Here is a 72,089-nt window from a genome sequence, read left to right on the forward strand (position 1 = left end):
ACCCTGTTTGTTATGATGTTGGGGCTGGGGAAATGGCTTGCTAAGAATGCTCTGTTAATTGTCCCAGTTGAGGCAGTAAATCTGAGCCCAGGAGGAATTTGTAAGGTGGTGGGGTTACGGTGGTGGGGGTTGGGGGTGCAAGCCTCATGTAGCTGGGGGGTGGGGGGGTGGTACACGGGAGGACCGAAGAACTAAGGGGCTAAGTTCTTGGTTTGAGCTTACTCTCGCTGGTCTGAGGCGGAGTAGGAGGTGTATGGGGTGGTTTTTTTTTCTGTTCCTTCACCACTGGGGGCAAGGTGGTAGAGAAAAGGGGGAGGAAAGGGTGGAGGGGTAAGTTGCCTAATTCGTCATGGGTTGGGGGCCCCGAACCCCAAAACTGATTTTCCCCAAACTACGAGGAAAATTAGTTTTTGGGGTTTGTATGGGGGGAGGGGCACATTTTACTTTTTAAAATAAAAAACCACCCCAAGCATTAAAATATACTGTAATACAACCCCCACCATCCCGATCCCTCCCCAAGACTTACTAACATCCCTGGTGGTCCAGCGGGGTCCCGCGAGGGATTTCTCTCTCCGTGCCGTTGAGCTTTCGGGCCTGCCTCGCATCAAAATGGCACCGATAGCCTTTGACCTACATGGCACCGATAGCAAAGGCTATCGGCGCCAATTTTGATTACTGGCAGCCGACGGCCTGAGTGCAGGATATCACTCCCGGACCCCCGCTGGACACCAGGGACTTTTGGCAAGTCTTGTGGGGGACAGGATGAGCCAGCGGGGGTCCGGGAGCGATCTCGCCGTTGGCTGCCAGTATTCAAAATGGTGCCGATAGCCTTTGCCCTTACTATGTCACAGGAGCTACCGGTGCCATTGGTCAGCTCATGTCACATGATAGGAGCACAAGATGGCACCGGCCATCCATTGCTTCTTCCATGTGACAGGGGCTGACCAATGGCACTGGTAGCCCCTGTGACATAGTGAAGGCAAAGGCTATCGGCGCCATTTTGATGCGAGGCAGGCCAGACAGCCCAACAGCACGGCGGGAGAAATCACTCGCGGGACAGTGCTGGACCACCAGGGATGTTAGTAAGTTTTGGGGAGGGATCGGGATGGTGGGGGCGGGGGTTGTATTTAATGTATTACAGTAAATTTTAATGCTTGGGGTGTGTTTTTTTGAGCTTCGTTTTCCCGCATCGTGTTTTGGGCCTGTTTAGTTTTTCCAAAAAAACGAACTTTACCCTGAAGCGTCCGACTCAAAAAACGACCCGGTAGAAAAAAACAAAGCTCATCTCCATTGTTTGATAAGTTCAATTTATAAGGGCTTGGGTTAGTTTATATGTTAATAAACTGCGGCCTATTCAAATCCCAGTTAATGTGTTGTTTATTCTTTGAGGCGGGAAGGATTGCAAGTCGAACGAGTATTCTATCCCTATGTTATATAATATTGCTAATATAATTGCTGTTTTAACACGTGGTGCAGCAACAACATTTATGAATTAACTTTGCTGCTTCTCTTCTTATCTTGTCAGGAACCTTATAATCATTCACTCTCTCATACACTCATACTTATATACTATTGTGAATGTTCTTTCATTTACTTTTTAATGTTTATAATTTTTTATAGGCCTCAAAGTCAGAGTGCATTGACTGCACTTCTGATACTTTTGACTTCAGGCTCTAAACTGAACTGTTTCTCTAACTGCTTTTCCCTTTTTCTGATCTCATTAAATCACTGCTTTCACTGACGTCATTAGCTTAAATAGTGCTTAATACTGTCTATTATATAAGCTCTATTTTCCTTTTTGTATAGATTTATATCTGTGTTTATTATTTTTAATTCAAGAACATTTTTAATACTTTTTTTTATTATCCAAACTTCCTTTTATCCTTTACTTTTATACTGCGCTGAGTCTCAAGATTGTACCCCTGCACTTACCTCTTCACTGGTAACCAAGTAACCTATTGACCTCACTACACGGTTACCACCTTATTTTTCAAAGCTGTTGCGGTTCATACTACTCCTAATAGGGGTGCTCAGATCATACCAATTGTCTTATTATTTTATTTCTTAAACTTTCTCAGACTTCTACTTTTTCCCTAAATACAATCAAAATATTCTACATATTTTCCCCCCACTTTTGTAGTAATTTTCTTCCTGCTAAGACCTTTAACATTCATACAATTATAATCTAAACTATCACTCCATTAAGATCCCTATTCAATCCCACCAGCCAGAATTTTCATCCAACTGCTTTCTTCCTCTCAAAAAATCACCCATCAGTTCTCTGCTTCACTTGACTCAGGTGTTCCTTTCTGCCTGATGCTCTCCTGTACCATTCACACAATTTCTCTCTCTCATCTTGATCGCAGCTCCTCCCCCCCCCCCCCACACCCACACACACACTTGCTGTCCTGCCTACTTCCTGATTTCATCCTGCTCTGTGCTCAACTCTGTTCCTTGCTCCCCATCTCATCAGGCCTGACTCAGCGCTGCCCATCTTGTCCTGAGGCAGTGACAAGCAACAAAAACAAACTTTTCTCTTTCCCCCTCATTTCTCTCTTGGTGACACCAGCTCTGAATCGGCACTGCCCACAACACCCTTGGACACTGTGGCTACTGACTATGCCCATGGGGGGAAGTCCCCTGAGGGGCCACAGGTCAGGCTCAGCTTAGGACACATAACACAGATAGATCTTTTATTAACAGTATTGAGGAGCCACCAGAGGTGGCAGTAGTGAGCAGAGATGAAGCCCGGCTGGGCTTGTAGTCCCTCAGGGCTCTGGAACAGTGATCCCTCATAGCTGTGCTGTAGTGAAGAGAAACTGAGATAGTGAGTACAATGAAGAATGCAGGGTTCTGGAATAGAGCCTCGTTGGTTGAGTACTCACACAGCGGTTTCTCTCGGTAGGAAACACAGAAGCTGGAATAGAGGTAGGCCCTCGAGGAGCGAGTACCTGGTTCCAGGGAATAGCTCTGAGAGAAGTAGATGGTAACTCACTGATGGTGTAGGCAGCGGTATCTTCCAGGCAGAAGTAGTGTTCAGGCAGCAAGTACGGGAACATGGGCCCTCAAGGAGTGAGTACCGGTTCCAGACAGTGACCTGAAAGAGAAGAGAGAGGCCCCCGAGGAGCGGGTACCCCAAATAGAGTAAGTCCAATAATGGAGAGGCAGAGTAGCTAGGTATGGAGAGCAAATCCCATCCGTAATGAGCTCCTGAACGAATACCTTTGCTAACTCAATTAGCTAGCAGTAGTATAGGCTTTTTGTATCCGGGATGCGTGACGTCATCACAGGAGGACGCCCCTGAGGTTCGCAACAAAGAAAGTATTTGAAGCAGGGCCGTGTGGCACGCGCACCCTAAGGCAGCTGGATAGCATGGCGGGAGGCAGCGCCGAAGCCGGACCGGGGACGCCGGAGAGGATGGCAGGCAGACGCCAAACATCTGTCAACCGTGGGAGAAGTCACCAGCTAGGTAAGGATAGAGGAGTGGAGTCTTGAAGTAGCAACAGTCGTAACACTGAAATCCTAAATTTGGCTTCCAGAATCTTCCTATCACATGTTCCTACGTCGTTGGTGCCCATATGTACCATGATAGCCAGTTCCTCCCCAGAACTGTCTATAATCCTAGCTAAGTGATGCATGAGGTACACCACCTTTGTATCAGGCAGCCCTCATGTCCATCAGCCACCCAGCTATATAACATTTTAAATTATTTTATTCTTTGTGGGGATTTTAGAGTAGAGGAAAAGTGATCTTAGGAATTAGTTCAAGGAAGGGAAAGAAGGGATCAGAATAATAAGGAAATCTAGGAAATGGGAAGAACAGTCAAAGAAGGTTTCTCAGGGATGGGGGAAAGAGAAGGAGAAAGGACTGGGGATGGGAAGAGGTGATCTGAAAATGGAGAACAGGAGGGAAAGGGTGAGAGGTTTTGGGATTTAGGGGATGTACAAGGAGAGGGTGGTTGATTCCATTGTCTCAGGAGAGGAGGCAGGAGGACAGAGGTTTTGGTGCTTGTATGGAGGGATGGTGGCAGAGGAAACAAGAATATAAAGGGACTTTCCAGGATTGGAGTAGGGTGGGGCAATGAGAGAGAAACTCCAGGAAAAGGATCAGCAGTATCCAGATTTTGCAGGAAGGAGGTGTCACTCCCCTGGCTCAAGTCTTGCTTCTCTTCGCATTCTCACCCTTTTTCTCTCCTTTCCTTCCAGTCCTCTTTTTCTCATTTCTTCTTCCATTCCTTGGTCTATTCACATACATGTAGACCTCTAGTACCAATCACCGCTCTCTCACACACACACAAACACACACACATACACCCCCACACACACATCCTCATTAGATCCTCTCTCTCCCCTTCCCACTAGCTATACCCTCTTTCATACTCCACTAACCATTTCTCTCTCACATTCACCCAACTGCTATCCTCTTTCTCACTATTCCACACCTTTCTCATGCCCACATCCTCATCTTCTTTCCTCACACCATCCAAAACGTCTCTCTCCCATTAACCGCTCAATCCATCATTTCCTTAGCTGAGTTTTTCCCTCCTTACTCTGCCCCAACCAATCTTTCTCCTTAACCCATTAATCCCCCCATCTGCTGAACTGATCAACAGTAGAAGGAAGAGAACAGTGGCCACATCACCCTCCTTTCTTGCTGGGAGCAAGTGCAGTGGTTTGAACCATTAAGGACAATGTAGAAAAATCTCTGCTATCTTACATGGTTAAAACCATGAGTCTGGTTCCCAGACAGAGAGGAGGACAAGATTATGACCTGATGTACTGACAGTCACTTTCTTCCTTTTATCTGCCTGCTGTGTGGAGGTAACAGGAAAGGGATGATATAGAGAGGAGAGTTACAGAGTAAGTCAGCCAAGAGGAAAGGGGGATCTGGGTTAAAGGGGAAACATGAACTCACTTTCTTGCCAAGCTGGTCACCTGCCTCTTTTCCCCCAACCACTGGTTTCTCAGGATTCCATAGATGCCATGCAATTCTAAGGCAAGAGATAGATTTTGTGTTCCATGCCATGGCCACAGAACTGTAGGAAATCATTGGTCCTGCATATATTTGGATCAGATGGCTGCTAAATTTATATAAAAAGCATATTTGTGTTTGAATGATTATGTTATCTGGCATACCTTTGGATGGAATGGAGGGCATTAATGGAACATCTACTGTATGGTGGCTTCTCCTCCTGCACATTCTGAATATCATTTTCAAGCCATAATAAATATTTTCCAGTTTTCTAAATTTATCTCAGATATTTGTTTTTAATGACAGTTGTTACGTAGGTTTTTTAACTATTTATCACTCAGAGGCCAAAATAAATTTGGGCAAATAAATCCTTAAATCTTTTGAGGGTAACTTTCAGTCAACTCCATGTGGTCACATATATGTGTGTATATGACTGCATGGAGATCTAAGATAGTATTTTATAACCCACACATATCAGATATACGTGTATTATAAAATATGTGTTATGTATTTCCCCCAACATATGCATGTACTGTATATATGCTTACAATTGAGTATTCCAGTACATTAAATGCACATACTTTTCCAACCAATTTAAAAAATATACATGATTATATTTTACATGCGAAAAAAAAGTAGGACTTGCTCATATAAAAGCTGATTTATTTGTGGAAGTTGGTATATTTTAAAACATGCTCATGCAATAGAAATTACCAGTTTTCTGATTCCTCTTATCATTTGATTCAGTCCTTCTCCAGTTTATCAAGTCCCTCCTGTTGCGCTGGAGGTGGACCCTTGGCCTGGTGCAGGATTGGTACGGCCCTCTGGATGGAACCAGAGAGCGCCTGCCACCAGGAGGTGGAGCACAAGAGGAGAAAGAGGCTAGCTGGAGCTTCGCCAATAGCAACCCTGGGATCCCTCAGGTTGAGCCCTTGGTTACCCGGGCCACCTGGTCTTAGGTGGGCCTCACAGGGTCTCTTGGAGAGGAAGCATAGAGGAGTGCCCACCACAGCAAGGGTGCATGGTTAAAGTCCAGACAGGAAGGTCCTGAGGTCACCAAAAGTCAGAATAGAGAATCCAAGTGAATAGCGAGGGTCGAGGCCAGAGTATCAGTCCAGAGTAGTTGGCAAAAGCAGGGGTCAGTACCTGTAGTCAGTACGGAGCGAAGTCAGGTCAGGCAAAGGGCAAGTTCCAGGCAGAGGTCAGACATGGTCAATGGACAGGCAGTGGTCAGTACCGTGAGATCAGTCTGGGGGGTAATACCAGGGAATGGAAAGACAGTGGGACACTGGAACAGGAGACAACACCGAGGTGTTGAGCCGAGTTGTGCTCGATGAAGTTCCCACTGGACCGGTGCCCCTACCACCTGGGAAACAGAGACTGGACGGAACATAATTCTCCTGGGACGGTGAGCCAAGGAGACGATCTGGGGCAAGAAGCTATCAGGCAGGAATGACCCAATTCCAAGGCAAAGGCTGAATGAGCCCAAAGCCTGTAAGCTCCTCCCAGGCAACTACCTGGGAGGAGCTTACAGGAGGAGTCCAAGGGACTGTACCTTCACTGTCCCTTTAAGAAGGGGAGAGAGGTACGGCCTCGCCCCTTAGGAGGGGCTGGAGCAGGAAGCCGGACCCTGGACAGCAGCGTCCCTGCCGTTGCTGTGCAGGAGGAGGAGAATGGGCCGCAAGCAGGCCCCAAGGCTGAAGTGGCGGCATGCAGCCGCAGAAGCAGAAGCTGGGGGTGGCTCCAGCCACAGTAGAGGTCAGGGACGAGGCCCTCCCAGGCCGTGGAGCCTGACTCCACGGCCCCAGACCCTGCCATGAGGAAGAGGAGTCTGGTAGACGGTCTCCAGGCCATGAAGAGGTGAACAGGGGCCGCGGCTCCTGCTGCGATGAAGGCCCGCTGTCAGTGGTGACCGGCTGCAGAAGGTAAGAGGTGGCTCGTGGCTCCAGCCACAGGCCGCATGGCAACACCTCCTAGTTCTTCAGCCTGAACTCCCCACCCCCCCCCAGTTCACCCAGACCTTCCACTCAGTCAATAGTACACAATAAACAATTACGCAAAATAATTAACCAGTGTAAAATTATATGTGTAAGTTGCCAAATATATGCAGTAAGTCTCTTATAAAATAGCAACTTACACAAGTAACCATTGGCCTAGCCCTGGGATGCCCCAGATTGGCCCTTTTTTTTTTTGTTTGTTTCTATATGTGTGTGTGAAACCTAAAGTATGCACCTACTTTTGATGTTTATGTAATCTCCTGTCGATCAGGAGTCACCTTCTCAGCTTTGGGGAATCTGGAGTCATTCACCCAAAGTGAGGAAATCAGTCTCAGTTGTGTTGTGGGCTGGGGGCAGGTAAGCTGCAAGGCCAGACTGGGCACAGGACACACACACTTGCATTTCCAAAAAGCCACTGTCCGCATCAATGATGTGTGTTCCAAATGAAAAGATATTTTATAGAGATGTGCATCAGGTGCCCAATCGTTTTCGCTTTCGGGTTCGTTTTTTGGCTTAGTGCGCACTAACAAAAACCCGTTATTTTTGTTACTTTTTGTTATTTTTTGTTATTTTTGTTATTTTTGTTAGCACGCGCTAACGGAAGTTAACGCGCACTAAGCCAAAAAATGATTTTTGAACGAAAATTCGGGGGAAATGCGATCATTTATCGATTTTACCGATATATGACGAAATAAGAAATATCATACGGTATTTTAATTCGTCATAAAAACGATTCACATTCCTAATATTGTATTAGAAGTATCTTCAATTATTGTAGGAAAATATAAAATGCATCCTCACAGCAGATCCAGTAAGACTTCACTCACCAGTCTTCAACCTGTACTAGGCCACACTGTTCCAATCTCTTCTCAGACCCAATAAATCTCAGTGTAGTCACTGATGGCTTCAAGCTACTCACTTCCTCTTGTTGCAGGAGGAAACGGGAGACTTTCAATCCTGTTTCCAGGATCCAACTGGGCACAGTTTTTTTTTTCCTTTTCTGGTCCTTTTGAGTATTGTTAACTCTTAAATCCAATTTCCAGTTGCTTTGCTCAGGCTCCCTGAGACACTATTGGAGTATCTCTGCCAACTCTCACATCTCTTCCCTGCTACCCCTGGAGAGGGACCCAACTGCTGCCTTTTCTTGGCTTGGTGACTCTGGGGTAGTCCCCGCCCTTGCTCTAAAAAGGGTAATATACCCTTTCAAAACCCAGCCCCTAGGGGCTGAACCAGTCTGTCAAGAAATTCAGGACCACCCATTCATCAACAGATAACATTTTGTTAGCTGGAAACTTCCCTGTTCTTTTCTCCTCTCTAGTACTTTCCATAGGAGGAAATCACATTAAGCACAATACACTCTCTTTACTCTGCAATCCTTTCTGGGGCGCACTAGGGCCACATTTATAAAATATATATAAAATTATGCAAGCACAGGTTACTTGTGTACTTATATACTAATGTTTTCTGTGCATATCTCTTTGAAAATTCACCTCCTGCGATGCTAGGTTTTATAGGTGATGGATAAGGGAAATGGAAGGGTTCTGTAACCATGAAGAAAAGCTCATGAAAAGTCAGTCAAAACAATACAGAAATTATGGTTTCAGTTTTGCAGGAGGCAAGTATCTGATTCTCTTATAACTGCAGTCAGATGATGTATTGCAGCCAGTCTGAAAAGTTTTGCTAAGCAATAATTGGAAAAGGATAACTGAAAGTAGATATAGGAGAACTAAAGCATTTTTTTTTTGTGAGTGCTTTCCTTTTTGTGTCTCTTGTCTTGAATTTGCCAGTTTATGGTGGGTTCTTTTCCTCAGCTGCAGGAGTAGTACCCTGTATATGAGGTAAAGGAGTGCTATGAGCCATAAAAAAAAATGGTATAAACTTACTGATACAGGTTAAAAAATATATCCCTGGTTGCCTCTCTTCATAAATTCTGTTTTGAGAGTTATTTTACTTTTTATGGACACTAGTCCAGTAAGCCCCTTCTACTTCTTGAACCAGAAATATACTTTCTGAAATGAGTTGTGTCATTATATATATTAACTTGAAATAAGATTGTATAATGGTAGAACAGTACACCGTGCAACTGAAGAATTCTATTTGGAGTTTTATTTCATACAAATACATGATTGCTTCTATCTTCAGTGCTTGTCTTCTGGGAATGCGTCGCAACCCAGTATGATTTTTGTCATTAAAGTCAATGGTGCATTTTGTGTATATTTATGACTTGCCATGAATATTTACAGCATGAGCCTGTCTTGCCAGCAATTTTAAGGAGCTGGCATTGTATCTAGTATTTACTGAAAATTGCCTGAAACACATACAAGGTAGTTTGCTTAATATTAGTTGAATTCTCAACATAGTTTAGAACTAATTGCAACTGGGCAAGGTTTCATGATGAGGACACTCATCAAAGTGACCTAGCTGGGTAACTGAGTGAAACTGCCCCTGTGCAGTAAGTGAAAGTATGCCTGGGCACTCACAATGCTCACACTTTTAGCCGTATTAAATAAAGAGAGGCATTCCTGGGGATATGGTTATGTTGGGGGAGGAAATAACATATGTAGATTTCAAATTAAGAATATAGGGGCACTGCTTTGATCCCTTCCACTGTCTATAAAAATAGCATGTGCAAAGCAGACAGGTACTTTGTCCTTTCATAACTTGTATGCAGTTTGCAAAGGGAAATTATGCAGGTAGATTACCTTTAAAAATTAGCTACAAGATCCATAGATACTAAAGCACTTTGCAGCAATAAAGTCTACTGAAAAATTGAAAAAAACTGAAAGGAGCAGCTACAAAAGTAAAAAGTGTGCAAGAGGCATGGTCATTGTTAAAAAATACCATCCTAGAAGCACAATCCAGATGTATTCCACACATTAAGAAAGGTGGAAAGAAGGCAAAACGATTACTGGCATGGTTAAAAGGGGAGGTAAAAGAAGCTATTTTAGCCAAAAGATCTTCACTCAAAAATTGGAAGAAGGATCCGACAGAAGAAAATAGGATAATGCATAATGTTGGCAAGATAAATGTAAGACATTGATAAGCCAGGCTAAGAGAGAATTTGAAAAGAAGTTGGCCGTAGAGGCAAAAACTCACGGTAAAAACTTTTAAAAATATATCCGAAGCAGAAAGCCTGTGAGGGAGTCAGTTGGACCGTTAGATGATCAAGGGATTAAAGGGGCACTTGAAGATAAGGCCATCGTGGAAAGATTAAATGATTTACTGAAGAGGATGTTGGGAAGGTACCCGTACTGGGGAAGGTTTTCATAGGTAATGATTCAGATGGACTGAACCAAATCATGGTGAACCTAGAAGATGCGGTAGACCTGATTGACAAACTTAAGAGTAGTAAATCACCTGGACTGGATGATATACACCCCAGAGTTCTGAAGGAACTAAAAAATGAAATTTCCGACCTATTAGTAAACATTTGTAACCTATCATTAAAATCATCCATTGTACCTGAAGACTGGAGGATAGCTAATGTAACCCCCATATATAAAAAGGGCTCCAGGGGCGATCCAGGAAACTACAGACTGGTTAGCCTGACTTCAGTGCCAGGAAAAATAGTGGAAAGTGTTCTAAACATCAAAATCACAGAAGATATAGAAAGACATGGTTTAATGGAACAAAGTCAGCATGGCTTTACCCAAGGCAAGTCTTGCCTCACAAATCTGCTTCACTTTTTTGAAGGAGATAATAAACATGTGGCTAAAGGTGAACTGGTAGATGTAGTGTACTTGGATTTTCAGAAGGCATTTGACAAAGTTCCTCATGAGAGGCTTCTAGGAAAAATAAAAAGTCATAGGATAGGTGGTGATGTCCTTTCGTGGATTACAAACTGGCTAAAAGACAGGAAACAGAGAGTAGGATTAAACGGACAATGTTCTCAGTGGAAGGGAGTGGGTAGTGGAGTGCCTTGGGGATCTGTAATGGGACCTTTACTTTTCAATATATTTATAAATGATCTCGAAAGAAATACGACAAGTGAGGTAATAAAATTTGCAGATGATACAAAATTGTTCAGAGTAGTTAAATCACAAGCAGATTGTGATAAATTGCAGGAAGACCTTGTGAGGCTGGAAAATTGGGCATCAAAATGGCAGATGAAATTTAATGTGGACAAGTGCAAAGTGATGCATATAGGGAAAAATAACCCATGCTATAGTTACACAATGTTAGGTTCCATATTAGGTGCTACTACCCAAGAAAGAGATCTAGGCGTCATAGTGGATAACACATTGAAATCGTCGGTTCATGTGCTGCAGCAGTCAAAAAAGCAAACAGAATGTTGGGAATTATTAGAAAGGGAATGGTGAATAAAACGGAAAATGTCATAATGCTTCTGTATCGCTCCATGGTGAGACTGCACCTTGAATACTGTGTACAATTCTGTTCGCCGCATCTCAAAAAAGATATAATTGTGATGGAGAAGGTACAGAGAAGGGCAACCAAAATGATAAGGGGAATGGAACAGCTCCCCTATGAGGAAAGACTAAAGAGGTTAGGACTTTTCAGCTTGGAGAAGAGACGGCTGAGGGGGGATACGATAGAGATGTTTAAAATCATGAGAGGTCTAGAACGGGTAGATGTGAATAGGTTATTTACTCTTCGGGATAATAGAAAGACTAGGGGGCACTCCATGAAGTTAGCGTGTGGCACATTTAAAACTAATCGGAGAAAGTTCTTTTTCACTCAACACACAATTGAACTCTGGAATTTGTTGCCAGAGGATGTGGTTAGTGCAGTTAGTGTAGCTGTGTTTAAAAAAGGATTGGATAAGTTCTTTGAGTAGAAGTCCATTACCTGCTATTAAGTTGACTTAGATAATAACCACATCTATTACTAGCAACGGTAACATGGAATAGACTTAGTTTTGGGGTACTTGCCAGGTTCTTATGGCCTGGATTGGCCACTGTTGGAAACAGGATGCTGGGCTTGATGGACCCTTGGTCTGACCCAGTATGGTATTCTTATGTATTCACTTTTACCCAGATTTACTCTTGAGCAAAAGGAACATACTGTATCTATTTATTTATTTATGTATTTATTTATTTATAAACATTTTTTATTCTGCCTTTTAAAACTAGTCTCAAGGCAGATTTCAATGTATAATACATTTTTGTTATATTCATTGCATTTTTACAGTAACATAGGGGCACAGAAGCAGAAGGCATGGAAGCAATCCTGTGTCTGCTAGTTAGATTGGGAAGCCAGGACAGCAAAACGGGCATTGAATTAAGGCAAACATCTAGTGTGAAGGAAGTAGTCATTAGGGATGTGCAGACAAAAAGTTTATGTTTATAAGTCCATAAGTCGAAAGGGGGGGGTGGGGGGTCAATTTTGGTCAATATGGACATATGTAGAATTCTATAAGTTGACTCTATGTCCATACGTGCACCGATTCCCTAAATAAAAATTTAAACCCCTCACCATCCTTAATCCCCCCCCCAAGACTTATCAAAACTCCCTGGTGGTCGAGCGGGGAGTCAGGACGCCATTTCTGTATTCCTTTGCGAGGAGCACGTGACGTCGGCGTCACGTCGGAGTGACGCGGACGTCACGTGATTCCCCGCGCGTTCGCTCCGGGACCCTATTTGGACACAACCGGAACTTTTGGCCAGCTTGGGGGGGCCTCCTGACCCCCCCAAGCTGGCCAAAAGTCTGGGGGGGGGATTAAGGAGGGTGAGGGGTTTAAATTTTTATTTAGGATCAACAATCGCGATTTCCAACGTATTCAACATAGCTATGTTGAATACGTTGGAAATCCGATCGTTTTCGCCTCATCACTTTTTTAAGTTAAAAAAAAAATTACGTTGCGTTTTACATATGCGTTCAAACGAATGCACACCCCTAGTAGTCATGAAGTGTGGAAGCTAGATGGTGGGTGATTAAGTAGCCTAATTGTCAAGACCAGATAGCTAGTGAAGAAGGGAGATGCGGTCATTGTCTTATTCTAGTTAGAGCTGAGGAAAGCCAGGCCGAGTAGCCAGGTTACTAAATGGAAGGTAGGATGTCTGAAGACATAGGAGTATGTATGTGACATGAGGAGTAGTCTCAGAGTGTCTGTGGGTCTGATTTCCACAATTAGAGTGAGCAATTTCAAATTAAGGGCCTGAGAATTTTAAGGAGGTGGAATGCCCTCTATCACTGTAGGTTTTCTATTGCCAGAATCTCCCCTGCACATAAATCTTAAACCTCTCTCAATAAGGCAAAGGGGGTTCTTATCCCTACCGTTTGACTAATCCTTGGTGTCATGAATTTAATACCAGTCTCAATCACTATGCCAGGCTCTATGCAGAAGACTGAATTCTAATATTTTCAGCTTTACTTGTGTCTTTGACAACTGAAAACAAAATCTGGAACTAAATTTTCATCTCTTTGTGGCAAGTCTTGTAATCTACATCTGTTTCCCCAAACCCTTGCACCATTCCAGTCCTTGGTAATAACTCTAAACCAAGCCACAGTTCAGTTCCCTAAATTCTGTTTATTCAGTAACTGCTAACACTCCAGTATAGCAGTAATAGTTTGAAATTGGTATGTAGTAAGGCTTAAGACAGCTCAATCTTTAAGTCTCCAAACAGATTCAAGCATAAGGAGAAAAGAACTGCTCATAATCCTACTACTCTGGGCTAGTTGACGCACACTAAAAGGATTCCATGCCAGAGTTTGACTGACTAGAGAAACCCATACAACCTGCAGTTCCAATATATACAGCTTGTAGTGCAAGATACAGACAATTAATGACAGGGTATATTTTACATTTAAAAGTTCAGGGTTTTCTAAACACCATGGATTCCCCAAAAGCTTACAGGAATGGTGCTGATCCAGCATGGGCTCCAAAGTACTAAACATTAGGGTTTCAAAGCTCAAATTAACCAATTAATAAACATGCAAGCTGCTCTAGCACTGGTTAAGGTAACTTTAGCCTAATATGTTGGGTGTATACAGCTCAGCCTTTCTGCTACCTCCAATATTGAACTTGTCTCCCTCTCAAACTAAGTTTTAGCCAATAACTTGAAACTTAAAGTTGAGTAAAAGCTCCTCTCCTGGAAGCCGGCTACTGGCGTGATTAAAGTTCCCTGCTGTTTTGAATAAGCCCTTTTCCTCTCCCTGTTTTTGTCCTTTTATTTTTTCCTCTTTTTTTTTTCGGCTGTCCCTCTCTGGGTTTCTCAAGGGTTGTGCTCTATCAGGGCTAGCCTTATCTAGTAGTTTTAGTTGTGCTTATAAGTTTACATACCCCTGGCAGAATTTGTCAGATGTGTAGCATTTTAAGAAAGCATGAGTGATCAGACAAAACACATCTGTTATTTTTAAATGTATTTCAAATTAAACTATTATGCATCACAGAATAGCACAATCATTAAACAACCCATAGCAATAAAGGGAATAAGAAAATGGTCCTATTCAAAAGCTTACATATCCTTAGTTTCCCCCTATTGCATCAATGTTGATGTGCAGTCTTTTGTGATAGGTGTAATGAAGCCCTTTATTTTCTCATGTGGTAAAGCTGCCCATTCCTCTTGGCAAAAAGCCTCTAGATCCTGTAAATTATTTGGTTGTCTAGCAGGAACTGCATGTTTGAGTTCTGTCCAAGGTGGCTCAATGATGTTGAGGTCAGGAGACTGTGATGGCCACTCCAGAAGCTTCACTTTCTTCTGCTGCAGCCACTGAAGAGTCAACTTGGCTTTATGTTTCAAATCATTGTCTTGTTGGAAAGTCCAAGTGCAGTCCATACACAACTGATGAATGTAAATTCTCCAATATTTTCTAAGATACTGCAGTCATCCTGCCATCTATTTTGACTAAATTTGCTGTGCTGTTATAGCTCACTCACCCTCAAAACGGCAGAGATTCCCCTCATCCTTCATGGTAGGGATGGTGTGCTTCTCTTCATAGGCCTTGTTGACTCCTCTCTCAACATAGTGTTTATGTCTGTGACCATACATTTCAAATTTACTCTCATCATTCCAAATTATTTAGTTCCAGATGTTTTGAGGCTTCTGTAGGTGCTGTTTGGTGTATTGTAAACATGATGTTTTATGGTGTTAGTGCAGCAATGGCTTTTTTCTGGCAACTCTACCATGCAGCCCATTTTTGTTCAAATATCTCCTTATTGTGCATGCTGAAACACTCACACCACTTTGTTTCAGGGAAGCCTGTATTTCAGTAGAAGTTGAGTGTGGGTTTTTCTTTGCATCCTGTCCAATCCTGACAAATTTCCCTGGCATCTATATATAAAATCTTTTCTGACCGTGGGAAGATTAACAGAGCCCATAATTTTCCACTTCTTGATCAGAGTTTGAACAATAATGATTGGCATTTTCAAATCTTTGGATATCTTTTTATATCCTTTTCATGATTTATAAAGTTGAACTACTTTTACTTACAGATCCTTTAACAGTTCTTTTGCTTTTCCCATGCTTCAATAATCACCAAAGTCAGTGAAGCCCTGGATGAAATGTACAAGGGGTTCTCAAGAGTCAAGAAATTATTTGACTATTTATGCACATACACTAATTATAAATAAACAAGGCACAGGAGGGCATAACCACCCTTCATTGCCATCTCAACCTGTGTGTCAACTTAGTGTATATTATCAGTCCAAACATTCAAGGGTATGGAAACTTTTGAACAGGACTATTTTATTATTAACATAACTGCTATGGTTTATTTAATGATTGTGCTATTCTGTGAAATTTGAAACACATTAAAAATAACAGACATGTTTTGTCTGATCACTCATGTTTTCTTAAAATGCTAAACATCTTACAAATTTTGCCAGGAGTATTTAAACTTATCTGCACAGCTATATTACTTTCATTCAAAGTGTAACCATCTGCTGCTTTCTAAACCAGTTCCCCAAATCACCAGAAGAAGCCACAGTTTCCCTGCTACGGCCTATGCTAGAGTGAAATGCCAATGCCTCAGCCTAGACCTGAAATGATGCCGGGACCTTGATCAAAACCAAAGCCGAAGACTAGGTCAAGACCCGAGCCCCCCCCCCCCCCCCAAACCAAAAAATTACTTACCTGCAGGTATCCACAGAAGCTGCAAGGCTATGTCCCAACACTAGGGCCTCAATGCAGATCCAGGCACGATGCCTGTGCCTCAGCCTAGGTCATAGCATAGGCCCTGTCCTGATGCTGTGGCCTGGCCTGGAGGCTGGGTCCAGTCAGGCTTTATACTGGGGCCCTGCCTGGAAGTCTGGTACTGATGCTTGGGCCTCAGCCTAGGGTCAGGGCCAGGCCCTGGGCTCCAGCCTAGGCTGTGGCCCAGAAATAAAGACTCAGCCTTTTGGCCAGGTCACAGTATCAGTCCTGGGCACAGCCTCTGGCCTAGACTGATGCCAGGCATTGGGACCTGACCTCCAGGCCAGGCCCTGGCATCATGCCTGGGTCTGGACCGAGCCCTACCATCGGGACCCAGCCTCCAGACTGGACTGCAATGTTGGGCCTGGGCCTGTGTTGTGTCCGTCGCTGTCCGATGTCTTTCCTCTGCCCACCTTACCTTGTTGGCGACTCCCTCCGGGGTTGATGGAAGGCTGGCTGCTGAGGCATCTCCTGGCCGTCTTCCTCCAGTGTCCCCGGACCGGCTCGATGCTGCAAGCCGCCATGTTGACCAGATGCCTAAGGGCGCGCGCGTGCGGCCCAACTGATGTACTGGCGTTGGCGTGAACCTCAGGGGCGTCCCCCTGAGATGACATCATCAGCTCCAGATATTTAAGGTCTCAGTTTTCGCTAACAAGATGAGTTAGCAAGGTATGGGATCAGTTACCTAGCTTCCTCCTGGTCGCTGCGGATGGGATTCGTCCTCTGCAAACCTTGCTACTCTGCCTCCTCGGACTTCACTAGAGGTACCCGCTCCTCGGGGGCCTCGCTCTCTCTTTTTCTTTTTAGATCACAGTCCAGAACCGGTACTCGCTCCTTGAGGGCCACGTCCCGGACCAGCTCCTGAATACCACTTCTGCTAAGAAGTCATCGCTGCTTACAACATTAGTGAATTTCCATCTATCTCTCAGAGCTTTCCCTGGGACCAGGTACTCGCTCCTCGAGGGCCTACTGCATTCCAACTCCTGGGCTGCCTCAAGAGACTATGATGTGAGTGTTATCATCAAGGACTTGTTCCAGAACTCTACATATCCTATCTACTCACTTTCTTAGTTTCTCTACAGCTCAGCCACCTTGGGATCGCTGTTCCAATACCTGAGGGACTACAGCCCAGCTGGGCGCTTCCAGCTCACTACTGCCACCTTTGGTGGTTTAATATACTGCTTACTAAGAAGTCTTTGTTGCTTATAACATCAATGAGTTTCTATCTATCTTATCTGGGTTGAATCAGGCTAGCTCTATACGTGCACCTCGAAAGGTTCCAGTAATTTCTGCTGCTGATAAAGATGAACCGATGCAACTTAGTTATGGACATTTGACTTCTAAAGAGATAAGATTTTGGAAGAAGCGCGGCCTTTGCATGTTCTGTGGTCAGCCTGGCCATGACTTCTCTACATGTTCTATTCGTACGGGAAATGGACGGGCCTGAGTCCTGCAGGAGGACTGTTCTTGGGCCGTGCCATACCTTCTCCTCCACATTCTCTCCCAGTCTCTTTGACCTATGGACCGGGTTCGGTTCAGACTCCTGCCCTAGTGGACTCAGGGGTAGGAGGCAACTTTCTTCTCAAAACTCTAGTGGAATATCTGAGGAGTCCTCTCGCCTATTCAGAAGATCCACTATTGCATTACAACTTGAAGTGGGTTTTGGACATTTCTCAACACAGCCACTTCTATTGAAGAATGCAATGATGTCCCCAGCAGCCCTACACATTGCTGCTGATATTCATACGCCTTCAACGTTCACCTTGGCTCGAAGGTGCTCAACATCAAATAACTGTATTCATTGATCATAATACCTTAGATTATCTCTGTCACAAACTTTCCTTTCGGAAGATGTGCCTGATGAGCCACAGCACATATTGACCCGAAGAAGATACTCTTGGTAACTACCCAGTCCATATCTGCTGGCAACGCCATCAATTCTCATCCAGCAATATGTACTGGACTGTCACCATTTGAAGTGGTTCTTGGACGTTCCCTAACACCACCACTTCCACTGAAGCTTCAGTGATGTCCTCAGCAGCACAAGCCACTGCTGATGATTTCCATAGACTATGGCTTCAGACCAAGGACATGCTAATAAGTGAGTGACCGTGCTAAGAATGCGCTCCTTGCGCAAGCTCCAGTCTTCAAGCCAGGAGACAAGGTCTGGTTGTTAACCCAGCACCTCAGACTCAAACTGCTCTCCTCTCTGTTTGCTCCTCACTACGTGGGTCCATACCCAGTTCTTCAACTTATTGGCGAAGTCATCTACCATCTGAAGCTACCACCTGGTCTTATTATCCATAATGCATTCCACATTTCATTTTTTAAAACCATCCATACTCATCAAATTGCCTTCCAAATCTCAAGATCCTCCTGTCATCTTGCAGAAGATGACTTCAGATCAAAATCAAAGAGATACTGGATGTTTGTAAAAGAGGAAAGATTTTTGAATACCTTCTGAGATGGCCCCGAAGTACACTCTTGGGAGCCTCAGACCAATATCTTGGATAATGAGATGCTTCATTGAGTCCATCTCGCGTATCCTTCAAAACCCAAACCTGGTACCCGAAGAGGAGATCGCCCTTTAAGGGGGGGTACTGTTGTGTCGTTCGCTGTCCGACGTCTCTGCTCCACCCACCTTACCTTGTTGGCGACTCCCTCCAGGGTTGATGGAAGGCTGGCTGCTGTGGCATCTCCTGGCCATCCTCCTCCAGCGTCCCCGGACCGGCTCGACGCTGCAAGCCGCCATATTGACCAGATGCCTAAGGGGGCGCGCGCACGGTCCGACTGATGTACCAGCGTTGGTGCAAACCTCAGGGGCGTCCCCCTGAGATGACATAATCAGCTCCAGATATTTAAGGTCTCAGTTTTCACTAACAAGACGAGTTAGCAAGGTATGGGATCAGTTATCTAGCTTCCTCCTGGTCGCTGCGGATGGGATTCTCTCTCTGCAAACCTTGCTACTCTACCTCCTCGGACTTCATGGAGGTACCCACTCCTCGGGGGCCTCGCTCTCTCTTTTTCTTTTCAGATCACAGTCCAGAACCGGTACTCGCTCCTTGAGGGCCACGTCCCGGACCAGCTCCTGAATACCACTTCTGCTAAGAAGTCATCGCTGCTTACAACATTAGTGAGTTTCCATCTATCTCTCAGAGCTTTCCCTGGGACTCGCTCCTCGAGGGCCTACTGCATTCCAACTCCTGGGCTGCCTCAAGAGACTATGGTGTGAGTGTTATCATCAAGGACTTGTTCCAGAACTCTGCATATCCTATCTACTCACTTTCTTAGTTTCTCTACAGCTCAGCCACCTTGGGATCGCTGATCTAATACCTGAGGGACTACAGCCCAGCCGGGTGCTTCCAGCTCACTACTGCCACCTTTGGTGGTTTAATATACTGCTTACTAAGAAGTCTTTGTTGCTTATAACAACAGTGAGTTTCTATCTATCTCTCAGAGCTTTCTCTGGGAGCAGGTACTCGCTCCTCAAGAGCCTATTGCATTCCAACTCCTGGGCTGCCTCAAGAGATTATGGCGTGAGTGTTATCATCAAGGACTTGTTCCAGAACTCTGCATATCCTATCTACTCACTTTCTTAGTTTCTCTACTGCTCAGCTACCTTGGGATCGCTGTTCCAATACCTAGATTACAAGCGAACAGCAAAGGATTAACCAGAGGATTGATCAGTTAAAATGGGGGGGGGGGGGGGGGGGGGGGGGGGGGTGGAACATTACAAACGAGGGATTACAGTGGTTATAACTAGGAATATACATTATAGTGCTGCCGAGTACATACATTATAGTGTCTGCCGAGTAACATAACATAGCAAGGTTGGGTAATCATAGACCTTTCTGAGGAGTCGAGTTGGATATGAGACGGTTGGGTCTCTACTAGTATGTGTCTGTCTCCTACACTAAGCCTGGCCAGTTGTCCCTCTCGGGACTTCCCCCGAGGGCGTGGTCACCTGCCACTGGTCCAAGGATCCCCCCACAACTATTCTAAATAATAACAGATTGCTATCTCCAGCAACTCCGTTAATAACAGATTGCTATCTCTCAGCTTTAACAACAGAGCTCTAATAACAGATTGCTAATTCCCAGCTTTAACAACAGAGCTTTAATAACAGCCTGGGCCCTGGCCTAGGCTGAGACCCAGGGATAAAGACCTAGCCTCCAGGCTGGGCCCCAGCATCGGGCCTAGTTCCAGGCTCTGATATTTGACAAGAACAAGGCATTGGGACCCAGCCTCCGGGGCGGTCCTGGCATTGGGCCTGGATCTGGAGCAATGCTCCAGTATCAGGACCTGGCCTACTGGTTGGTCTGTGTTGTTGTGACTGGTCCCAGACTCTGGCCTAGGCTGAGGCATTGGCCTTGAATAGGTTGATACCGAGGTCATGACAACCTACCATCTCCTCAGCCTATAAAATGCCATATGCTTCAGCCTAGGCCTAGGCCTTACCATGCTGATCCCCTCCGGACAAGGTAAATGGAGGCTGGGGGGGGTGGGGGCATTGGCCTTGAATAGGTTGATACTGAGGTCATGGCAACCTGCCATCTCCTCAGCCTATAAAATGCCGTATACTTCAGCCTAGGCCTAGGCCTTACCATGCTGATCTCCTCCAGACAGGGTAAATGGAGGCTTGGGGGGGGGGGGGGGGGGTGAGGGGAATCATGGCCCCAGTATTTCTCCGGTGGGTAGAAGGGAGGGATGGGAGGCCTTGGGAGGCTCTATTTTCATTTTTTGTTCATTTTCTTTTAGGAAGGGGGGGGGTTGTGTATTTTTTTTAATTTTATTTATTTATTTAGGGATTTTATATACCGATTTTCTTGATACAGATCAAATCAACTCGGTTTACATAGAACGATAGTACATTAACAATAACTAGTCAAACCTCAAAAGAGGAGACAGATTGGGAGCAGAAGGTAAAAGTTACATTATAACAAGGGTGAATAACTTGGAATTGGAAATGAAGAGACAGATAATCAAAGTAGAGATATATAAAAGAGAGAAGGGGCTTGAAGCCAACCTCAGGAGAATAACTCTAGCATTATAACATGATTATATGACATTCTGCTAGTTATTGAAGCACAGCTGATTGAATAATATCTTAGTAGAATATAGTCTAGGAGACAGGAAAGGCTCTACCGAAAAGCCAAGTCTTTCAGTTTCTTTTTAAAATTTATGAGGCAGGTTTCCTGTCGGAGGTCTGGAGGTAGTGTATTCCAAATGGTGGGGCCTGCTGTTGAAAAAGCCCGGTCCTGATTGTTAATCTTTGTACCATTTTGATTGAGGGGAACATGAAGGGATCCCTTATAGGCATCTCTCAAAGGTCTAGCTGAAGAGTGTAATTTGAGCGGGTGTAGTAGGTCTAGTGGAGTTGGTGGTGGATGTTTTTATGAATAATGGTGAGGGATTGTGAATAATTCTAAAATTAACTGGAAGCCAATGTAGGTCTTTTAGTATGGGCATGATGTGATCTCTGCGCTTAGTGTTGGTCAAAATCCTTGCAGCTGCGTTTTGGAGTAGTTGCAGAGGTTTTAATGTAACAGCTGGTAGACCTTGCAGGATCGAGTTACAATAATCGACCTTAGAGAACAGGATTGCTTGGAGTACAGTCCTGAAGTCATCGTGATATAGGAGAGGCTTGAGTCTTTTGAGCACCTGTAACTTGTAGAAGCATTCCTTTATAGTATAATTTATAAACTTCTTTAAGCTCAGATGATTGTCAATTATAACTCCAAGATCTCTAGCATGAGTGATGTGGGAGATAGTGTGCAATTGTTGTAAGTGTAGACTATTTTCAGGGGTGATAAGCAGGAGTTCAGTCTTATGAAAAAATAATTTTTCACAAAAATGAATGAATTAAACATTCTATAAACCAAAATTCATGGGACCAAACCTTCTGAAAACAAACCAAAAAATGAAAACAAATTTTTTTCCTCTGCACACCCCTTCAAACATCGGTTTTTGTTTTTGTTTTTTCCTTTTCTATAGTTATAGAACATTACCATTGGAGAGCACTGTACTACATTTTTTAAAATGCATTTTTTAAAATGCAATCTCTTTTCCACCTTTTTCTCTTTAATTCTGCACAAATCTTAATTCTGGCCCCAAGTTTCTCTTCCTTACTCCTATGAGATCAGAGGAAAAAATAAATAGATTGTCCTGTATGATTTGTGACACATAGCAGCTAGATTGAACAACTTACTTGATATATATGAGGGGGCAGGGATAATCTCTCTATATCTGTATCCCACTGTATTCATAACTGTCACAAAACATATAGGAGCATTTTCAGAAGGACAACTACAGTCAGTGAATTAACAGTGATATGTCTATATTATATCTATATCAACTTGTCACTGGTAATATAATATGATTGTCGCTGCCTTCTCTTGCTGCTATATTCCCAATTCAGCAGCCTCCTCCACCTCAACCCCTAATTAAATTAAATAATTCTCCAGGAAATACATGACATTCCTCTGGATAATTGTGGGCACATTGATATGGACTGTCTGGTGTATGAATACATGCATATAAATATACTTCTGCTTGTAGAATGAGTAATTGTAGCTATTTTTTGTTGCTAGCAGCAAAATATTACAATCGCCCCATCATATATGAAAGAATTCCTTACTAGCATTAAAACAAGTCTGGCTTGGTCAGTGACTAGCAGCCCTGGATTTGTGAATAGGCACCCATTATGCCGCTGCCCCTAAATATTTGCCTAGGGCGGCAAATATTTAGGGGCAGCAGGCTGGTTAAGATTTGCTGACTTCCATCTCTCTGAGCCTCATTCAGCAGAGAACAGTCTTCTGCTACCCAACAGACCCTTCCAGAAGATGTGTGTGTGTGTGTGTGTGTGTGTGGGGGGGGGGGGTTAAAACACCACATGGTCAATATTCAGAACCATTTAGTGGCCTTCCACGATCCAGGTCCATGGCTTCTGTTGTTGCCTATGGAGTACAGAGGTCATAACATGGACAAGAGATGAAGCCCAGTATGTCCCTGAGAGAGAGAAAGTGTGTGTGTGTAATGGGGGTGGGGTTAGGGCAGGGCTAGATTTAAAATTATGGTGTCCACAGGTAGATGACCAGGGGTATGATGTTATGCCACCAGAAATCAGGCAGTAGCAGGGAGAGCATCAATTTGTGGGTGGCTTCAAAATTTGGCACCCTAGGCACTTGTCTGTGTTGCCTATGCCTAAATAAAATTAAATTATTGTGGTATTTCAGCATAATCAGTCTGATATCTACTAATATCTCAAATCAGTTCTTAGCAGGGGATATCAGGATGTCATCTGCATATCCTTCCTCCTAGTCCCTTGTAAGGAGGTTGTGTAACTGCTAATGGGGTTAAGGCAGGTCCCAATTTGACATGACCTTTGGGCATGACCATGATGAAATTTACCATGGTATATAGCCCATTTCAGCTCAACTAGCGATGTCAAGTGTTTGGGTGAGAAAACTAGGTAATATGCAGTCCAGACGAAACACTGGAACTCATCTGGATCTGTATAGCAGGCTGCACTTCACCGTAATATGTAAGCAAGAATGCAGTTAGGTCAATCTGGCTGGTTCATTGAAAGTCCTAGAATCATCACAGACATTAGGTAGCTGCATCGGTCTGGAAGGCTGCACTTCCTTAATTGTTATCCATTGTCATATTAATTTAATAAAGTTGTGGTCATTTACATTCCACCATGCCTCCCTCACAACCCTTATGTTCAAGGAAGGGGGGAACCATGGAATAGGAAAGTCTGATGAAGGAAGGAGCCACTTATGGACCAAGCCAGTAGCATAAGTTTAAATTCCAGGCCCCCGAGCAAAATCTTCAGAGAGGATCTCTCTGAAGTATGGATGTGAACCCTGGGCCGAGGTGAGAGATGACTCCGCCTCACCGTCAGTAGGTGCGGTCTCAGAGGCTTTAGGACACAGCTGTAAGAGAGACTTTATTATAGAGGAGAAGGAGCAGAGACTGCAGTTGAAATACAGTTTTTTGAGCAAAGGGGTATGCCCAGGGTGGTACCTCAGATATGAATATCTGGTAGTGACCTGTGGAGCAGGGTTATGCAAGGCAGCCTTCTCAGTAGTGAAGCAATTACCTCAGGTGTGCAGATCTGGGAGTGGCCCACAGCGCGGGGTACGCCAGACAGCCCTCTCAGTGGTGAAGCAGTTACCTCAGATGTGCATTTCTGGTAGTGGCCCGCAGTACAGGGTATGCCGAGGATGACTGTACAATGATGGTGATACTGAGGTAGAGGTAAGGAAGCTCAGAGGGTTCCTGAAGAGGTTAAGGCAGCAATCTGCAGTTCAGGGTATGATGAATCGAATCCTTGCCTTGAGGAGGACGCGGTAGGGGTGGGGTAGTGGGCCCGAGGCACGGGGTACACTGCAGGGAATCCCAGCAAGGCTTGGTAGAGTTGAAGTACAAAGAAAGTACTCATGAGACGTGGTTCCAAGGGACATCCTGAGAAATAGAACAAACAGGAGTTCAAAGGCAGGAAAGCCCTCCGAGGAGCGGATAGCCTAGGAATGCGGAAGAGCCCCTGAGGAGCGGGTACTCAGAGCGTTCCCACAGCAAGCCAGGAACTGGAACCGGTAGTCCAAGAGAAGAGGGTTCAGCAACGAGGAAACTCCTTGCTAACTCGTCAGTGCATAGGGCCAGTCTGCTTAAGTACAGATAGCGAGATTATGTCATCCAGAGGAGACACCCTCGAGGTTCCCGCCATTATATGTACATAGCTGACCCATGCGCGCGTGCGTGCGCCTATGTGACTCCAGAAGCAAGATGGCGGTCAGCAGCGCCCCGCCATCACGGGAACACCAGGGAGGTCGGTGGTGACTGGCGGAGGCCGCCACTTGTCCTAGATTGATGGTGCAGCGAAAAAAAGAGGTGAGCATGAGAGGTCACAGCCATTTGCGACTGACGGGCGCAACAGGATTATCTAGGAACAGAGGGTTTGTACCATTCCTGGTCCCACCTCCCCTTCTAAGCCTACCAATGTCCCTTTCTGGGTCCTTCTCCCATTCTGAACTGCTGTTAGTCAAGTTGACTTGGGGAATAGCCACTGCTATTACTGGCATCAGTACCATGGGATCTACTTAATGTTTTGATACTTGCCAGGTACTTGTAACCTGGATTGACTACTGTTGGAAACAGGATGCTGGACTTAATGGACCCTCATTCTGACCCAGTATGGCAACTTCTTATATGTTCTACGTCCTTGCAATGCTCCTTCCCATGTACTTCTTCTCATCTTACCCCCTTCTTAAGGACCCCACTGAATTCTCATCCCACCCCACTCCATCCTTCTTTATCCCTCCTCTCACCTAGCTGTTCCCAGGCCAAACACAATGGGGGCCCAAAGATCCTCTGTGCCAGAGCTGAAAATTAAGGCTATCTTCCTTGCGATCCTTCAGCAGCAGTAACCTAGCACATAAACTCACAGGCCCAGCCTCAAACTGCCTCCTTTGTGGGTTTCCATGGTAACAGGAAACCTGTGCAGTAGGAAGAGGTGGGCTGCAGCCGGCCTGTGAGTGTATGCTAGCTCTTTTCTTTCCATTGCTGCTGAAGGATTATGCTCCCCCCCCCCCCCCCCCCCCCCCCCCCCCTGCATTTTGGGAAATAGGTGCGATTTTTGCCAGTGGTCTAGGCTGAATCTAGCTAATGATTCTAATGTTATGCTTTTCCAAATATCATTAAAAAATAGGCAATGGCAACCCTGTTGATAATAGCTCTCTGAACTCCCATGCTTATTTTAAAAAAAAATCTATTTGTAATTTTCTTTGCAATTCTGACTTCTCTATTTTGTAAGGTAGTTTTGTTTCTTTGTCATGTTCTTGTCCCAAATTGTACCCATATTTGTAGAAGTGTTCAACGTTTCCAAACAGGGATGGTAACTTTTAAAGGAGCATGCGGGAGCACATTGTCACGTGAGTCAGCGGGAACCCATTTTGTAGCATATGCACACATACACATGCATGTTAGAAAATAGCCTTGGAGTGTGTATGTGTGCACCTAATTTTGCAAGTAGGTGCAACCAACCACGCAAATTGGGTTTCGGCCACGTAGGTCAGGGAATTTTAGAACCAGCGGGCATCCACACTAAGACCAGTTTCACAAATTTGTCCACCAATTCACCCAGTGTAGATCTAGAACCTCCAAACCCCTCTGGTTTAATAGCCTGTACTCCTTCCCCAGTTACCCCAGACCCTTTAAATTCCTCAAGACTGGATTTTCTTTTGTTTTTTACACCTATACCTCCTCCATAGCAAAAGTAAAGTTATGTGGCACTAGACCTCGGCATAAGAATTTATGTACACATTTCTTGGTCCCAGCCTGGAATGTCCATTCCTTGCCCACACCATGCCCCTTTTTAATTCTGAGTGAGATGTGTGCACAGTGGGAGATACGTGCACTTGTAGACGGATTTTGAAAATACGGCAGGTGCATGAAAGCCCTACATGCAGGCGCATCTCCTGATTTTGGCACTGGCTAGGCTTTTAAAATTCACCTTTGATTGTAGCAGGCATTACTTTGAAATGTTTGCATCTCTATTGCAAATTGCCAATTTAATGTTCTTTAAAATAAACATACTTCTTAAGCAGCTGTTTCTTAGAGTAAAAATACAATCCTCTGCTTTGTTGCAATAAGTGATGCAGGTGCTATAACAGCTTTTTAAAGGTTAAGAGGGAACTTAGTCTTAATTTATGTATGAATGGTAATGTTCCTGATAGTATAATAACCATGGCAAGATCAATATTTCATAGAACTCTAATGTTCTGTTTGTAAAAACACATGCATGGTGTCAAATCCCGAGGGTAGAGATGACTAGTAATACATCTCTTCTATTGACTTCAGTTTTGCAGGTGCTGCCTTGCTAAATGTCATTTGCTTGAAAATATGCATTCTACTGGGTGAGAATTTCAATGCATTTGGAAATGTATGCAAAACTGTCTTCACAGTCAAGTCTTTCTAAGATGTCTTAACTAGCATTTTAAGGCACCATGGGACCTTAATCATATGCTTTATTTACTTCCCTGAAGGCCTAAGTAGCAAACTACCTCTCCTACACAGGACCTGTCATCACAAGTTATTTTGTTTTTCTGTGGGGATAATATTCATTCTCTTTTTATCGTCATTGGGAAATGAGAGGATGGCACAGTTGTGAACTTTATTCCTATTTGCTTAGAAATACATTTTGATTACCTTTCCATTTCTTTTGAAGTTTTTGTTCTTTCTACTTTCTACTGTCTGTTGTGATTTAGAGGAAGAAAGCCATTATACTAGTCTCATGTTTACTAAAATGCTTTCATACTGTTTAGAGATAAAAGTGAAAAACACCTTCTTAGAGACAGAATACTGACAATTTAATATTAATGCAGTAAAATGACAATGCACGTTAATTTGCATTAAAAGAGGTTCAATCCACGTTGACATCTGACCGGATTTATGCTGCAGAAATCTTCCTCCCCACTTACTGTAAGTGCATGCAAGATTCATGCAGGGATCCTGTCAGCACAGGGCAAGTGCACATGCACACTCTGCAGAATATCAGGAAGTGGGTTGTAACTTATTATTACACTACTATTATCAATATGAAATGAATTATATTTCCACATTCGTTATAAATAAATGAGAAATGAGCAGATAGGATTTACTCAGACTAGAAAAAAGTTATTTGTTATAAATAAAATATGATTGTGAGCATATGCTCATTTTTTAGATTACCCTGTTAAACACGGTCATCCAGGCCGGTCCTAAATGTGGCAGAATGCTGTCAGCATGCACGGCAGAATGCCGCCAGTGATTTCAGCCTGGGACAGCCCGACAAGGCGAGGAGCCATCAGCAATTCCAACAAGGCTGGATGCTGCTGCCAACCCTTTGTGGCAAATCCTCCTTATGCGTGCGTGTACATTTCTTCTCAGCATTTAAAGAGACCGCAGCGGGAAAACCCCGTGGCCACTGTTTATGACGTCAACACCAAGGCCCTATAAAAGGGAAACATTCCAGGCATAACACGCCTCAGCAACAGGCCACCTACACCTACAAGCACCCCCATTCCCCGATGATCCAACCAAATCCACCTAATCCTTTCATTGCTTGAAGGAATGGCTCTGGCCTGGGCATACACTCTGTGGGAAAGAGGTTGACTCTATCTTACTTAATCTCTGGCAATTTACAGAGACATTTGTTCCACATTTGAAGAACACAGGCCAGGCAGCGTTGATGCCGCGGACCTCCTCCAACTACACCAGGTCTCTTGAACCTTATCCGAGTATGCCATGGAATTTAGAATCCTGGTTTCCAAATTAAATTGGCAGGAAAACAGTTTGATTAACATTTTTTTTGGAAGGCTTTTCTCCTAAAATCAAATACGAACTGTTGTGTCAGAGGTGGAACCCTTGGGCTGAGGTGGGGTTGATGCAACCCATAGGTAAGGAGCTATGGGTCCCCACCAGCGGCAGGTGGAGTGGGCTGATAGGCAGAGGCCACTGGAGCTTCACCTATTCCAGCCCTCATTCCCCGTGGGTGCTGGGGCCGGCAGGACTTAGGTGGGCCTCGATATAGAATAGCATGAGGATTGTGGTAGTGCAGTAGTAGTGTAGCTGGGTTCAAAAAAGGTTTTGGATAAGTTCTTGGAGGAGAAGTCCATAAACAGCTATTAATAAAGTTTACTTAGGGAATAGCCACTGCTATTAATTGCATCAGTAGCATGGGTTCTTCTTAGTGTTTGGGAAATTGCCAGGTTCTTGTGGCCTGGTTTGGCCTCTGTTGGAAACAGGATGCTGGGCTTGATGGACCCTTAGGTCTGACCCAGCATGGCAATTTCTTATGTTCTTATGTTTATAGAGCTGGACCAGCAAACAAAAACAAAATCAAGTGGCAAATGCATAAATATTAAATATAATGGAAAATACAAAGAGATACTAAGCAATCACATGTAGATCAAACCTGATGCAAGAATCACTAAGGGGAGGTGAACTTAATCCTAAAGATGAGATATTGAGATATTAAAGCATCCCTTGGACTGATGCTGGGTCGTGGACTCTCAAGGACCCCTTTTTTATACTTGGAAGTCATGGACTCTCTCCTCCACACTTTTCTTCTTCTCTCCTCTTAGGGTCTTTGGATTCCTGGATCACTGTAACAGAGCACTAGATGGGCAGCTCCCTCCTCACTTACCACACTGAATGGTTACCTCTGGAAAGCTACCTTACACACACTTTTTGCTGTTCCTGTGTAGGTCTTTGTTCACCATGAATTAGGATCAGGGTCTCCTTTCCTCCCATAGAAAGGTAGGTAGGCCCAGTGTGAAAGGTTTATTCCCTCAGAGCAGGGATACTACTACTGTTAGATTCCACAAGAACAGTTACTTCTAGAGCAGTATCAACACCACCACCACAGATATAGTAGTGGTGTTGATATAGTGTGTATACCCACTATTGTCTATGGAGCAACAGGAACAAAGGCAGGTTTTACCTCAAATGCCACATTCTCAAGGGAGATGAGAGACCGAACTTCTTTCTTTCCCCAACTCCTGACTAGAATGATCTTGGGGTTGCTCAGATCCAACCCAGGACTGCACCATTATAGCCACTCCTGTTTACCATAGCCAGCAGCTTAGTCCAAAGCACTGTTAGCTGAATTGGAGGAGTAGCCTAGTGGTTAGCACAGTGGGCTATGAACCAGGAGACCAGGGTTTGAGACCTGCTGTTGCTACTTGTGGCTTTGGGCAAGTCACTTTACTTTCCATTGTCTCAGGTACAAACTTAGATTGTAAGCCCTCTGGGGATAGAGAAATGTCTACAGTATCTGAATGTAATCCATTTTGAAGTGCTGAAAAATAAAAAGTGTGGAATATAAATCTAAAATAAATAAATATTGATAGCTGTAATATAGGACAGTAGAATACAGACAAGATGATTTACTGGTAGCATAGGAAAACTTTTAAATGAAGGAAATGCTTACAAATTTAAGTGTTGAGTAGAATGTGCTGATGTCAGAAGACCTGTGGCTAGGAAAGCACAATAAGGTAGCATGGCACATCCATAAGAAAATTGATCATACAAGAAAATGGAACTGGTTGTTCCTATGGTAGGCACCATTTTTATGTCATACTTAGCACCGGTCTCAGAACCAGTGAGGATAAGTGAGGATCTGCTCCTTCCATCTGGGTTCTCTCACAGAAAGGGTAAATGGAGACCAGGGAGTTACTTGGACCTGGATGATTTCTTGGCGGGGGAGGGATAGGTTAGCGGCATAGGGAGGATCCAGTTGGCCTTGACTCAGCTTAGTTGGGTAGCACTGGCCCCAGTGTCTTGAGGGAGGTGTGGTGGGGGTGGGGGTTATAGGGTCCCAAGGAGAACCTTGCTGTTTGGCTCAGCCTAGCTAGGTTGGTCTGATCCCTGGTTAGTGGCATGGGCTGCATTTTGTTTCTTAGGAAATTATGTATGCTCTTTTCTAATAATGTAAACTATTTCCTGAAATGAAAACACCTGAAAGTTTTCAAGGGTTTTTTTTAGGATGGCACATTTGCTTTGCATAATCCAAACTGAAACAAAAATGGGCTGCTTTAGCTTAGACTACCCATTCATTTGAAATGAATGCACATCGCTACTGGGCACCGAAGACTCATGTGTCACACACATGGACTACCTCTTCAAGGAGTGAATTACTGGATCAGAGGAGAGGTAAATAATGGAAATCTGAGAAAGGAAGGAAGTGGGCAGGGGAAGGGCAAAGTTGGCAATTACATAAAATAGAGGGAGGAGGCGAGTATGTTCATGGCACGGATGCGGAGCCACCCCTCCCCTCCCCCCCCCCATCCCCAGGTAAGTGGGGGAGATGACAACCCTTTACCTTCCTTCCCAACATCCTCCACCCCTCTCCAGAATGGGGAGAGGAGTGGAAGCTGGTGGGAACGCTGGTAAGCTCAATTTAAGCCTGGGCTGGTCCACCTACTAGCCTATTCTTTTGGCTTTTTTTTCCCAACCAGCCCACCCATCTTGGGTCAGATTACATGACCTCGATACAACATGATGGATATGGTGGGGTGCCACACAGTCACAGCACACGGTAAGTGCTAATTGAAATCTGTCAGGTAGAGAATACCAAGCAGGTACTTCTGCTACTATGCTGCATGGGAGGATGAGAGCGCAGACGGGTTGCCTGTCAAGTCTTTGATTTTTGACAGCCAGGATGGGCCTGCTCACCACCCTATGAGTTGTGCTGCATATTGAATAAGTGAGTCCTGCTTTTGCTATGGACCAGGATGTCATTGTACCACAGAGATCTTTGACCCGGTAAGCAAGAAGAGAATTACAGGCTCATTGGAGGTGTGAGGCTTCAATGACCCTGCATCTCCAACAGCTGAATATTCCATTAGCATGATACATACTGAGCTTTATGAACTGCAACTCAAGAGAGGATGTGTCATCCTACAGGGACTGGAGAATATGTTTAATGGTTATGTAATTTTGATCCATGCTGTGGCCGTATCCATCCAATAAAGATCTTCATTTCAAAAAATGTTGTGCCACAGAGCTTCATTCATGATTTAAGTAATAGAAATCTGGGAAGGCAAGGAGGTAGGTGGGGGGAGGGGGGAGGGGAAAATTAGGAACTACATAAAATAGAGGGAGGAGGTGAATATGCACCTGATACAACATTGTCTATATGTTACCCTTGTAATAACATCTGGTAATAGAGATGTGAATCGTGTGATCGATCGTCTTAACGATCGATTTCGGCTGGGAGGGGGAGGGAATCGGATTGTCGCAGTTTTGGGTTTTTAAATATCGTGTAAATCGTGTAAATCGAAAACCGGCACACTAAAACATCCCTAAAACCCACCCCGACCCTTTAAAATAAATCCCCCACCCTCCCGAACCCCCCCAAAATGCCTTAAATTACCTGGGGTCCAGAGGGTGGGAGGGGAAAGGGGAGGGCGGGAAACCTTCACACTAAAACAACCCTAAAACCCACCCTGACCCTTTAAAATAAATCCCCCACCCTCCCGAACCCCCCTAAAATGCCTTAAATTACCTGGGGTCCAGAGGAAGGGTCCCGGTGTGATCTTTTACTCTCGAACCTCCGGTGCCTTGAGAAATGGCGCCGGTGCTACCTTTGCCTTGTCATATGACAGGTCAAGGTAGCGCCGGCGCCATTTTGTTTTTTGTCCCCCGATGTCAGGAGCGTAGGAGATCGCTCCCGGACCCCCGCTGGACCCCCATGGATTTTGGCCAGCTTGGGGGGCCTCCTGACCCCCACAAGACTTGCCAAAGTCCAGCGGGGGTCCGGGAACGACTTCCTGCACGCGAATCGTTTTTCCATACGGAAAAACGATTCGCGGTAGGAGATCGCTTCCGGACCCCCGCTGGACCCCCAGGGACTTTTGGCCAGCTTGGGGGGGGGCCCTCCTGACCCCCACAAGACTTGCCAAAAGTCCAGCGGGGGTCCGGAACGACCTCCTGCAGTCGAATCGTGTTGCCGTACGGCCGGCGCCATTTTGCGTGGGGGATTTATTTTAAAGGGTCGGGGTGGGTTTTAGGGTTGTTTAGTGTGCCGGTTTTCCCGCCCTCCGCCTTCCCCCCGATTTACGGTTTTTTGACGATAAATCGGGGGAATTGTTATTGTATCGCGGCTCTAACGATGTTTGACGATTTAAAATATATAGGACGATATTTTAAATCAGTCAAAAAACGATTCACATCCCTATTAGTAAGCAATGTGTTCCTTTTCATGGAAATAGTTTCAGGAGTAGACTATACTGTATCAGTTACTATAATAGCAAGAAGACAATTCTTACAACACAATCTATGGTTGTGCTATAATTTCTGCCAGTTTGTATTGATTGGTGCACACTAATTTTATAGTATGCACTAAATCAAAATAGCATGCACTGAAATGAATTAGTGTGCACTAAATGGGTTTCAGCATTCTCTAAAATACAATGACAGAAAATAAACCAAAATAATGAAAGAAAAAAATGACAAAATTGAATTTTTTAAATTGATGAATCAATTCCATTTCCTTAGTTGATTGACTGTTCCCAGTTCCAATGTCAGTTATTGAAATAGCAGGGATGATTGGGAAGAGTACTGTTGTTGGGATATGCTATTGTACGCCTGGACAGGATGATAAAACAGGCTGTAAAAGGCTAACAGAGATTAGACAGGATAAATAAAATTGTCAATATAATACTGGAATTTTCATTATCCATTATAGACTAGGTAAATGTCATATAGTACATATCTGTTCCTAGACGCTATAAATGACTGCTTCATGCAGCACCTGGTCATGGAAACTAAAAGGGTGGAAAATAGCTTAGTTCTTGGTCGAACACAGGACTAGATATAAGAGGTAAAGGGGACAAATTTTCTTGGTAACAGTGATCATAATCATACCTGGGATTTGGCATGGACATTCTGGAATTCTGAAGAAATTTACAGATCTCTGGGTCAATCCCACAAAACTGGATATGGCAAAGAAGTACCCATGTGGGCCCTGGAAGAAGAAATCATCTTGGTCACTCAGGCCCCAAGATGGAGGAGCATCAGTCATGCAGGCAAGCAGGAAGAAGGAAAAGGAGTTCTGTTAGTCTGCCCAGTCAGGAGAAGGTGAAGAGGCACTGGTGGCTATGTTGAGAGGATGGGAAGAAGTAAGAGGAATCCTGTTGGCCTACATGGTCAGAATAAGGTGAAGAGGCAGTACTGGCCGCATGTGTGGGTGGGAAGAAGGAAGAGGAATCTCGTCAGCTTGCATAGACAGGGAAGGGAAGTGATTATCCCCTTGTACAGGTCCTTGGTGAGGCCACACCTGGAATACTGTGTTCAGTTCTGGAGACCGTATCTCCAAAGAGACAGAGACAAGATGGAGGCGGTCCAGAGAAGGGTGACCAAAAAGGTGGAGGGCCTTCATCAAATGACTTATGAGGAGAGATTGAAGAATCTAAATATGTACACCCTGGAGGAAAGGAGGAGGACAGGTGATATGATACAGACTTTCAGATACTTGAAAGGTTTTAATGATCCAAAGACAACGACAAACCTTTTCCGTCAGAAAAAAATCAACAGAACCAGAGGTCATGATTTGAAGCTCCAGGGAGGAAGACTCAGAACCAATGTCAGGAAGTATTTTTTCATGGAGAGGGTTGTGGATGCCTGGAATGCCCTTCTGGAGGAAGTGGTGAAGACCAGAACTGTGAAGGACTTCAAAGGGGCGTGGGATAAACACTGTGGATCCATAAAGTCTAGAGGATGTGAATGAAGAGTGGGTGACTCGCGGGAATGATGGCTACTACCTGGAGATAATACCCTTATTCAATAAACATACACATGGTTAATGTGACTCCAACATTGCTCTAAGCTTCAACGGCAAGAGGAAATGTGGAAAAAAGGATTTGCATTCACAAAAAAACAGGGAGTAGCTTGCTTGTTATGGCAGTTACTACCCCAAACCAAATAAGCCTGATACTTCACTTTCAATGCATATCCAGCATAGCTCTCTGCTACAACGGCAGGGGAGAAAGACCGATACTTCATGCATATGCAGCATAGCTCTCTGCTTCAATGGCAGGGGTGAAAGACTGATATTTCACGCATACCCAGCATAGCTCTCTGCTTCAATGGCAGGGGAGGAAGCCCAATACTTCACGCATATCCAGCATAGTTCTCTGCTTCAATGGCAGGGGGGAATGAAGAAAAGTGGATCTATATACAGACAACAACCAACAAGGACTGAATTACATAGTCTGGGTAAACAAATAAGCATGGGTGTAGCTTGCTTATTGTGGCGGTTACTACCCCTAACTAATTAAGCTAGATATTTCACTTAGATGCAGTTCCAATACTGCTCTCTACATTAATGGTGGGGGTGGAAGGGAAATAGTACCAAAATGTTACTAAGAGCCAAGAGAAACAGATAAGTATGAGAAAAAAAAAAGTGTGAAGCTTGCTGGGCAGACTGGATGGGCCATTTGGTCTTCTTCTGCTGTCACTTCTATGTTTCTATGTTTCTATGAAATTAAAGAGTCAGTGTCATCTGTGTGAGCAGGTGGGAAGAAAGAAGAGGGATCCCATCATCCCACATGGCCAGAAGAAGGAGAAGAGGCAGTGTTGACTCGCACATGAAGAAGAAAAAGTACTATCACACATGACCAAAGGAGAAAACTGCTGCAGCTTATGGGCTGAGGTCAGGAAAGAAAAAATGAATGAGAAATTGTGTGAGTGTGTGTGTGTATGTGAGTGAAAGAAAGTTTGCGAGTGGGTGCGATTGAGCATGTATGTGTGTGTGTGTATGTGTTTGTTAGAGTGTGTGAAAGAGTTTGACAGTGAACATGTGAGAGAGTATATGAGTGGGAGTGTCTGTGAAAGAGGAGAAAGTTCGTGCACATATGGCCTGGAGCTGTCTCTTCACTGCTTTATCTCCCCACCCCCCACTAATTAATAAAAATCTCAGGGTGACAACATCAAAAACTCTCAGATATGAACATAATGTAATTAAATTTGACATCACTGGAGGGCATACACTAAGTAAAACTGTAGCATTAGCACTTAACTTTAAAAAGGAAAAGTATGATAAAATGAGGAAATTTGAAGAAACCTAAAAGGAACAGTTGCCAATCTTAAATGTTTGCATAAGGTATAGATATTGTTTAAAAGTATCATCTTGGAAGCCTAGACAAGATGTATTCCATGCTTTAAAAAAGTCAGAAGAAGAACAAACAACTTTCAGTATGGTTTAGTGATAAGATGAAAGATGCAATTCAAGCCTAAATGGTATCCATCAAAAAATGGTAAGAAGACTCAAATGAGTAGAGTAGGGAAGAAAATAAACACTGGCAAGTCAGATGTAAAATTGTAATAAGGAAGGCCAAGAAAGAATTTGAAAAAAAAAAGCTGGCAATAAAAGTAACAACAAATAATAAAATGTTTTCAAGTACATTCATAGCAATAAACTTGTGAGGGAGTCATTTGTCTTCTAGATTACAAAAGGGTAAAAGGTATATTCAGGGAGGACAAGGAAATAGCAGAAAAAATACATTAATTCTTGACCTTTAGTGAAGAGGATGTTAGTGAGATACTCACTTCAGAAGCATTCTTTGAGGATGATGGTTCTGAGCAAATAAAGCAAATCACTGTAAAAGAGAAAGATGTAAAAAATCAAACTGAAAAATTAAAGAAGAGCAAATCACCAAGACTGCATGGAATTCATTCCAGTGTTCTGAAGAAACTCAAACATGAAATCATAAACCCACTGGGTAAATAGTAATATGAAGCTTATCATCTAATGTTTAGTTTCAAAATTATTGGAATATGTTGCATCTTTTGTCATTAAATATTTAGTTCATTGGGGTGATGGCAATGTTGATTCCAGTAATAACAGGGCAAGGCAGATAATCAGGGCTGAGAATCTAAAGAAATACCTGTATAAGAGAATCGATCCTACAGTCTGTTGAGGTAGTCACACACCTTGGAAAAAATAATTACAATGGTAGTCATAATATGGGAAATGATATGAGTTGGATATATGATTGTGGTATCTATGTGCTCAAAAGAGAATTTGAAAGCTAGATTTTAAAAGGACTGCACGTGTGTCCATGTGCGCATCGTTCCCGACACATGCACATGGATGCGGCTATTTTATAACTTGTGCACGTTGGCGCGCGCATGTTATAAAATATAATTCTCACGTACACATGCTTGCCTGACTTTAATGTCCACGCAAGCATGTGTGGGCGGATGACCTCTCCCACCCACAATGGAGCACGATTTTAAAAAAATGGATGCGGCGATGCAAGTAGGGTTTTCCAAGTTCCCTCTAGTCCACTCCAATTGAGGAGAAGACTGGTAGGAAACTTCCCTAGCCCCCTAACTATCCTTCCTACCATTTCCCCTCTCCTCTCCTTCTCGACCCCTAACCCCTACCTAGCTACAGTAGCTGAATGTAATCCACTTTGAAGAGCTGAAACAAGTGTGAAAAGTGGAATATAAATCTAAATAAATAAAGTAAATAAATAGCTAGTTTAAATTTTTTTGGTTTAATACTTAATTGCTCCTTTGGAGCAGAAGTAACTTTGGTGCACCAGCCGCCTGCCGGTGCATGCTTCCCCAGGACAAAGTCTAAGGGCCGCTGTCCCAGACTGCCTCCGCCCCACCCCTTTTGCTTAGCCCAGCACTTCTGCATGTACTGGGAGATACGCGTGTGCCCGGGCCATTTCAAAAATGTGCTTGGCGCGTGCACGGCCCAGCCACAGGCATATCTCCCAGGTTTTATGCGTGCTAGCTTTTTAAAATTCGGGCAATAGAGTATACATCATCTATTTGTTTATGTATTTGTTTATCTGTCTGTCGATTTATTTTTTATTTACTTTATTTTTAAAAGATTTTCATACTGTACTCTACAAGGAGTCTTGATTGAGGTGGTTTAAAATGTGTTCCCTTCTTGCTGCTTTCAGCTATTCATGCCACACTTGGTGCCACTATGCCCTTCTCATTCAGCCATGGAGGATTCATGCTACTATTGTTGGTGCCCTCATTTAAAGCCTTGGAGTATGCTTCTTACTTTACCTTTCTTCTCTGTTGGTTATACTGGGGTATCTTTTTCCCCAGAAAAAAAAAAAATAAAAATGAAAAAAAAAATACAAATTTCTCTTCCCAATGCACTTGTTTTATGGTTTTTAATTTGTTTTACCATTCCACAATCCAATCCTGGTTCTACAACCCTGTTTGTTTGTTGGCTATACTGGGGTGTTTGACCATAAAAATCCTCAGTCAGAAGGAAGAAATACAGACAGAACAGAAAAAATGTGACCAGAGACCATTTACATGTTATGAATGTGGTAAAAGTTTCAGAATAAAGGGGCGGATTTTAAGAGTCCTGCTCGCCTAAATCCGCCCAAATCCGGGCGGATTTAGGCGAGCAGGGCCCTGCGCGCCGGTAAGCCTATTTTATATAGGCCTACCGGCACGCGCAGAGCCCCGGGACTCGCGTAAGTCCCGGGGTTTTCGGAGGGGGCGTGTCGGGGGCGGGCCCGAACCGCGTGGCGTTTTCGGGGCGTGTTGGGAGCGTTTTGGGGGCGGGTATGGGGGCGTGGCTACAGCCCGGGGCAGTCCGGGGGCGTGGCCGCACCCTCCGTACCCGCCCCCAGGTCGCGTCCCGGTGCGCAAGAGGCCCACTGGCGCGTGGGGATTTACGCCTCCCTCCGGGAGGCGTAAATCCCCCGACAAAGGTAAGGGGGGGGCTTAGACAGGGCCGGGCAGGTGGGTTAGGTAGGGGAAGGGAGGGGAAGGGGAGGGGAGGGCAAAAGGAAGTTCCCTCCGAGGCCGTTCCGATTTCAGAGCGGCCTCGGAGGGAACGGGGATAGGCTGCGCGGCTCGGCGCGCGCCGGCTATACAAAATCAATAGCCTTGCGCGCACCGATCCAGGTTTTTAGCAGATACGTGCGGCTCCGCGCGTATCTACTAAAATCCAGCTTACTTTTGCTTGCGCCTGATGCGCCAGCAAAAGTAGGCCAATTCGCGCTATTTGAAAATCTACCCCAAAGGGAGAACTCATTCAGAACCAGAAAATCAAGAAATGTAAGAGGCTGTGTTCAGCTACAGAATATGGGAAATAATTTGTGAGGTTTACTTTATTAATATCAGGAAAGCCACACTGAGGAAGATCGGTGTTGGGACTGGTTCTGTTCAATATCTTAGTGAGCGACATTGTGGAAGGGATAGAAGGTAAAGTATGTCTGTTTGAGGATGACATTAAGATCTGCAACAGAGTGGACATGCCTGAAGGAGTAGAGAGAATGAAAAAAGATTTAAGAAAGCTGGCAGAGTAGTCAAAGACTTGGCAGCTAGGATTCAATGCCAAGAAGTGTAGAGTCATGCATCTGGGATGCGGGTATCCAAAAAATCTGTATGTTGTGGGGGATGTAAGACTTATGTGCACAGACCAGGAAAGGGATCTTGGGGTGATAGTCTGTGGGGATCTGAAGATGGTGAAACAATGTGACAAAGCGATAGCTAAAGCCAAAAGAATGCTGGGCTGCATATAGAGAGGAACAACCAGAAAAGAAAAAGAAGGTGATGATGCCCTCATAAAGGTCTTTGGTCAGGCCTCACCTGGAGTTATGTGTTCAGTTATGGAGCCCATATCTCAAAAAGCATAGATATATGATGGAAATGGTCTAGAGAAAGGTGACTAAAATGGTGTGGGGTCTGTGTCAGAAGACCTATGAGGAGAGGCTGAAAGATCTGATACATCTATCCTGAAAGAGAGGAGGTGCAGGGGAGATAAAATACAGACCTTAAGATACCTAAAAGGTTTCAATGATGTATGGACTTCAAAACTTTTCCATTGGAAAGAAAACAATAGAACTAAGGGTCACAAAATGAAACTCCAAGGGGGACAACTCAGAAACAATGTCAAGAAATATTTCTTCACGAAGATTGTGGTGGAGGCCTGGAATGCCCTTCTGGATGAAGTGATGAAGAAGAAAACATCCAAAGAATTCAAAGGGGCATGGGATAAACTCTGTGGATCGCTAAAGGCTAGAAGACAAAAATGAGATAATCATGCAGGGAGGTAACTTGCTGGTACAGTGGTTACTATCCTTAGCAGAAGGCATAGAGATTACTACCCATAACTAATATGCTTTGATGTTTTTAATGCAACTGTAACATTGTTCCCCGCTTAAACGGCAGGGGAATAAGAGGAATGTGATTCAGACAACAACCGAGGGACCCAACTTCCATGGACTGGGATACTGTTACATGGACATAAGGGAAAAAGCACAGGACTGCTTCTATGGCAAAGTTCTAAAGAAAACATGCATGGGGGTAACTTGATGGTGTGGCAGTTACTACCTTTAACCAAATAAACCTTGATACTTTTGATGCAACCCCAACATTGCTCTCTGCTTCAGTGGTAAGGGAAAAGGGGAATTGGACAGCAACCATTGAGGGCCCCAACTTTTATGGTCTGTAGAATTGATGAGCATGGGAGTAACTAGCACAGTGCAGTCGTTATGACCCTTAATAGAAGCATGGGATTACTACCCTTAACCAATAAGCCTTGTGTTAGGATTTGTAGGTATGTGGGCCCTGGGCCGAGGTGAGAGATGGTACTGCCCACAGGGATGAGCCCTGTGAGCCTCACCATTGGGAAGCAAGGTCTCAGCAGATGTCAGACACAGCTGTGGAATAGAGTATTAGACAAACAGAGAGGCACTGCCCATGAAGTGGGGAGTGCAGGAGAAAGTCAGAGTCAGTTCGGTGGAGTATACCCAGGGGTAATACTTCTTATAGTAACATAGAAACATAGAAACATAGAAATGATGGCAGAAGAAGACCAAACGGCCCATCCAGTCTGCCCAGCAAGCTTCACACATTTTTTTTCTCATACTTATCTGTTTCTCTTAGCTCTTTGGTTCTATTTCCCTTCCACCCCCACCATTAAAGTAGAGAGCAGTGATGGAGCTGCATCCAAGTGAAATATCAAGCTTGATTAGTTAGGGGTAGTAACCGCTGCAATAAGCAAGCTACACCCATGCTTATTTGTTTTACCCAGACTATGTTATTCAGCCCTCATTGGTTGTTTTTCTTCTCCCCTGCCGTTGAAGCAGAGAGCTATGCTGGATAAGCGTGAAGTATCAGTTTTTCTTCTCCCCTGCCGTGGGATCTTCTGTAGCTTCTGTAGTGAAGATACCGCAATGGTCCACAGAGCAGGGTACAGCAATGAGGCTCCTCTGTAGAGATGATACGGTAGTGGTTCATGATGCAGGGCACACCAGAGGGGGTCCTCAGAAGAGATGATATGAGAGTGGCCCCCAGCGCAGGATACACCAATGAGGGTTCCTCACTAGAGATGACACAGTAGTGGTCCACAATGCAGAGTACACGATGAGGGTTCCTCACTAGAGATGGTACGGTAGTGGCCTGCAGTGCGGGATACACTGATGAGGATTCCACACTAGATATGGTACGGTAGTGGTCTGCAGCATGGGGTATACCGAGGAGGATTCCACACTAGAGATGGTACAGTAGTGATCCGTAGAAGAGAGGTACTCACAGTAGCGGAGGTACCAGAAGAAGCCCCAGGAAACAGGGGTGGGCAGTAGTCCAAGGCAGAAGGCCCTCTGAGGAGCAGATAGCCAGATACGAGGAAAGGGCCTCCAAGGAGCGGGTACCCAGAGTGTCTCATGCCAAAGGTGCAGGAACTGGGATAGGACATCCGTAGTGAGCAAAGCGGATTCAACAATGAGGGAACTCGTTGCCAAGTCATAGGTGGGCAGGGCCAGCTAGCTTAAATGTCCTGGAAGGAAGACATCATCCGGAGGGATGCCCCCAAGGTTCCCACCATGATGTGCTTAAGACTGGCCCATGCGTGCGCGCACGCACCTAAGGGATTCCGAGGGCAAGATGGCAGTCGGCAGCATCTGCGGCATCCAGGGAGGCCCGGGAGCAGTAGACAGTCTGGCAATAGCTGGCAGAGGCCACAAGTCTTCCCCTCGGAGTTAAAGCTGCAAAGAAGGGGGTGAACAAGAGTGGTCACAGCCATCTGCGACCGATGGGCGTAACACCTTGATGCTTTTGATGCAACTGCAACATTGCTTCGAAGGAGGGGGGTGGGGGCTGAAAGGAAAGAGAAATTTGGATTCAGGGACAACCAACACAAGCCATAATTCTTTTACAGTCTGGGGTACTGATGCTAAGACATTAAGAAAAAAACAGGACTGCTTCTATGGCCAAGTCCATAAGCAAAGCATATCAAGCAAAACTGACAGATACATGGGGGTAACCAGCATGGTACAGCAGATACTACAATGGAAAGCTTGCTGGGCAGACTGGATGGACCATCAGACCTTTTCTGCCATCATTTCTATGTTTCTGTGTTTCTTTTTTATATTCTGATTGTGACTTCAGTTTCAATTGGAAAGTAAATTTCACAAGAAACACAAAATTTCACCCAGCAGCAAGATCAAGTTCAAGTAGAGAATTAAATAAGAACATAAGACTTGCCATACTGGGTAAGACCAAGGCTTCATAAAACCAAGTATCCTGTTTCCAACAGTGGCCAATCCAGGTTGCAAGTACCTTGCAGGATCCCAAGGGGTAGACAGATTCCAAATTGCTTATCCCAAGAATAAGCAGTGGATATTTGTAACTTTTCCAGCTTATGTCAGAAAAATGATACTGATTTGCAGATCTTTCTCTTGTACTAAATCACACAAGTAGTAAGTACTTCAAAAGGAAGACAGATAACATATCCCATTCTACTCTGCCTTGCTGCTATACCTTTATCCTTCACTTTAGAAGTCTTTCTTCCACGCAGCATTGCTGCCATACCCAGTATTTTGTACTTTGTATTTTGTCACTCTCATTTGCTGTCATACCCCAGACTCTATACCTTGGGGAGTTTTTGCCACTGTATGGGGCTGTATTGCACCTCTTGGTGCCATGATATGTAGATGGCTCTGTTTTTGCAGCTTTGTCATTATATCAGTGCTTTGGAGTTTTCCCTTCAACCTTCTCTGCTTCTTTCCCTCTTCATGGTGCCTTAGGATGTTGATGCCACTCTTGGTGCCACATTGCCTCTCATGTTGCCTTTTAAGGTTTATGTCATTGTTGTTGATGTCCTCTTTTGAAGCATTGTGGTGGTGTTATTTTCCTTCTTGCTGCTTCTTTGCTCTTCTGACAATGCCTTGGAGAGTTCATGCTACTGCTGGTTCCCCTTTTCCCCTTTACAGCGCCTTAGACTATTCATGTCACTTTTGGTGCCACCTTGACACAATCTAGGTGCCTTCAAGTTATTTCTTCCTTTTGATGATGTCTTCTCACAAGTTTCATTAGAATTGATGAGAAAACCCCCAATACCGGAGTTCAGAATAGGCCCGGTGCTTCCCCTATTGAAATCAATGGCAAATGAACGAACAAATAAAATGAATAAACAAATATCTTTTTTGTTTTGAAAGTAATGAAACAAATTGAGTTGATCACAATATTAATGACTGAAACAAAATGAATATTTTTCTTTTCCACATCCCTACTACTTCCTTTTTCTTTCATGGAAATGAATGAAAGATAAATGACATGAATGAACATAATAACTAATAACTGATAAACCAACACACAGAGCTGGACACTCACTTGATCTAACATTCATAAATAGCAACTATTTAGAACACTTAGCTACAAGCTACACACAAATTCCTTGGTCTGACCACCTCCTTATTCAGTCCAATATGAATATTCTCAATCCTCAGACCATACAAACTCATAATCCCATAGAATTTAAATATCGACCACCCTATAACAATGATGAACTAAAGGACAAATTAGAAGAAGAACTAAAAGACATAACACTCAATTATTGTAACTCAGCTAGGGAACTTCGGTTAGACTCAGTCAAAAAGATAGCCGATGAAATAAACCCCACCAAAACAATAACTATCAAAGAAACAAAACAAAATAACCACTGGCAAAATGCAAAAATAAAAGATGCAAAAAGAAAGCTCAGAAAATTTGAAAAAAACTGGAGAAAACACAAGACAACCGAAAACCTAACCAAATTCAGGAAACATCTAGCTTTCTACAAACAACTGATCCTTAATACTAAAAAAGAATACTATTCCAATAAAATAGAAACGTTTGCCAATAACCCAAGAACCCTATTCTCCATAGTAACGAATCTCACAAATGACAAACAAGAATCACCTCAAAGTCTTCCTGAATCAAAATGCAATGAATTAGCCACATTTTTTAGTGACAAAATATTAAACCTAAGAAACAAACTCCCAAAAAACAGCAAACAAGCAATCATAATGCAAAAAAGAGATGTTAACCTATGGTCCTCATTTATAGAAATATCAGAACAAGAAGTTGAATCAATGATAAAAAAAATATAAACCCTGCTCCACACAAAATTGATACAATACCAACAACTGAGATAAAAAAAAGCTTACCAATATAGTATCCCCAACACTAACTAATATCATAAACCTATCCCTAACTGAAGGATTAATGCCAGATACACTGAAAGGGGCAATCATAAAACCAATCATCAAAAAGAAAAACAGTGAGCCACTAATCCTCAATAACTACCACCTAGTCTCAAACCTCCCTTTATTAGCTAAATTAATTGAGAAAACAGTACAGAAACAGCTAGCCAAACACCTAGACAATAATAGCATACTGTACCCCTCACAACAAGGCTTCCGAAAACACTACAGCACAGAGACATTACTTCTCTCACTAACAGACAACATACTAAGAGGTTTTGATAACAGTAAACATTACATCCATATAATGCTCGACTTATCTGCAGCCTTTGATATAGTAAACCACAAAATACTACTAAAAAGACTTGAAGAAATTGGATTACGTGACAAAACAATAAACTGGTTCAGATCCTACCTAAACAATAGGTTCTTTCAAGTCCAGATAAAAAACACATTATCTAAAAAATTTAAACTTGAAACAGGAGTACCCCAGGGTTCAGTGCTGTCTGCTACCCTCTTTAACATATATATGCTACCCTTATGTCATCTGCTAACAGGCCTAGGGATAATACATTACATTTACGCAGACGACATTCAATTAATTCTACCAATAGACGACACAATTGAAAAAACATTAAGTCTAGCTAACATGTACCTAGACATAATTAAACAACTACTAAACCAAATGGAACTGGTTTTCAACATTGACAAAACTGAATTCCTTCACCTTGAGAGAAAAAATACAGAAATCATTCAAACACCGATAACTCTAAGAAATAACCAGACAATTGAGCTAGCCAAAAAAGTAAGGAATCTGGGAGTAATAATGGACTCAGAAATCAACCTGAAGCAACACATATCTATAAAAGTAAGAGAAGGCTATGCAAAACTTATGATCCTCAGAAGATTGAAACCATTACTCACACCTGCCCACTTCAGAACAGTATTACAAACACTTATCTTTTCCAGCACTGACTACTGCAATGCACTCTTACTAGGACTCCAAAGCACATCAATAATACCACTCCAGATACTTCAAAATACTGCAGCCAGAATATTGACGGGAAAAAAGAGGAGAGACCATATAACTGAAACTCTAGCAGACTTACATTGGTTGCCCATCGAATACAGGATAAAATACAAGGCTTTATGTACCATACACAAACTAATATATGATAAAGAAGCAGACTGGCTAAACACAGCCTTACGAGTACACATCTCACAAAGAAACCTCCGCTCAGCAAACAAAGCACTACTAACAATCCCTTCAGTAAAGTCAGCAAAACTAACCCAAGTGAGGCAAAGGGCTTTATCATTGGCTGGGCCCATACTATGGAACACGATGCCCCCTGAACTCAGATTACAGAATAATCTCAAAACTTTTAAGAAAAATTTAAAAACATGGCTCTTTGAAAAAGCCTTCACTAAAGAGTCTGGAGGGTAGAGAATGAAAGTATACAGAAACGTAGATGAGAATGATTTTATTCAATCCTACATTTAAGAAGTAATATCTCAAAGAGATAGTAACTCAATAATATACCTGGACTAGACCAACCTTGCTCAAATATTGATTTTATTTATGAAATTGTATCCGAACTTTATTGGCACCTGTTAGAATGTACGATAACCTACATTACATACCTTAGTCTATGTGCCTATTTGTAAACCGTTGCAATGGTATATAACTTAGCAATGGTATAGAAAAGGATTATGACACATTCTCAATCCCACGCAAGGCTCGCAGGGGAGGAGGGCTCCTCCTCATCGTTAAAAAACATCTCTCAATGAAATTGATACCTCACAACCTACCAAATAACTACGAAATCGCACTCTTCAAATCTGAATCCCTACAAATATGCCTAGTTTACTGCCCTCCAAAACTCTTAGACAACGAGATCTCTCCATTCCTCGAATTCTTAATAACTAACATTAGTTTGAAAAAACCAACCATTATTCTCGGAGATTTCAACCTCCACATCGATGCCAACCCCATATCTCAAAACAGCCAAACACTACTAGACATGCTCTCCAGCCTAAGCCTTAACCAAATAGTAAACAACCCTACACATAAAGCTGGTCATACCTTGGACCTAATTTTCACCAACCAGTACTTCTCTGATACCACCATATCATCCAAACCAGTTCCTTGGTCTGATCACTACATCATACAATGTAAGACTCAAGTGAAAATCGATCTAACAGCAAGAACATCCACACCTCAATCATTCAAATACAGACCCCCATTCCAACCCTCTCTACTCCAACAGGAACTAGGAAAACAAATGGAGAACCTAGACCTCTCCAATATAAATAATGCCACCCAATCTTGGTTCAACATTACAGAACAAACCGCCAACAACATAAACCCCGAGAAATTGAAACTATCGAATAATAACAGAACAAAAACCAACCCATGGTTCAACTCTCACCTAAGATCTATGAAATCCAACCTCCGAAAAATGGAAAAAGAATGGCAAAAATCAAAGTGCACAGCTTCCCTACAAAGATATCGAACACAACTTGCCACATATAAAAAAACCATCCTGAACTCCAAACGCGACTACTATAGTCAAAAGATAAAAACTTCCACGAATCAACCCAACGCCCTCTACAACATTGTAAGAAACCTCATTAATGAGAACAATATCAACTCCCCCACCTCCAAAACAAACAACCTAAGCCAAGACCTCGCCATTTTCTTCAAGAATAAAATAAACAAAATAGTGACCACCATCAACAATACCTCAGTTACCAAAGACAACATGGACACCCCAAATATCCCACCATGGACGAACTTCGAACCAATCTCAATCATTGAAACCGAAAAAATGCTAAAGAAAATAAACCCAGCTCGCCACAATCTTGATGTAATACCTACCCGTGATTTAAAAGAAATATCACACATCATTGCTCCCACATTGGCAGCTATCATAAATAAATCACTTGAAGAAGGTGAACTTCCAACTAAATTAAAAATCGCGAATATCACACCTATACTGAAAAAAAGAATCTCAATCCAGATGATCTGAATAACTATCGCCCCATCTCAACCTCCCCTTACTAGCAAAGATGACTGAGAAAGCAGCACTGTCACACTCAATGAACACCTGGAAACAACAAAATCCTACACCCATCACAACACGGGTTCAGAAAAAATCGCAGCACAGAAACCCTTCTACTCAATATCTCAAACAAAATAATAAGAGGCTTTGACAATAATCAAAGCTACATTCTAATACTACTCGACCTCTCTGCGGCCTTCGACACCGTAGACCACAAAAGCCTGATATCAAGACTTGCGAACATAGGTCTTACTGGCAATACCCTTGCCTGGTTCACTTCTTTCCTAGAAAACAGGTTCTTCAAAGTCACTTTTAACAACAACTCTTCTGACCCCCTCCCCCTCGAAACAGGTGTTCCACAAGGATCAGCCCTCTCAGCCACCCTCTTTAATATTTACTTACTCCCCCTCTGCCAACTCATTGCAAGCCTAGGCATATCATTCTATATGTACGCCGACGATATTCAGCTCCTCATTCCCATTACAACTACGGCCGAAGATGCACTGCGACTAACAGCAAACCACCTTATCGCAATTCGAAACATGCTGAACCAGCTAAAACTGTGCCTCAACATGGACAAAACAGAATGCATACTCTTTGATAGAAACACAGAACCAAATGACCACATTACCCTCCTTCAAATTGGCACCTCTAACATTCAACTGAAGAACAATACAAAGGACCTTGGAATATGGTTTGACTCCGAACTAAACTTCAAAAAAAACATTGCAATGAAAACAAAAGACGGTTTCCACAAACTCCACATACTTAAACACCTCAAGCCTCTACTCCACCAACAAGACTTCAGAACCGTCCCTGCAATCTCTCATCTTTACCAGCCTCGACTACTGTAACGCATTACTAATTGGTCTACCCAAATCTACCCTAAAACCACTACAACTATTACAGAACGCCGCTGCCAGAGTTCTAACCGGCAAAAAAAATCAGACCACATAACCCCTGTACTGAGAGCCTTCACTGGCTACCTGTCGAACAAAGAATAAAGTTCAATACACTAACAATCATACACAACGCGATCCACAGAACAGATAACACCATCCTTGATAACATGCTCCAAACTCACAAACCACAACGCAACGACTAGAACGTCAAGCAAACTGCTCCTAACCATACCCTCTATTCCATTGGCCAAAAACTCCAACACTAGGAACAGAGCCCTCTCCATTGCGGGTCCAAAAGCATGGAATCCCTACCTGTCTATCTAAGTTCACTCAGAGACATAAAATCCTTCAAAAAAAGAACTCAAAACATGGATTTTCAGTCAGTCTTTCACAGATGACATTGGTTAAGCATACCTCAAACACACACCCAAAATGACTCTCTGACATTAACCCTGTCTTGTCATAGAATTAATGCATCAGCACTTTATTATAACCGGTTCAGGCAATATTTTACATAGTTAGATATATATTTACTATTATTATTATTTTCAACCTGATAAGCAATATTTATACATAGTTAGACTTGTTCAACCTAAAATAATTACTTAATAGTTCCGTAACATCTTGTTTACATGCTACCCATTTATATTGTTCATTGTTTGTTTTAATTGGATTCTCTTTAATATTGTTAGTTATATGTATCAAAATCGTTGTATGTATCAAGTTGTTATTCTGTAAACCGGAGTGAAGGCATGTTTTGCTATACTTCGGTATAAAAAAAAGACTTTAAATAAATAAATAAATAATAAATAAAAGTTTTTAAATAACTAACTAACTAAATAAATAAATAAATAAAACAATGGCATCCAGAATGACATAAAGAACTGAACTGAAAAGGTGTTCCAGTAGTACAGTAGTATCATGCTTCTTCCATGTGTCAATGTTATAAGATGCTCCAACTTTTTATCATTGCTCAGCAAAATGGGTTTAAAATGAGGATTCAAAGTGGTATTATTTTGTTCATTTTCTTTTCATTTTGGACAGATAATTTCTAATCAATCTGGATTTTATAAGGTAGAGAATTCTTCATGTATGGTAATGTTATATAGGCTATTTTGATCAGGATTCCAAATTATCACTAGAAATGTAAAAAGCACTTTGAAATCAATCTTGAACCAATAGATTGGGAATCTGACTTGAGGTTGTTGATAAAATCTTATTTTCCCTAGCTTGTTAGAAAAATTAATTCCTCCCTTGCCCATGGAGATAGGAAATATCAAAGCAGAACTGAAAATCTATGCAAGGTTTTCCAAAGACCCTGATATGAATTTCGAAACATTTGATACAAAATATAAAAAATCCTCTCAAATGTGTAAGCACTTTTGAAATTCTTTCAGTTTTTCATAATTAATTGAAATCTACAAATATTTACAGATATTTTCAAATTGTATAGGAAATCTATTTATTGAAACATTTACCCATCTTTATCAATGTGTTTATTGTTACTCAACTCTAATTTTTCCTTTGGTGTTTCCACTATTAAATGTTCACATTCAAAGAATGGCAGCAATTTTGTAATATAATTGACATGAATCCTTCATCAACTACAGACTCATGAGCCATGTTTCAGAGCCACTGCTTTATATAACTCATCATAGCTTTTTTTTTTTTTTTTTTTTTTTTATAATTGGATGCCTTATATTACCTTGTTATCTCCCAAATTTTACCACCATGCTATTTTTATTAGGTCTTCATTTTGCTTCCCCTATTAAGCGTTATAAATCTATCTTTAATATAGCTTACCTTGCCTTTTGTATGATGGGAGGTGAGAGAGTGATATGCCCCAAGAAAGAAAGAGACCTGAGGGTAATCATTTCTGATGATCCAAAGGTAGTAAAATAGTGTGATAAAGTGAAGGCAAGAGCTAGTGAAATGTTAGGGGTTTAGGAAGAAGTGAAACCAATAGAAAAAAAAAGATGAAAATGACTTCTGCAGGTTGTTAGTGGAGGTATTAAGTTCAGTTCTAGAGGCTATATCACTGAAAAGATATATACGGGGTAGAGGAAGTCAAGAAAAGCTAAAATGTTGCAGTTTGCACCAAGTATACCCATAATTGGAGAGAGGGAATATGAAAGAGGCAATATAATATATCTCTCTATACAAATAATGCCCAAGAATCAACATTTTTCAGTGGTAAGGAAGTTATAGAACAGAACAGAAATATTAAGAGTTCTTTAAGGCAAATGATAAGCACAGGAGAAAATATCATTGTTAATAATTGAAGAGGAAATAGATCTGATTTTTGTTGCATTGCAAAATGGAGTGGGGGGATTGGACAGGCTATATGTGCTTAGGTGTCATTATATTCTATATTTCTATTTACAATACTTCTCGTAAATGTATAGATGATTTCCTTACATCTTTATTTCCTTTATTTTTCTCAATATTCATAATACAGGAAAGCAGCAAGTAAGATAAAGACGAATACTACTGCTCCTTCAATAATAACAGTCTGCTGAAACTTAAAATGGCACAGGAAATGTGTTACTATGATTAGCCCAGAACACCAGATGGGACAGGCACACCACAGAACCAAAGTAGTGTATGATTGCTGGAAAAATGTAAGCTTCTGTAACAATAATGCTTTGGAGGAAGTAAAAATCTAGAACTAGTAATTGTGTAAAAAGTGCTGAAAAATTACATAGCCATTCTTGTAGCAATGAAAAGACACTGAAGCACATTGATTTTGAAAGGCTCATTTAAAAAGACAGGTGCCAAACCAAAAGTAGATTCCTAAATAAAGCTTCTATGGAGAAAGAAAGCCTGTGATAGCATTCAATCTATTTGAGTCTGAGAAGGTGCAGTTAGAACCTGCCAGTGCTTGCAACCTGAAATAATCTTTTTATGCCATGGCTCCCCTGTCTCCCATTTCCTGCTCCTCCTCAACAACTGTTTGGGTATTCAAGATGGTGCCGATAGCCTTTGCCCTTACTGTGTGACAGGAGTCGACAATGGCATCAGCAGCCCCTGTGACATAGTAAGGGCAAAGGCTATCGGCACCATTTTGAATACCGCAGCCGACGGCCCGAGTGCAGGAGATTGCTCCAGGACCCCCGCTGGACCACCAGGGACTTTTGGCAAGTCTTGGGGGGGGGGGTCATGAGGGTGGGGGTTTATTTGTTAGTGATACGTTGTATTCATGGGGGTTCGCCATACGTTTCGTGATCCCCACGAATACAACAAATATGGCATATACGTTGCGGATTGCCAATACGTTGCAAATGAATGCACACCTCTACTTCACACTGCCCACCTGTTCTGCTCCTCACCTGCCTGTCCTGCCTATCTATTCCTCTCCTTCTCCCTTGGACAGATATCTGGTACTGCCCTTACCCTGATCCCAGATATGCCTGACTGCTGCCTGTCTCTGACCACTGTCTAGACCTTGAACTTGCCTGACCACCACCTTCTATAACTCAAGCTATCCATGGACTTCCACATCTGCTACCAACAGAGACTCCACCTAAGTCCCATGCCCTGGCAACCAAAAGCTCAGCCTGAGGTGAACATGGGCTGGTATAGGCGAAGGCCCCTCTGCTTCATCCAGGTCTGCCTGCCAATGATGGGAATCTATAGAGCTCCTCCCTGCAAGCAGCACCAATCTATCTCAGCCCAAGGGTCCACAGACGCAACAACTAGTTAGTGAGCAGGAAAGATAACATTAACCCATTTTGACTAGGGCTGACCAGACAGTGAATTTATGTGCCCAATATGCTAGTGCATTTGTGTCCATGTTCTCGAAGGGCTCTGCGAGATAGCATGTCACATTTTTTCCGGGGTCTGCTTTTCTTGGGTGGGCTGAGAGTCTATTTTTCCAGCTGCTTTCACTATGATCTATGCCAGGAGAGTTGATTCTTAATGGAAAACATGGCTTTGGTATATTGAGATGGGGCAATATGGTACTAGCTGATAGGGTATTGCTCCTGCTTGCAATACTCTCTGAGATGCTCACTGTTTCCTTCTGTGCTATATCCCTACCCTGCCTTTGTCTCTGGCACTCCTCTTGACAGATCTTATCTAACAACATCTCCTCCATGAATATGAAACACTGGGGCTGGCAGATTGGACTTCCTTTCATCTGGGGATTACAAAGTGAAGCAAACACGTGCAACAACTGATTGTTTTAAATTAATGCATATTCCTATGATAAATACTTCTCTACACTTTAGGGATGTAGCTGCCACTCTGCTTTGCTGCTATATGACTTTTGCACACTTGGAGATCTTGATAAAACTCTGCCTTGCTGCTTTAATCATTATGCTACATCTTGGGGGTCTTGTTGCCACTCTGCTTTGTCCCTTTGTCACTTTGCTATCTAACCTAAGACTCTACAACTTGGGGGTCTTGCTGCCAGTTTGCCTTGTTGCCCTGCTCCTAACACTACATCTTGAGTATCTTACTGCCACTCTGTCTTGCTGCCCTGCTCCTGACACAACAATTTTGGAATCTTGCAGCCATTCATCCTTGCTGCTATACACTTTATGCTATACCTTGTTCAAATGTACAAAAATTTTGCCTCTGCATAGGCAGTCAATGGGACACATCCACAGCATCTTTTTCAGAGGCAGGGGAAATGAAATGAAAAATATAAGCAGGAAAAATTACTGTCCCATATGCAAATAGTCAACAGAATTATAGTGGAAATGCTGCACTCCAATTGTGGAATACTACTATGCTTTGTAAGGTAATCAATTGCTCTTCTTGTGGACTGTTTTTTATTTATTTTGTCATTCCCCCCCCCCCCCTCCAACATGTAACCACTTAGTTTTTTGGGGGTTTTTTTCAGAAAATTTAAAAATAAATATTTTACCTGAGAATGGACCCTATAGGGCCCATACCAGCATTTACGTCCTGAAATCTCTTTCATGCCAGGTCTTTCTTACTCAGTGTGACCTCAGATTGGAAATAGTTTTTGGCCGACAGGCAGCTACAGAAAGTCATTAGTCTGCACAAGTCTGAAGTTCGTCATTTAGAAATCATTATGTGAGCCACATCTGGGGTGTGAGCAGCACATCTGGGGTGTGAGCAGCCACATCTGGGGTGTGAGCACATCTGGTGCCTGAATTCTGTGCCGGTTTCCAGTTAGGAGGAACAGTGCTGTTAAATGAATTACAAATGAATCTCTTTAAGTCACACAGAGAAAGGGACTTGCCAGAGAATGTAAGGAAATCTTCCTTTCCTTATCCTGCTAGACCAGCTTAGGTTTATTTCACCCTATCAACAGATGGAGACAGAACATAACTTTTCCAGTGACAACATGACTCCTTTTAGTAGTGGTACTGCACAGTCACTTGCCAGTGTTCTGTCTTTCTTTTTGCCAGGTATGAACTCAGTTGGAAAATATAAGATATTGTCCTGACTCCATGCCATAAATGTTTTAATTGCATTTGATGATACTTTGTAAATCGATGTGATGTCTGCTTCGAACGTCGGTATAGAAAAATTATTAAATAAATAAATAAATGATCTTTCTGATTCCACTGTACGTTTTTTGACTATTTGCTTATGGGACAGTAATTTTTCTCATTTGTATTTTTAAATTTCTAATTTCTCCATTGTTGTTTTGCTAATTTCTACTTTTTATATTTCTCCCTGTTTGGAAGCTCCACTTGTCATTTTTAAGGTATATTGCCCTTAACCTCAGCATTATATTTTCCACCTGTTTGGTTGTCTTAATTCTGTTATTACACTGTCTGCCTTCCCCCTCTCCTTCCCTTCCCTTCCCTTCCACTTCCAGATCCCCCTTCCTTATCCCTCTCCCTTCCCCCCTTTTCTCTTCCCTTCTTCCCCCCTCCCCCCCTCTTGTTCTAGCCTGGGTCCTTAAGTTTTCTATAATTTTTCATAGTTTTTTTAATCTGTTATTTTCCATTTCTCAATGTGTAGATCCTGGAAGCTAGTGCTCCAGTCTTTCTCAAAGTCTGAACTCATGTGCCTTTACTTGGTAGACCTTCCTCCTTTTTGGTTAAAACAAGTTTGTGATGACTGGTTGTATTTTCTCTGTGTTAGCCAACCTGCTCAATACTGATTGAATCTGTTTTTTCCATAGATATGAACATCTATCCCCCTGATGCAGTCCTGATGTGAAACACGGCCATGCTGGGGTCTCTCTCTGAACTATAAGAGTGGGGGTTTTCTTTAAAGTATAAGACTCCCTTGTGTTAATTTGTTTATGTGTTACTTGTTTATGTGGTTCTGTTAACACAAAAAATAATAAAAAATGTATTGAAGATGTATTAATCGGTGTTTTATGTCTAGCCACACATTCTTTATATTGTAAGTGACAATTTTAACTTGGTTTTAATATAGGATCTAGTCAAGTACTTTTACTAAGATCGGTATCATGACCTATTGCAGAAAAACTGGTAGTTTTCTATAATTTTCTATATTGCTCTTTAAAAATGCAGTCAATAACTTATGAAAATATTATCATTTTTCCTTCCTGGTAGAATAAAATGGCATGTCTATTTTAAATTAGTTTTCCCATTTTTAACATTCAGAAATCCATATTCAAAAGTCTGGTAACTTTTTGAGTTATTTGGACAAAAACTATGAATTGAAAAATGTTTCCCCAGCTAAATTTTATCTGAGTAACTCATTAGGTGAACACAATTTACCCAAATAAAAAGAGGCAAGTTGGAGGGTGTGACAAATGTATTCAGGTAGTCCTGATATTCAGCTCTATATGGATATGCTTAGCTGGTTAAGTCTGGTCGGGGATATCGCTGTTCCAAATTTATGCGGGTAACTTTCCCACTAACTGTCCTGATGAATATAGACCTCTAAGAGGAAAGGAAAAGAAAAGTGAAAGCATCCTAGAATATACTGGAATGCAAGCAACTGCAGCAAGGGGAATTCCAGAGTTATTTCAGCCCCAGCAGCAATAAATAGAATTTAGTATTTGGAGCTCAGAAGGCTAGTAAATAAAACATGCACATGTATATGATAATGATCTTCAAATTCCTCACAGGTATAAATAATGCAAAAGGAGCAAATATGTTTCAGTGGAAATGAAGTTCTAGAACAAGACGTCAAGATATGCGGTTCAAAAGGATAGAATAAGGGTGGTGGATGCATGAAACAGCCTCGCCCTAGAGGTGTTGGAGGGCAAAATGGTAACAGAATTCAAGATAGCACGGACACCTTAGTTATGAAGAAGTGTTACTGAGACTATAATTTCCAGAGGGCCACGGATGGCGCCACACAAAAAACAACCTTTGCTTTTATATTAGTCCGTCCCGCTCAACTATTTTTAGATTGCACCACCAAGCAAAGCACCCTCCAGCTAGTTAGATAAATAGAAGGACTCACTCTCAATGAGCACCACATAAAATATTTGAAAAAATGCATGATACAAAAGAAATAGAAATCTTCAAACTTTGTTCCACAAATCTGGGGAGACTTAGTGCCCATTCATACTCTAAAGCACAAACTGATACACCGAGCCAGCAACCAGAAGGTCAGCCGTGAACGAAGGGTTCCAGTTTATCACATTTCTTAAAAGGAGTCCCTCTTCATTACACTCACTGGAGAACTCAGCCAAAGCAAAACCTTACTCAGGGAAAATTGATGCCCTTGTATTTGGCTTTTCAGAACAGGCTTGCAAGCGAAGCAGCAACAGACAATCTTTGTAAAGCACTGACGAGTAAACCGCTGCAGATTGTTTCTTAATCCTGCAGAACAAAAAAAAGTCGCACTCCTGCTGCTATCAGCAGGCAATTCTGGTATGAGAAAAAAGGTTTATGAAACAGAGATCACAAACAGACAAGTCCAGCTCAAAGATGAAACCCTGTTGTTCCATCTTGTTTATTCTGCAGATCTAGTTCTGCTCTAACTTAATAGTGTCTTGACCTTATTTCTGGCCCTCCAACTCAGTTCACACAGTCAATGGCACAAAACTGCATATATTGTAGGAATTTTCAAAAGCCCACTTACACGGGAAGTGAATTTATATGTGTAAAACACATTTTTAAGTGCATAAATGCTTTTGGAAATCAGGCCGGGAGATTCCAAAAGGGACAGGATATGGGTGTGGTCTGGCTGGAACATAGGCACATGTGTGCGCAGCCAGTGTATTTTATAACATGTGCACAAATGTGTGCATAAGTTATCAAATTGCTACATCCCTGTGTGTGCGCTGACACAAACGCATCATTGTAAGCCCATGTACCACTTTGAAAGTTACCATCCTTATATTTTGAAATTTCTCCATTAAGCATGATAGTTTTTATAGCTATTAAGAACATGCCATACTGGGTCAGACCAAGGGTCCATCAAGCCCAGGATCCAGTTTCCAAAAGTGGCCAATCCAGGCCATAAGAACCTGGCAAGTACCCAAAAACCAAGTCTATCCCATGTTACTGTTACTAGTAATAGCAGTGGCTATATGCTAACTCAACTTAATTAATAGCAGGTAATGGACTTCTCCTCCAAGAATTTATCCAATCCTTTTTTAAACACAGCTATACTAACTGCACTAACGACATCCTCTGGCAACAAATTCCAGAGTTTAATTGTGCGTTGAGTAAAAAAGAACTTTCTCCGATTAGTTTTAAATGTGCCACATGCTAACTTCATGGAGTGCCCCCTAGTCTTTCTATTATCCGAAAGAGTAAATAACCGATTCACATCTACCCATTCCAGACCTTTCATGATTTTAAACACCTCTATCATATCCCTCCTCAGCCGTCTCTTCTCCAAGCTGAAAAGTCCTAACCTCTTTAGTCTTTCCTCATAGGGGAGCTGTTCCATTCCCCTTATCATTTTGGTAGCCCTTCTCTGTACCATCTCCATCGCAATTATATCTTTTTTGAGATGCGGCGACCAGAATTGTACACTGTATTCAAGGTGCGGTCTCACCATGGAGCGATTCAGAGGCATTATGACATTTTCCATTTTATTCACCATTCCCTTTCTAATAATTCCCAACATTCTGTTTGCTTTTTTGACTGCCACAGCACACTGAACCGACAATTTCAATGTGTTATCCACTACGATGCCTAGATCTCTTTCTTGGGTTGAAGCACCTAATATGGAACCTAACATTGTGTAACTATAGCATGGGTTATTTTTCCCTATATGCATCACCTTGCACTTATCCACATTAAATTTCATCTGCCATTTGGATGCCCAATTTTCCAGTCTCACAAGGTCTTCCTGCAATTTATCACAATCTGCTTGTGATTTAACTACGCTGAACAATTTTGTATCATCTGCAGATTTGATTACCTCACTCATCATATTTCTTTCCAGATCATTTATAAATATATTGAAAAGTAAGGGTCCCAATACAGATCCCTGAGGCACTCCACTGCCCACTCCCTTCCACTGAGAAAATTGTCCATTTAATCCTATTCTCTGTTTCCTGTTTTTTAGCCAGTTTGTAACCCACGAAAGGACATCACCACCTATCCCATGACTTTTTACTTTTTCTAGAAGCCTCTCATGAGGAACTTTGTCAAACGCCTTCTGAAAATCCAAGTACACTACATCTACCGGTTCACCTTTATCCACATGTTTATTACCTCCTTCAAAAAAGTGAAGCAGATTTGTGAGGCAAGACTTGCCCTAGGTAAAGCCATGCTGACTTTGTTCCATTAAACCATGTCTTTCTATATGTTCTGTGATTTTGATGTTTAGAACACTTTCCACTATTTTTCCTGGCACTGAAGTCAGGCTAACCGGTCTGTAGTTTCCCGGATCGCCCCTGGAGCCCTTTTTAAATATTGGGTTTACATTAGCTATCCTCCAGCCTTCAGGTACAATGGATGATTTTAATGATAGGTTACAAATTTTTACTAATAGGTCTGAAATTTCATTTTTTAGTTCCTTCAGAACTCTGGGGTGTATACCATCCCATCCAGGTGATTTACTACTCTTCAATTTGTCAATCAGGTCTACCACATCTTCTAGGTTCACCGTGATTTGGTTCAGTCCATCTGAATCATTACCCATAAAAACCTTCTCCAGTATGGGTATCTCCCCAACATCCTCTGGAACGAAGAGTATTTATTCATTTCACTCCAGATTTGTTATGCGTGCCATCTGCGGCAGACCTGCAGCATGGCCCTCTCACCTTGTTACACAGACTCCAGCTCCTTAATCCTCCTCACTAGTGGTGGTGGTGGGCCGCCGGCTCCGACCTCGGGCCACCCCCGGTGCCTCTGGCTCTGCTATGGTCCCCAGTGTTGTAGGTCAAGATGCCAATGCTTGTCGGGCCTCTCTGCATGATCCGCGGAGAGACGCCACTACCCGCGCCCATCACTGATCCTTATGAAGGGCTCGCAGCGGGAACCTGACCGTGGTCCCGGATGATGACTTCAAACCCTTCAGTGTATTTAAGCTCAGGCCTCACTCCATAGCATTGCCTTTTCAACCGGTCTCCTTGCTACTTGAGTACTCGCTGCTTGAATCCTCTCTACTCTTCGTTCCAGACCTTCATTATTCCCGGTTCCTGTCTTTCTCGTTCCTGCCCTGTCTATGTTTTAGACTGACTCTATGGATATTGACTTTGCTTTGCTTGACTACACTTCAAGCCTATCTCCAGACCTGGAACTCCGCTACGCCTGATTACGCTACTGCCTATCTCCAGACCCTTTTCTCCGTTACGCTTGACTATGCTATTGCCTATCTCCAGGCACAGACCACTGCTATGCCTGACTCTGCTATTGACTTCTCCCTGATCAGACCATTGCCTTGATTGACTACTCTATTGACTTCTCCATGATCAGAACTCAGCATTGCTTGCCATGACCTCCGCTTTGCTGCCAGCTCTGATCCAAGCCTCTCATTGATGCTTCTCCTAGCCTACTCCCTGGACGTGGACTTATTAGGCTTCAGCTTACCTTTGCTCGAGTGCCCCCAGCTAATCTCTGTCCCATTGGCGCCCGAGTTCAAGTACCATACCCAGTCCAGGGTAGGACTACACCACCTATCGTCTGCTGTCTCTGGGCTGAACCAACCTCTCTTGCTAACCAACCTTGAGGCCCACCCAAGTCCTGCCGGCCCTGGCACCCAAAGGCTCAACCCGCAGGGAACGAGGGCTGGTATAGATGAAGCTCGAGTGGCCTCTGCCTTCAGCCCACTCCACCTGCTGATGGTGAGGACCCGTAGGTTCTCACCTACGGGTTGCGTCAATCCACTTCAGCCCAAGGGTCCACCACCGAAGCAACAAAAGTGAAGCATCCAGTCCACATTCAGATCTCATTTCTAATTGGGAATTGACACTGACAGTATAAAAGTGGTCAGGAGGGGAGAAATGTAAATTGCTGGCTGCTCCCCTCACTTAAATTTCCTACATGCTGGATGCACATAGAATACTGGAGGACTGGTGACCCCCAGCACATTTTTTTTTTTTAAATCATGGCAGGCAGTTGGCACAGGCCCCTGGCCCCCATAAAGAGGTATTGAATACATTCAGTTAGGGAACAGTGGCCAATCCTGGTTATTAGGAAGTACCTGGCAGATCCAAAGGGCAGTTCCATTTCTTGTTGCTCACTTCTAGGGACAAATGGTGACTTTCCTAAATTTACAAGAATAATAATGGTGTATGGAGTTTTCCTCGAGGATTTTGTCCAAACCACTTTTAAACCTTGCTATACTAGATGCCTTGACAATATCCTCCAGCAACAAATTCCACAGCTTATGTTTTGAATGAAAAATACTTTCTGCATTTTGTTTTAAATCCACTACCTGTTAGTTTCAAAGAATATCTGCAGTCCTAGTACTATTTGAAATGGAAAATATCCATCCATATTTATCTGTTCCAGCCCACTATGGGTTCTCGGCTTGGATTTGGGGTTTGAAGGAGAGAGGTACAGGGTGAAATGGAAGGGTGAAGGTAGTGGTTCTGTTGAGCGTGGAAGAGGAGGTGGGGGAGGAAGAAGCCTTGACCAAGTTTAAATATAATGGGGTCAGTACCTAGGAGTTGTCATAGCTGCTAATTTTTTAAATTAATTTTTGGGGTTGGAGGGGTCGGGTGGTATAAATCAACAGAGTTTTACTTATTTTGAAGGATATTGGGGTTTACTCTGTTTGCTTGCCTTTTTAAAAAAATAATATTTTTGATTTACCAGCTATTTGATAAATATAGCCAGTTAGGATAAAAGTTATCCAGGTAAACTTACTTTATATGAGTATATTCAGTGGGTTACTGACTATACTAGCTAAAGTTGGTTAATTTTAACGGGGTAACTTGGCACTTGCTAGCCTACTGAATGTGGGTCTTTTAATGTCCTTCCTCCAGTGATTATGTCAAATTTAATTGCATTACAATCACTATCACTAAGTATCGCACCACTGTTAACCCTTGCACCGGGTCCTACTTTCCAGTGAGGGTTAGAAAAAATATAACTGCTTCTCATCGATTCCAGGGTCAGCTACTCAATGAACCAGTTATTTACGGCATCCAGAAACTTTACTTCCCTATTATATCTTGATATATTTACCCAATCATTACTGGGATAATTTAAATTTCCCATTATTTTTTTGTTGCCAATTTTATTTGTATTTCTAATTTCTGTTAATATTTCATCTCATTCTTTATCTTAGCCAGGAGGACAGTAGTATACACACAGCTATATGCTTAGGGCTGGATTTTAAAAGCTCTGTGCGCGCCGGGAGTATTTTAAAAGGCCCAGCCACACGCATAAAGCCCCGGGACCTGTGTGACTCCCGGGTCTTTGAGAAAAGGGGCAGGGAGGGGCGGTCCAGGAGGGGCAGGATGGGGCAGAGCGGGGCAGAGCTAGAGGCCCCCGGCACAGCGACCATTTGCCACTTTGTTGGAGGATCGTGTGCTGGGAGGCTGCTGGCTTGCGCAACCTGTGCCTGCCCCTAGGCAGGCGAAACAAATTCAACAAGAATTTTGGGGGGGTAGGTTAGGGTTGGGGGGGGTAGGTTAGGGGAAGGGGAAGGGAGATTAGTGTAGGGGGTGGAAAGTTCCCTTCCAGGCCATTCCTAAATTGTAGTGGCCTGGGAGGGAACAGGGGAAGGCCGCGGGCATCGGTGTGCACATGTTACAAAATCAGGAGTCCATGTGTGTGCGCCAGGTAGTGCATGCACGCAAGCTTATAAAATCTATCCCTTAATGTTCACACATGGAATATCCATCTATAAAGATTCTACAGTGCATTTTGTTTCCTGTAGAACTTCTATCCTGCCTGACTCTATGTCATCCTTAAGATATAGTGCCACCACTCTAACAATGTTATCTACCTTGTCATATCAATAGAATTTGTAGCCTGGTGTCACAGTGTCCCATTGGTTATCATCCTTCTACTAGGCCTCTAGCTTCCTTTAGTGCTATATATTCTAACTTAAAAATCTTAGCCATTTTGATTACTGGCAGCTGATGGTCCAAGTGCAGGAGGTTGCTCCTGGACCCCCGCTGGACTACCAGGGACTTTTGGCAAGTCCTGGGGGATCCTCCTGACCCCCACAAGACTTGCCAAAAGTCCAGCGGGGGTCTGGGAGCAACCTCCTGCACGCCGGCCATCGGTGCTCCTACCATGTGACAGGGGCCGGCCAATGGCACGGATACCCTGTCACATGGTAAGGGCAAAGGGGCATCGGCGCCATTTTTTTTTTAGAACAGCTGATGCCTGGGAATGGGAAATCTCTCCCCGAGGCCCCCCTGGATCTCTTCTCTCCCCGAGGCTCCCCTGGATCTCTCCCCGAGGCGCCCCGAGCCGCGCAGCCTGCCTCCGTTCCCTCCGAGGCCGCTCCGAAATCGGAGCGGCCTTGGAGGGAACTTTCTTTCGCCCTCCCCTCACCTTCCCCTCCCTTCCCCTACCTAACCCACCCCCCGGGCCCTATCTAAACCCCCCCCCTTACCTTTGTCCCTCGATTTACGCCTGCTAGAAGCAGACGTAAATCTCTGCGTGCCAGTGTACTGCTGGCGCGCCGTCATCCGACCCGGGGGCTGGTCCGGAAGCCTCGACCATGCCCCCGGGCCGGCACCACGCCCCCGGTCCCGCCCCCGAAATGCCGCGCCCCGCCCCCGAAACGCCGCGTCATTCGGCCCCGCCCCCGACATGCCCCCGACACGACCCCGACACACCCCCTTAAAAAAAACCCCGGGGCTCTGCGAGCACCGGCGGCCTATGCAAAATAGGCGCGCCGGCGCGCGAGGGCCCTGCTCGCGTAAATCCGCCCGGATTTACGTGAGCAGGGCATTTAAAATCCGCCCGTTTGACTTTAGGTTTTGAAAAAAGGGAAGGTCCAGGAGCATTCTGGGTGGGGCCAACAGTTATGCACACAAGTTGAGATTTTATAAGACACCTATGCATGTACATTTGACAACTTACTTGCATAATTTTACACTTGCTAATTAACTTGCACTATTGATTTCTAACTTGTTTATTGTCTACTACTGGCTGGGTGGAAGGTCTGGGTGAAATGGGGGGAGTTCAGTTTGAAGAACCAGAAGGTCTTGCCTCTGGGGATAGGGAAATACCTCCAGTACCTGAATGTAATCCACTTTGAAGCACTGAAAAAAGTGCAAAAAGCAGAATATAAATCTTAAATACATAAATAAATAAATAGAACTGACAGAGGAATCAGAAAAACTGGTAATTTCAATTATGCGCACATATTTCGAAAAACAATGACTTTTGCTCAGAATTTGTTTTTTTATGCGAACAAGTCATGCTTTTTTTTCCGCATGTATTTTTTTTTTAATGGGTAGGAAAATTACACACGTTTAATGCATTCAAATATTTATTTTCAATGCATTGTAGGTGTTTGTGTGTAAACATAATAGGCATGTATGTTGGGGATAGGCATGTGTTCATTTTCAAATATGCATGTATCTGATATGTACAGGTTATATAATATTGTACTGCAGATAAGCAGCTGTATGGAATTGTTTGAACGTTTCCTCCCTCTTTATGAGGTAATGGTAAGCTACCAGCATTTACTATGATTTCAAGGCTTTGTCATCATTGGACTAAGGTCCAATGGTAGTCTCTATCTACCAATCATTACAATGTTTTACTTCTCGTTAAACTGTTTATCTTTCCTCTAACTCTAATCCCAGTTAGAATGACCCCGTTTTATTGTAACTTTTTTTCTTCCATGCACTTGTTTTACCTTTTAATGTATACTCTTATGTTATTAGTTATTTACGTTATAATGTATTTCTCACCCCTTGTTTTATGTAAACCGACATGATACGAACTCCGTGAATGCCGGTATAGAAAAATACAAATAAATAAATAAAAAAATAAATAAAGGTCTGGAAATTTCTGTGAGCAACTTGACTCTCCCATTCCAAACAGGCATTTTTGACCTGGATTATATTGCTTAATAGTCTGTTTCCCTTCTGATTAATTTATCTGCCCCCAGTCTCAGCATTATTGAATGCGTTTCTTCTACATTATTTAGACATTATTTTATCATAGCCCCAGGTCAGTGTATATCAAGCCAGTCCTGGAATGCCTCCTAGCCATTCTGGTTTTCAGGATATCCACAGTGAATATAAGATAGGCAGACTGGATGGGCTGTGTGGTCTTTATCTGCCATCATGTTTTAATATGCATGAAATAGATTTGAACTGCTTCCGTTGCATGCTTATCTATCTCATGCATATTCATTGCAGATATCCTGAAAACAAGATTCACGAGGGGTACTGCAGGACCAGTTTAAGAAACACTGCCCTAGATCCTTTGTGCATTATCTTTCATGATGGAAGGTGTCTTTAAGAAGTCTGCCTAATGGTCACGGGTTGTCTACCACTCTTGATATTCAGAAAAAGCTGTGCCCGCCAAAATCTATGTCCTTTTGCAATCTGTCAGGCTTTGAAGTTTGTGATTTGGGGCCCCAGTTCAGCATTTTTGCTCCCTCAGTTTCTATCAAATTTTAACAGCTCACCTGGAAGCTGTTCAGATCTGGCTTCTGCTGATCCTGTGAAGCCATTGTGCTTTCACTCCTGTTTCTCTGCTTCCCGATTACAGAATCCTGCAGACAGATGCAGGGTAATGGTGCTGTTACCTAATCATTTCTGCTGCTGTTCACTTCACCTGTGATTTCCTTGTGTTTGCTCCTGTGCTCCCTCACCTGCCCTTTGTGCCACAACTTCTCACCTCTGCTTATCAACTTCATGAACAGAGTATCAGGGAATGATTCTCCATTGTCTCTCCATTAAGCATAAGGATTTCTTTTAAAGACACGTTGAGGTAGATATTCATAAAGGAGCAGATTTTAAAACCTGCACATGCGGCCTACATTTGTGCGCGCTGCCCGGTGTGCACAAATGTAGGCCTGATTTTATAACATGCGCATGCAGCCATGCAAAATAGGCTCGGTGTGCGCAGGAGCAGTTACACGTTTACATCCTGAGGATTTACACACGTAACCCTTTTAAAATCTGCCCCAAAGTCATTCAGATGGAAAAGTTATCCATCTAAATGGCAAGTTTTGGTATATTCAGCCTCTTATCCTCTTAACTGGATAAAAACTGGCCAGATAAAAAAGAGGAAGTCTGGGGATGTAACTGGAAGGAACTACTTATCTGACTAATTTAGCTGAATATGTTGCAATATTCAAGCTTATATGGCTAAGGAATCCAGATAACTTTAGACCTGCTATTGAATAGGTCTAAAGTTAGCAGGTTTTCTTATCCTGCTAGTTATAACATTATCCAGATATATTCAATGGCGCAGCCACACCAGTGAGCATCCTGGCTAAGTTAGCCGGATAAGTCGGCTATGTCTGAATATTGACCTCATGATCTATGCAGCAGGCATGGAAAACTTATCGACTAAGCCAGTGGGATTCATTTAGATTATAACTTTTATCAGGTGCTCGGTCACCTTCGTTGGCCCATACCCAGGGACATGGGCATTTTATATCATACGTATCTGCGCGCATGTTATAAAATGGACTGGCCGCGCGGACATGTGTGCACAATTATAAGTGGCTGTGTGCTTATGCGTGCAAATGCTGCTTCTACCATGTCAGTGGGAGGATTTAAGTAGATATGCGTGCCAATGTCATTTCCAGTTTTCCCAGTTCACTCCCAGTTCACCCAGTTAAGGGATAGGTCTTCCAAACCCCCTTGGTTTAATAGCTTCCCTTCTTTCCCGTTAGCCATTACCTCTAAAACCATACCGATCTATCCATTTTTCTTTATTTTATTACTTACACATCCTCCATAGCAGAAGTAAAGTTATATGGCTGGGAACCCCGGCGTGTGCCTGTGCGTGTAAGTATTTAAACGCAAATTTGAAGTTGAAATCCAAGAGCGCCCGTGCCTTGCCCAGAGTACGCCCACATCCTGTCCCTTTTTCGGAACTTTTCATTTGTTCGCATAGTGGGAGACAACGTGCATATGCAGGAGCCCATTAAAATTTGTTTGGCTCGTACCAGTCTGACATATTCATGGATCTCCTGGTTTGGGCATGCCAGGCTTTTAAAATTCACCGTTTATTGTCCTCAAGACGCTTAACTTGGAAAGGATTTTAGGGTATCCCTAATGAATATGATATTCAGTAGGGTTCTCTTAAAAACCTGACCCATTTATGTCTCTTGAAGACTGGAAATGATTACCATTAAGGAATTTTCCACATCGTTGTAAGTGACTTGCCAGTGCCCCAAACATTTCATTTTTTATATTTTTATTCTTTTGAGTACCTCCATCCAAACAGTGAGACAATAGTCAAATAGTGGTGATACGCCATGAAAGTTTTCATTGTATAGCATACAATTTAACCATTGCCTGGTGTGTTTGGATAAAGGCATTCAGCAGAATAAGGACACTAACAATGACACCTCTGTCCTCATGAAGAATACTTGGTTACTGAAAAAGCAAGGAAAACAAAATATTTTCTAAAGGAAAGAATGTAAGTTAATTTCTTCCGTAGAATCACATCTTCTACTACATCAGCTTCTCTTTGATGAAAGCATTCACATGTCAAGCTGTTTATTCTGAAGGAAGTGAAGAATGCCCTATTTTAGACAGCAATGCTGCTCTTTTTAACAGTACATTTCCTCAGTATAGAAAATAAGCTCTACAAAAACATTTGTAGTTTCTTAAGAACTCAATCATCCAGGTGACAAATAGTCAAATTCTTGTTTCATGTGTATATATATATATATATACATAGATAGAGAGAGAGAAAGATACATAAATAAACAGATAGATATAAATTAATTTATATGCATATATATAGGAAATGGACATAAATGTCCCTGCTACATGATTTGGCAAGTTGTCTGCTATGATAGATTTAGCCTGAAACATCTGCTTCCAAATATAAATAGACACCTGGGACAACAAACTTGTGAAAGAACTGACTGGGAGACTCAGCTTGCATTTAAAAAAGGGGTACATTGAAATAACCAAACGAGATAAATTACAATCCAATGACTTTGGGAAAATGTTCTCTTTCTTTCTTTCTTTTCTTTTCTTTAGCCCAACAATGCACAAGTTCAGAAAAAAAAATCATAATTCAGCAGCATTATTCATAATTCAGCAGGGAGTAATTTGTTTTGCTTTTTTCCAACATCTGAAACAAAAATCACTTAGGGGTATATTTTAAAAGGGTGCACGTGGACGTATATATGTGCGTGCTAACCGGCGCGCGCACATGTACACCTGATTTAATAACTTGCATGCGCAGGTGCGCGCAAGTTATAAAATCCAGGGTTGGCGCACACAAGGGGGTGCACAATTGTGCACCTTGCGCACGCCGAGCCACGCAGCCTTCTCCCGTTCCCTCCCAGGCTGCTCCGAAATTGGAGCGGCCTTGGAAGGAACTTCCCTACCCCCCCACACCACCTTCCCTTTCCTTCCCCTACCTCCTCTGCCCTTTCCCCCCTACCTTTTCTTTTTCCTTAGTTTTGTTCCAAAACTTACTTCAGCCCTGGCAGTCGGCTGGCGAGCGATCCCCGGCACAGCGGCAAATATGGCCATTGTGCCGGGAGCCTAACCCTGCCCCCACCCCAACACTGGATCACCCCACCCCACCCATGCCCCTCCCTCTCCCCACCCCTTTTTGCAAGCCCCAGGACTTACACGCATCCTGGGGCTTTACACGCATCGCCAGGCCTTTTTAAAATAGGCCCAGCGCGTGTAACCCTTTGAAAATCTGGCCCTTAGTGATCAATATGGCCCATGAGACAAAAGATGTTAGCACAATTGTTAACATTTTGATACTCCATCAAGTTTCCCACCATGCTTTTGATAAAGTTAGAAAATAAAAAAATACATAAGTGGAATTTTAAAAAAGAAAGCAAAAAAAAAAAAAAAAGAATATTTATTCAACAGTAAATATATATCCAAGGTTCTATGCAGTATACAAAAAACAGAACAGTAATAAGAAAACACACAAAAGTTCAACTAAAACAAAATAACAAGAATTACACAACATATGTGCTGTATGTTTTGGCTACCTAAACAAAATCCAAGTTCAGATAGCTATCACTGCACGTGACTATAAAATCTTTTAAAAATATAATTGTATAATAAGTTCTGTAGAAGGCGTAGTCTTACTAATTGCAGGCTTTGAGTAAAAGTCTGTCATAGTTTCTTTCTGTTCTTCTTGATGCTGTAGAGTATATGAAAGTTGAGATATTGCCTTGAAAAACTTTGAATTGTTACTATGAGAGGTTGCATTTTGTTAAAAGTCATATATAGTATAAAGATAGGTTTTGTCACTTGCCTGTTTTTTTGCAAGTAAATATCATAAAACTTATGAAATACATTTTAGCACACAAGAAACTTTTATTTTAAAAATTAGAAAAAAATATTTATTAAATGTGACCCATTGCCTTAGGACAGGCAATTTCAAAACCCATTTAAGTCAGTAAATAGCTATTTTTTCAGGTAAAATAATGTGTTTAAAAATTGCCCTCCAATGAATTAAGATGGCTTTGTGATTCTAGGAGGTGTTTGGTCTCTCTATTATTTTTCTGCCTTTCTGCTGGAATTATTTCCTTTTTTCCTGAATTAAGATGTCTTATAAAAGATTTGCTCTTTCTCTGAAGTTACCTTTATGCTTTTAACGTAACAGAGTTTAAACCAGTTCCTGGAAACTAGCCAGGGCTGTTTGGAGTGAGGCTCTATTGTCTTGCTGGCAGAAGCAGAGCTAGGTATGACTGGAGAGGAAATATCTTTGACTACACTGCACTCAATTCTTCATAGCTCCCGCAAGAAACATCTAGGCCTCGAGGACAATGGGGTGCAATATGATGACGCTGAGAAGAGTGCTGAAGGCCCTGTAATGGTTGCTACCAGGTGATCCAGAGATTGTATGATGTTGGAGAACCAATGTGTCCCTAGGCAGCTACAGTAGCCAGTTTGGAGAGGAGAGAAGACTGTTTTGGAAGGTACTATTGTAAGGCTCTCTGTGCTTATCAACATTCAGGGATGATCAGCTTCTCGCCACTCGCCTTATGGTCCATATGGTCCATATGGTCCATATGGTCCATATGGTCCATATGGTCCATTTTGGAAAGGTTGGATACCTCTCTTGCTGTGGCTTCTAAAGATATTTTAATTTTGGCATACATAGTGGAAACGCTCACTAAAGAACAGGAAGATGACACTCAAAAATGTGAAAGCAAAATGGCTCAAATTGAGAAAGATATTAAAGAAATCAGAGCTGTTAATGCATCATTAGAGGAAGATAAATTGTTAATACATAAGCGTATGGAACAGCTGGAATATCAAGCTTGACAGCTTAATTTATGCTTTATAAACTTTACAAGGTCCACCAGGTTTTTCACTGCAGGAACTTATTGAAAAAATGTCTTATTGACGTTTTCACTTTTTCTAGGGAAATTATTCTTCCAGTTAATAAGTGTACTATTTGCCTATAAAAAAAAAAAGAGTAACTTCAATTGCATCTGTGGTGAAGTCTGCTACTAAAGACGCTTTAAACATGTTAGATTCTTTATTATTCTGATTATGAGGAGTCAGAACTACATTAGTTGTCTCATTTGTGTTTACCTAGGTACAGTTTTAGTCTGTATTTTCAGAACTCTGCTGAAAAATTTGGTGGCCAATGTTTCTGGGTAATTCCAGATGTTACCAGATCTACCAAGGAAAAAAGGAAGCTATTCTTATCGAGGTACCAGGAAACTAAGGGGGTCATTCTCTAAGCTATCACACTCAAAAAGGGACTTTTCGCGTGCGATAGCTAGCTCAGGGCGGAGTCAGCCCCGGAAGAGGAAGAGTTGGGGCTGCACTGGGGGCCAACGCTAAGGGCACATCACTGGTGGCGAAAGGTACAATACCTTATTGCTGCCAGTTTCCCGCCGAATAACTACACCTTTTACGGTGTAGTTATTCAGCGCAAAAGCCGGCAGTGATTGTACCGCAGAGGTGCGATCGCTGCTGGCTATTGCAGGACCGCCCCCATTACCGCCGGATTCTCTAAGGTAATCCAGGCCTAAATCTCCTGGCGCATCCTACTTTTTATTGTATCTGTATAAATGTTTGAATACTTTTGCCCAGGTTAATTATATATTTTATGATCCTGAATCACGTAGATCTTTTTTGGATTTAAAGAACTTGAAGTGTCTAATGCCAGCAGGAGATAATAAAGGTAGTGGTTAAGAATATGTAAAAGGGCTCAGGATTCTACTGGAGTCTTGTATTTGATTATTTTCTGGTGATTTTTTTCTCCTTAAGATTTACTTTACTCCTACCCTCTTCTCTTTGTTAGTTTGTGGGCTCTTAGCTGGCATTTTGTATTTTTGTTTTCTATTTATGCTATTGAATTGTATCCTATTTATGAAATTTCAGCATTTCTGTCACATGGTATTTTTGTGGAAATATTACAAAATGTTATAAATAAAGAATTTGATAAACCTGTCTTCCAATGAGAGGCTAAAAGTTTGCACTAACCTTTCTGTTGCATGCATACTTTTCGGAGGAGTTTAAGAAGAGATTCTAAAAGGAATATTATGTTGTGGGAATACCACATTTTCACAAGTACCTGAGCTATTATGCCCTCAAAAGAACAGGTACAATGAACACAGCCATGTTGTAATGCACGTATGTTATACTATTTTCAAATAGAAACTACCCATGTTGTTTCTCTTACAAAATTATCACACAGTAACATACTAACATAGTAAAATAATGACATATAAAGACCAAAAGGATCCATCCATTCTACCCAGCAAGGTGTTTAGGCTAGTAACACACACTGAAAGCAAACATATACTATTAGAAAATTGCCCATCTGTTAGCTCACTTTAACTCAAAATTGCAAATACTTGTGTTCTTAATTCATGTATAAGAACATCACTGTGGGATGAATTTATTTTATTATTTGTAAGGACTGTTTTTAGAAGCTGGAAATATAATGATAGAAAACTATGAAATCAAAAGCTAAAAAACTTTGCCACATTTTTCATAAGCTGCCTCACTGACCCTTTATCATCTCAGGTCCCTCCAGGAACTGGACACTGATTTATCCAGTCTCAGCTAGAGCTTCCCACTCTGACACTGTTGGTCCTGCTCCCCCATGACACCATTTGGGGGTGCCAGTCCTTTAAACCCAGTTTGTGGATGCCAGAGAGTCACTGCAGACATCTGCCTGCTGCCCTGCCTCCATCTATTTGCTGCTGAACAGTCTCACCTACCCTTTCCATCTCAGGTCCCTCCAGGAACTGGATACTGATTTCTCCAGCCTCAACTAGAGCTTCCTGCTCCAATGCTATTGGTCCTGCTTCCCTGTGATGAACTTTGGGAGCACCAGCCCTTTAAACCTGGACTGTGGTGATGGAGGAGCATGCACACAAAGGAGCACACACAAAGGAGCTTGCACCTTTGTGTGTCTCTTCAAGCATGACTGTGTGCTCATTTCCTGAAGGCTGATTTTATTTACATCTATGAAAATCCCAATCTATCCCTTTAAGACAACACAAGAGTGATTATACTACAAGGTCAGAACTTATATCTATACCACTACATCCCATAAAATGAGTAACTATGTCCACTACTCTTACCTTACTGCTCATCAATGCTTGTTCAGTTTCAAACAAAGCTTTAGTGATCCTCAGTCATTTCTCAACTGGTATCTCTCATTGTTTATGCACTACCAAATCCTGGACTACAAACAGTGATATATTGCTTCTGAACCAATATTGCCCAAAAGATCACACTTACTTTTCTCAATCCTGCCTGCAACAAACGACGTGGTGGTGGACAAGTACTTTTTTACAAATAATCCTTAGGTCTAGAATAAATTAACATCAATATACCTCCACCTTATGAAGAAATGTTACAAAATATGTATGAAAATTCGACCAGCAGTCAAATGAGTGGATATGATGAATACTTTCTTTCAGTGAAAAACTTATACTTGTTTCAGTCCCTGAGGCAGCAATAGCGAAACATGCATCGGACTGGACGGGACTCAAGGACCAGCAGTGATCCGAGTGCAAGGAGCGCGGCAGCGCTCTTGAAATGAAACCTCTGAACAATGCATAAGGAAGGTATCAGTCCACATGACTTTTTATTAAAAAGAAATAGAAAAGAAAAAAATAATATATAGTTAGTAATAAAGGACTGGGACCTATGATTAAATATGATCCGGAGTGGCAATACATGAAGCAAAAATTGCTCGTATGCCCACGGTTGTTATGATGGTCCATATTATTTATTTATTTATTTATTTATTTATTTATTTATTTAACTTTGTATACCAACTTTCAAGTTAATATCAAGGCGGTTAACAATATTTGAATTCGCAGTAGCAAAATTCACAAAAATCCATTACCCAAAACACATATATCTCGCTAATAGTATACAAAATAATATCCCATTAAATTTAGGGAAAAAAAACCAAAACATAAAAACAAGATAAAATCTTAATAGTTAAAATATTTTTCAAAATTAAAACCCTCCAGACTTCATCCCCGTTCTTTATCCTGACCTATACCTCCCTTATTATAAACAAAAAAACATAAAAAATCATATATATGAAATAGTGCACATTGAAAGAAAAATTGGGATTGCATAACGTCTTTAACGTGAGATTTCAATTACCCCAATATTGAC

At 42.6% G+C, this 72,089-nt stretch overlaps 1 long non-coding RNA gene across 1 annotated transcript; it reads left to right on the top strand.

The window, feature by feature from the left end:
* The first annotated feature begins 1,007 nt into the window (after window positions 1-1,007).
* LOC115086157 lies at window positions 1,008-54,313 on the top strand. Its single transcript, XR_003855114.1, has 3 exons — window positions 1,008-1,082; window positions 50,481-50,643; window positions 54,129-54,313. It is a non-coding gene; the product is annotated as an uncharacterized LOC115086157 (long non-coding RNA).
* The last annotated feature ends 17,776 nt before the right edge of the window (window positions 54,314-72,089 follow it).

This window comes from Rhinatrema bivittatum, chromosome 2 (genome assembly GCF_901001135.1).
Source record: "Rhinatrema bivittatum chromosome 2, aRhiBiv1.1, whole genome shotgun sequence".
Lineage (NCBI taxonomy): Eukaryota > Metazoa > Chordata > Amphibia > Gymnophiona > Rhinatrematidae > Rhinatrema > Rhinatrema bivittatum.